Source organism: Amblyomma mixtum, chromosome 9, assembly GCF_055824585.1.
Source record: "Amblyomma mixtum isolate Tamu chromosome 9, ASM5582458v1, whole genome shotgun sequence".
In the NCBI taxonomy this organism is placed as follows: Eukaryota; Metazoa; Arthropoda; class Arachnida; order Ixodida; family Ixodidae; genus Amblyomma; species Amblyomma mixtum.
The window spans coordinates 68302429-68374517 of NC_143020.1; the positions used below are offsets into that span (position 1 = coordinate 68302429).

Consider the following 72089-nt stretch of genomic DNA (forward strand, 5'->3'; position numbering starts at 1 on the left):
ACTTGCCTTATTTTTGGCCGTTGTGGAATGTGATAAGGCGCTGAGGAACTGGTCGATCGGCAAGCGCCTGAGACTTTTAATATATGTATGGCTATAGGTGCACATTCCGTGGCAGTTCAAAGAGGTGGAGAGGTTACGCTGATTTCTGTTCTTTACATCCCGAATATTTGAATGCTTTATTTACAGCATGTACTAAACGTGCCAATTTATGGAGCCATGACTCCCACTGGAAGGCCTTGAAGGTTTAACAAAGCGGATACGTATTCCTGCATTTTTAAAAGCGCTCTACGGTATTGATTTATTTCTCTCTCATCGCGCTCAGCTTGCTTGTAGCTCAGCGTCTCCAGATGCACAATTAATGCTAGAAGAAGTCTAGGCGTTAAGTAGTGTATAATATTGTGTTGGTGATGGAACGCCAATTTTCGCTTCCGCGAGAAAAAATAGCTCCCATTTTTACTGTACGGTTGAATCTGAGAACGTTCGAGAGGTAGTTTTATGCAGTGCGTGATGTGGCTCTCACTGAGCGGTAATCTGTACGTTTGCAGAGCTGGATGAGGTAAAAAGGAAGGTTTCACAACAAGACGTGTCAATCAAGGGCCTTGACGACTTGAGGGAAAGTCCTAATCCTTGCTTTTCCCGGCGAAGAGAGCCTTCTCTTTTCATCTTTTTGCCTCCGCGGTTCGCTGCAGTACGATACTGTAGTGCAAAGGAGCGCAACATTTGTGGAAGCAATTAAAGCGACTTGGTAAGCGTGTAACCGCTGCTCTTGCTTACACGGTCCAAGGAGAAGGCACATCATTTAAACACAACTGGCCGCAATAATTTCTCTTATTTGTTTACAACTCCCACCCTTACAACTCTGATCTCTTCCTTTAGATTTCATGCATCGTATTCTGTGAGCAACACGCAACACGTTTATCCTCGGAGGAAATTTTGAAGTGGCTTACTTTTCGTAAACCTGACTTAATAATTTGTGCTCTATCTCGATTACTCTTCTGGAAGAAAAGACGTCTGGTGTTCCGGAAGGGTTTTACGTTGATATAGAAAAAAAAATCCAGACTTTTCCCCTTAATTCTATAAACAACCAAAAACAGGATTGTATGAACGTTAGCTTGTATAGTTAGTTTACTCTTGGTTTTCTAATGCCGGTTTATCATGCTGATTTTCTACTGTCGCTGAATATAGGGAAAACCAAAATTACAAGAGAGCCGTAGGAAGGTTTAATTGTAATAGAAATTCAGTTCATTGAATAAAATACCCGGAGTGGAAGTGAACGAACGGCTAAAAGAGAAAATGTAGCCGTATCTCTCCAGTCATGCATTGGAGATGTAATGTGATAGCTCTGCTGTTCAAGAGAATTGAGCGATTCTACTGCCCCTGAACTCAAGCAATAGCTGACGTGAAATCGCAGGGGGAGTTACTTTCGCAAAAATTATCAACTCTGTAGTTCCGGAGATAATTTCATTGCAATGAATGTACCTTTTTTTGGTTTGCAGGTCAAGTGCTGGAATTCCGAGAGCGGTTGCGCGCACGTGACAGCTGCTTCCAAGATCAGCGATCATTTCCAGAGGGAGTGTCTCCACCACTCAACTAGCTGCCCGAAGTGTTCGATCAAAGTCCTCTGCAGCGAAGTGTGTGCGCACATCAGATCGGGAACTTGCGGCTCGTTGACTGACCCCGCGTTGAAACCCCAAAGCAACTGCGACCTCAAGGATGGACATGAGTCTTTTGATACTTTGAGCCGAGCATTTGAAAAGAAGGCGGATGAAATCCAGGGCTATCTCGACAGAATCACTGCTGATAATAGCACGCACGATGGCAGGTTGAATGAAATGTCTCACGATATCAACACATTCAAAGAAGGTGTAAGGCAAGAACAGACAGCTGCAGTGCGTGAGAACTTAAAGGAAACCTTGCGTGAAATCTTAGCGTCAAACGCGGAAATCAAAGAATGTCTGACCACACGCAGCGACGCCATAAACAGTCTTTCCGCAGGGATGGACAGATTGGAAAAAGTACTGAAAGATCACTTGGGTAATATGACAGCGGAAACTGCAGGAAGCATTTGTCAAATCACAGCTGCCCTGGAGCAAGTAAGAACAGAAGGGAGGGAGAATGGTCAGAAGACATTGGAGCGCATCACAAAAGTGCATACACTGGCTCAGCTGCAAGCAACGCGGTCCGAGTTTTTTGTAAAAGGTGTAAAATCCCTCGAAGAGAAAGCGCTGAACGAAGGCACTGCTTGGTATTACAACAAGAGAGTGTACTTGCGTGGTTACTGCATGTCACCTGGCCTATACTTCTGGAATAGAGGTGACTCCGTTACTGTGCATGTTTGCTTGCAGCTGCACGAAGGCGACCTGGACGACGTTGTTCTCTGGCCATTCGAGCAAAGAATCAAGCTGAGGTTCGTGCACCCGCAAGGAGGCGCCGAACGTGAGGTCGAGGATAAAACAATACGTTGTTGGAAGAATTACAAAAAGCCGGAGACTTCAAGTAATTTTGGCGTTTATCTCCTGAAGACGTCGTTCGTCCTAGCGGATCTCCTGAATGACGGCTTTGTTGAAGACGACAAGCTTCGAGTCAAGTGGGAGCTCTTGCCTTGAGTTTGCCTTCTAACGGCAGAGGGACAAGGAAGTGTCGCATGTACATGGCACGAATAAAGTTTTTTTCTTAATAATACCACAATATCTGAAGAAAGCTTCATGGCCACAACAGTATTTAGCGTGTCTTTCAAAATAAATTTGCAGCTTAAATGTCAGTTACCATGGTTTGCTTTGCACGTCATTACTGTTTCGTTCTTCATATCACTGCTGTTAAGCGTCTTAAAATCTCTGATGGCACTCGAAATATTGGCTTGAAAATAAACGCCTTTACTTCTGCTCATACCGAGTTTCACAGTCATAGCTGTGTATGTCATATTTCTGGGAATAAATCGAGCCTGCGTGTTCGTAGTCATATGTCATAGAAGAATGTTCCACCGTTCATGTGCTAACTTGAGAAAAAGCTATCATCGTGCCGTATCTACCCGCGTATGGGCCAATCCAATCTTTCAAAACAGTGCCCTTGAAGCCTGGGGACCACCAATACCCACATCAAGCAAGGCAAAGGCCGCAATACAATAAGAAACGCGGAAAAAATCGAAAGAAAAAGCCGCCAATTGAATTCCATTGCAAAGCCCTTTTTTGTGGCCGTCACTGAACCTTCAAAACACTATACGGCGGTTTCGGAGGTATTTGCGGGGCAAGAGATTTACGCGCTCCCATTTTGCAAGGAAGTCGCGATAAAATTGTGAGATAAATACGATAGACAGATAAGCGCGGACCTGTACTGCCCTTCACTCCACGGTTTAGTGGCCTAGTACAGCAATCAAGGCTAGTACCCTAATGACCATTTTCGATTTTAGCGTGTCTTCATGTACAGGAAGCATGTAGACATTAAAGGCTGCACCCCGAGTTCTATGACAAACAAAAATGCCACACATACTAGGAAACAGCAGCTGCAGCCCTTTTTCTCGTGTTATGGTGCCCAGCTTTGTGAACATCCGAGGAGAATTACTGCCAAGATGCTACGACTACAGTGACGCTGCGAAGTTTTCAAGTTTCCTGCCAAACATTATCAATGCAAATGAAGGTATTGCCTTTGGCCGTCTCCTCCCACGCATTCACCAGAATGTATTGTCATTTGGGTCAGGCGCTGTGCGCAGTGCACTGGCCCGTTTTTTTTTTGTTTATAACCTCAACACTGTAGCTATTCGGATCTTGTGAACTGCATGATGGCGGCTCAGAGCTTCCATTGCTCCACCAACCTGACATAGAAATTTTTATTTTCTCTTTACCGAAATGAGGGACGATGTATTAACCATGCAATGTGCGAATAGGACCGTACACCAGCGTCCTATGCTCAGGGGACCGAACGCTTCTAGGAATGCGTCAACGGTATCCAGACAACGCAGGCGTGCTTTTATATAGCGTCCTCTTGTTGATGGATTATGGTAATGTAATGCTTTTTATGTCATGCCCCAGGAAAATGCCCACACTCGGTGAGATATGGATCATGAGCGGCAGCTCAAAGTGTCAATTTTTCGTTTGGATAGATCACATACGGTTATGAATTAGCCCAAGTGCAGTACGATGTGGAAGGTACGGCCGGTATTGCTTTATGTTAGCTGTTTATGGTTTATGTTAGCTGAAATTGAAGTTCATAAAATTTATACTCACGTCACAGAGACTCACAGCGCCGTTCCTGGGAACCCCTGGTTATTTCACGTTGTCTTACAACGCGATCTCACTTCTAAGAGTAGGACACTACCTCTTGAGTTGTCATAGAAAGATTCGTTGCCTATTTGCATTTTCCAATTCCTATGTAGTTCTACACTTTCCTTCTTCACATTAACTTAAGTTTCAACTTTTTGCGCACTTTACATGTCGCTTAAAGCTCTTTATTTCATCCAGCTGGTTCCCAGCATAACTACTAGTTAGTTGGATAGTCCTTCGCTGTCACTCCGAGTCAGCTGTGTTTCTGTAGAAGTATTTTAGCACCTTAGCTGCCCTCTTCGTATCGTCTAATTTCCTCAGGAGTTCTTCATATTATTACGTGACGGCAAGCCACTGAAACCAGGACTACATTCATTGTAACACATTTTATTTGTCGGAAAGAGGTTGCTGCTAAGCGGTCGCGTTAAGTGGTCGAGAGTGCATAGCCCTTGACGACTTTGTCAGCCCACTCCACCGCCAGAACTTGCGTTGTGGGGTCAGAACTACCCAGCACGCTATCTCACCGCTCGAGAGAAGAAGCGGCAACTTGATAACCCGGATGTGTGTCTATTTTGCAATCCCATATGACAAGATCGTAGTTGTCTCGTTGGCCGCAGTGTTTACAGTTCGGGTTTTATAGATCAGGATAAATGTGCGAGTGATGTGACTCGTATCGATCTCGTCTAGAGAGGAGGCCACGTAACATGTTGTTCTTTAATCAGGCTTTTCTCCGGAAGGGGGAAAGTTCTAACTAGTTTAAAATGACTGGTGCGATCATGATATGTGATCATGGAGTCTGTCGTGAAATTCAGGGAGTCACACTCATCCACTGTCCGGTCGACGAAACCTCGGGCTTTATTGATGGCTGCCTCGTTCCCCGGATACCCCGAATGGGCTGAGACCCATATGAGTTCGGAATAATTTGGTGAGAATTTGGAGGCGTTAAGGATAGGACTACGTGACAGATGGTGATTCTATGATTTTAATGGCGGCAGTCCTTGCGCGTGGGCTCTGTGCTGCGCCACTGCCCACTTTCTCGACTTCTAGTCCGCCACACTACTCGGGGCCACCGAGGGATCATCCAGATTGCGTGAACTAGAATGGCCGTGACGATAAAGCGCAGAACGTGAAGACAGGAGGGATTAAAACAGAGGAGAAGATCTAGGGCTTGCCGTCACGATGAAATAGGTTAGGAGATAATGGTCTGATGAGCGTTAGACCCATAACCTCCGCGGCCGTAGCCCACCTTGTGTCGACGGCCGAGGCCCATGAACGCACCGAAGGCGGGACGGTTGACGCCATCATCAAAGAATACCGCCGGTGCGAACAAGCGACGAGCCACCGAATTTCTCCTCAGTTCACGCGGTTACCGAAAACAATTGCGATGTCGCCCTGCGAAGACTCGACTTCACCGTGGCCCCCGCCGACCTCTGAGACCCTGACATGACTTTTGCGCCAAGAACTAAAGGCAGTAGCCGCCATTGCTTCTGAACCACCAGCACCAGACAGTATTCCAGGAGTATTCCTCATACTGGCTGTTGAAATCCGTTGAAATAATTTGAAATATCGCCGTTGAAAGGTAACGTTTCTTGCCGTCCTCACATGAAAAAGCCGTACCGGCATTTCTGTAAAGAAGAAGTGAAAAGCTTTATGAGTACAAGTAGAACAGGTATTGCTCGACAGTATGGACTGCAGAGCAAATTCTTTGGGCGCTCTGTACGGTGATAATTTTTTCTTGTATTCACTTGTATTCACAAGGCATAGTGGCCAATGATATGTTTTCCATCAATTTGGTAGGCTCCTATGAAAGGTATTTATGTGCTTCAGCTAGCTGCCCAGGTCAGAGGTCACCTGGTCTGAATTTGGGCCATGAAACCTGGTGGCTCATTTCGCATCGACAGAGCTGTCACACGCTCGATTGTCAAGACAGCTACTGTACTCAGCGCTTAGTGCGAGCGTGCTTTTAAAACCCTGCCTGTACCCCAACCCAAACCCCACCGTGGAGTACTGGGAGGCGGCCTTACTCGCCTGCTCCGACATGAAATCCCAAAAGGCGATGGTCGAACGAGCAATGGCAACAGCGGGATCCGCTGGAGTTCTGTACTAGGAGCAGAGCTCTAAGCCTGACCCCACAGCAACCTCCATGTAACCCTATCTTTTCAAAGGAAATAAACGTTTTTACCGCAAACCCGAAATTTAATTTCAACCGTTACGCGGTGAAGAGAAATCTTTGTTTCGCTTGATTCCAGGTTAAAAAAAAACGCGGAAGCTACGGCTCTAAAGGAGATCGCAGTTGAAGCACAGCAGATAACGAACGCAAAGTGGCGCGACACATGATACGCCCCGCGAAAGGCAGTGGATCGAGCGGATATCGTTGGTTTGAGAAGCACAGGCAAATAAAATTCGATAACAGCCCGCTTCGCGCGGGCGGAAAAAGATTTTGTTTTTTCAGGCGGCGTGGCTGCAAGCGGTCGTTGATTGCGATGTCTGGTAAAAGTAGAAACCTGGGACCGCTGTGCATGGAGCGGCTGCGCACCGCTATCGCGGCCCTGCGGCTGCTCTAAATACCATGGCCTTGGCCTGCTACTTCACAATGGGGAACGATAAGCGGAGGAAAGGGAAACTTTGAATGAAGGTTGATGGAACGCGGTAGTGCGGTGGCCGTTCTCAAAGGTACTCATGCACACAAGTACTCACGGGCGGTGTTATCAAAGGAGGCCCGAGAGTGAAGGGCATGTTTCCGTCGACCTCTCTATGCTCGGACAAAGCGAACGGCGACGCGCCGGCGGTGGCATCGACTCGACAGAGGAACTCAGGCGCTTTTGGCGCTATTATTGCTGGCTGAGATTTTTTGACCAACACTGTACATCCTAACCTCAAACACCCTACGCCAGGGAAAGGTCTGGAAATCCTCGCCACGTGGTAGGGTGGTAGGTCTGGGTCTTCCATTCGCTCAACTAACGCACTAATCTTTGCTTTTCAGTTTCAAGCGAAACAATCGCGTTGCGAATAACAATACCAAGACTTAAGAGCCGCTCCTCTATTTAAAGACAGCATCTTAAAGGCAGACCAGTTGTATTATTTAAAAGCATTTCAAGTAATAGACCAGGAGAAACTGTACGGAATTATTGCTTCCGAAAACGCTGAATGACTTTTGAGGCACTGAAAACACCGTAAACCAAAAATCCGAACAAATCATGGAAGACAGACGATGGCGTATCAAAGACCTACTATCTTAAACAAATTTGAAGGCAAACTAAACTTTGAATGCAAGTTAAAAACCTTTTAATGCCAACTTAGGGGCAGTTATGTTGTCACATTAAGTATAGCCATAATTGAACACTTTTTTTCATGTTTTTATTTCGTCTAATAAAAGAAACACGAAACTCTGTATAGCTCAAAATGACTTTTTCAATTGCTTTTATCTTGCTTTTGTGTCATTTCAAATCGTATTATGAACTTTCAAGGACAATTTAAAAAGTGCAGTATGTATTTTTGTATTATATTGTACAGCAGCTATTTGTGCTGATTTATTCATCTTATTTGTGTAACGTCCTATTATGTGTGACTTGTTTGCGTGTGCAACAGTATATGCAATACGTTATATACAGGTGTCAAATGTTGCGTTTTTTTATCTTTTGTGATTACAGCTGGGAGGCACAATTTATTATTTTGTTTCCAAGATGCGTATTGTATCTGCACCGCTGTGAGCTGTGTAAGGTCAGATGCCTCGTCAGGCACCATTAGCCTTTAGCTTCTGGCCCTGCTTCATGCTGTGTGTTTCGTCTGATGCTGAAATAAAGAAAGAAAGAAAGGAAAGTGGACCTTAGCCTTTTTTTATGCTTCCTGGAACATCTGTTGTTCCTTAAGCGCATCGGTTTTCTCGCCTTTCTTTCTTGTTTTATGGCAGTCCCATGTTGCAAAAAAAAGGAAGAGAAATACATTCACGTCAACCAGCAAGGGAGTGGTAGCAGCCATGCACAGTCGTGTTTGGTATGTCGACCCCATGACGCCGGCGCCTACAGTGGCTGGGCCTATGCGTGCGTGAGGAAATAGTCTGACATACTATTCTCGCTGAACCTTTAGCTGTCATCACATTTGCCTTATTTGTTTGCTCTGCCGTTGTGGACTGCGATAAGGCGCTGAGGAACTGGCCGGCCGGCAAGCGCCTGATACTTTTAAAATATGGCTAGCTGCACATTGCGTGGCAGTTCAAAACTGTGGAGGGGTTAGGCTGACTTCTTTTCTCAATATACCGAATATTTGAAAGCTGTATTTACAACATGTACTAAATATGCCACAGTATGGAGCAATAATTGACATTGGAAGGCCTTGAATGTTTAATTAAGCAGACACGTATTCCTGCATTTTCAGGAGCACTCTACGGTTTGGATCTATTTTTCCCCTAATGCGCTCGCCTTGCTTGTAGCGACTCTAGATGTCCAAATTATGCTTTAAAAAATCTAGGCGTTAAGTGAGCATAGTATTGCGTTGGTAATCGAGCGTCAATTTTCGCTTCCGCGAAAAAAAAACATAGAGCCCATTGTTACAGTACGTTTAATTCTGTGAAAGTTCGAGAGGTAGTTTTATGCAGTGTGTGATGTGGCTCTCACAGACCGATAATCCGAACGTTTGCACGGATTGATGAGGCAAAAAGGAAGATTTGAGAACAAGACGTGCCAATCAAGGGCGGTGACGACTTCAGAGGAAGAACTAATTCTTGCTTTTCCCGACGAAGAGAGCCTTCTGTTTTCGTCTTTTTGCTTCTGCGGTTCACTGCAATACGGTACGGTAGTGGAAAGGAGTGGAACTTTTGTGGAAGCAATCAAAGCAACTTGGTAAGCGTGTAACCGGTGCTCTTGCTTGCACGATTAGGGTCATTGAAGAGTAGACTATTTGAACAGCATGTATCCATTGGAGCTGTACAATGCGGTACAAGTTGCCCATTATCAGTATTTATTTGTTTAGGCCAATAGAAGACACATCAATTGAACACAACTGGCCGCAACAATTTCGCTCATCGGTTTACAAATCGTTCCCTTCTAACTCTTATCTCTTCCTTCAATTTCCATGCACCGCATTCTGCGTGCAACACGTAACACGTTTATCATAGAGAAGGAATTTTGAAGTTGCTTATTTTTCAAAAACCTGTCTTCATAATTTGTGCTCTACCTCGATTACTCTTTAGCAAGAAATGACGTCTGGTGTTCCGGAAGGGCTGTACGTCCGTATGGAAAAAAAAATGAGACAATTCTTGCCTAAATTCTATAAACGTCCGAAAGCAGGATTTAATGAACGTTACCTTGTCCAGTTGATTTACTCTTGGCTTTCTAATGTCGGTTTATCATGCTGACTTTGATGTACAGCCTTTGTCAAAAGTTTGGAGCCCAGGGAGTTTGCTTCTCAAGCACACTGTCTGGTTCGTAATCCATCTCCAGCGCTCCAAATTTGCTGAAGGTAAAAAGATTTCTAGTACTCCCTCCTCCAATAGGTAGGACTACCACGAATGTTACAGGAGTCCCACTGCCAGGCTTAGAATCAAACCCCCTGGGCTCTAAACTTTTGACAAAGACTGTACTTTCCCTGTGTTTAGGGAAAACTAAAATTGCAAGAGAAGCCGTAGGTAATTCAGTTTATGTTGTATAGTACTTGTACTCGAACGGAATGAACGCCTAAAAGTGCATATGTAGCCGTATCTCTGCAGTGATGCAGTGTTGATATCAAGGTATAGCTCTGCAGTTCAAGAAAAGCAAGCGATTCTACTGCCCCTGACTCAGGCAGTAGCTGACGTGGAATCGCAGGGGAAGTTAACTTCGTAAAAATTATCAACTGTCTTGTTCGGGAGATGATTTCATTGCAATGAATGTGCCTTTTTTTTTGCCTTGCAGATCAAGTGCTGGAATGCCGAGAGCGGTTGCCCGCACGTGACACCTGCTTCCAAGATCAGCGATCATTTCCGGAGGGAATGTCTGCACCACTCTACTAGCTGCCCAAACTGCTCGATCAAAGTCCTGTGCAGCGAAATGTGCGCGCACATCAGATCAGGAACTTGCGGCTAGTTGACTGACCCCGCGTTGAAACCACAAAGCAATTGTGACCTCAGGTGTGGAAATGAGTCTTTTGATACTTTCAGCCGAGCATTTGAAAAGAAGGCGGATGAAATAAAGGGCTATCTCGACAGAATCACTGCTGATAATAAAACGCACGATGACAGGTTGAATAAAATGTCTCTCTTTATAAACATATTGTTACGCGGCGGCCAGCCGAAGAATGAGACGTGGTAAACAATGAGCAAGAGATGATTTTAATGGCTGCTGGCCTAGCGCGAGCGCTCCGTCCCGCGCCGCTGCCAGCTTCGTCTTCGTCACAATATTCAAAGAAGGTGTGAGGCAAGAACAGGCAGCTGCAGTGCCTGAGAGCGTAAAGGAAACCTTGCGTGAAATCTTAGCGTCAGACGCGGAAATGAAACAATCTTTGACCACACGCAACAACGATATAAGGAATCTTTCCGCAGGGATGGACCAATTGGAAAAAGCAGTGAAAGATCACTTGGGTAATATGACAACGGAACTGCAGGAAGAAGGGAGAATGGACAGAAGACGTTGGAGCGCATCACAAAAGTGTATACACTGGCTCAGCTGCAAGCAACGCGGTGCGAGTTTTTTGTGAAAGGTGAGAAATCTCTCGAAGAGAAAGCGCTGAACGAAGGCACTGCTTGGTATTACAACGAGAGAGTGTGCTTGCGTGCTTACTGCATGTCACCCGGCCTATACTTCTGGCATGGAGGCGACTACGTTACTGTGCATGTTTGCTTACAGCTGCACGAAGGCGACCTGGACGACGTTGTTCTGTGGCCATTCGAGCAAAGAATCAAGCTGAACTTCGTGCACCCTCAGAGAAGCACCGAACGTGAGGTCGAGGGTAAAACAATACGTTCTTGGAAGAATTACCAAAAGCCGGAGACTTCAAGTAATTTTGGCGTTTATCTCCTGAAGACGTCGTTCGTCCTAGCGGATCTCCTGAATGACGGCTTTGTTGAAGACGACAAGCTTCGTGTCAAGTGGGAGCGCCTGCCCTGAGTTTGTCTTCTAACGGCACAGGGACAAGGAAGTGGCGCGTGTACTTGGAAGAAACAACCTTTTTTTTTTCTTGTTAATACCCCCAAACATGAAGAAAGCTTCGTGGCACAATATTTGGCATTTTATTTTAAAAATAAATTTCCAGCTTAAATGTCAGTTACCGCGGTTTGCTTTGGACGTCATTAAAGTTTTGTTGTTTATATCACTGCTTTTAAGCGTCTTATAATCTCTGACGCCACCGAAAATATTGGTTGGAAAATAAAGGCTTTTACTTCTGCTTATACTCAGTTTCATAGTCATAGCTGTGTATATCATATTTCTGGGAATAAATGGAGCGTGCCTGTTCGTCATCAAATGTCATAGAAGTATCCTCCCACGTTCATGAGCTAATTTTAAAAAACGCTATCATTGTGCCGTATCTACCCTCGTATAGGCCAATCCAATCTTTCAAAACAGTGCCCTCGAAGCCTGGGGACCACCAATACCCACATCAAGCAAGGCAAAGTCAGCAATACAATGAGAAACGCGGAAAAGATCGAAAGAAAAAGCCGCCAATTGAATTCCTTTGGAAAGCCCTTTGTTCTGGCCGTCACTGAACCTTTAAGTACTATACGGTGGTTGCGGAGATATTTGCGGGGCAAGAGAGCTACGCGCTCTTATTTTTCAATGAAGCCGCGATAACAATTGAGATAAATACGATAGACAGATAAGCGCGCACCTGTACTGCCCTTCACTCCGCGGTTTAGTGGCCGTGTACAGCAATCAATGCTCGATTTTAGCGTGTCTTCCTGTACAGGAAGTATGTAAACTTTTAATGCTGCAAGCTGAGTTCCATGTCAAATGAAAATGTCTCAGATACTAGCAAAAAGCAGCTGTAGCGCTCTTTCACGTGTTATCGTGCCAAGCTTTGTGAACATCCGCGGAGAATTACTGCCAATTTGGTATGACTAGAGTAACGCGGGGAAGTTTTGAAGTTTCGTGCCAAACATTATCAATGCAAATGGAGGTATTTTCTTTGGCCGTCTCCTTTCGCGCATTCACCAGAATGTATTGTCATTTGGGTCAGGCGCTGTTCGCAGTGCACTGGGCCGTTTTTTGTTTATAACATCAACGCTGCAGGCATTCGGATCTTCTGAACTGCATGATGGCGGCTCAGAGCTTCCATTGCTATATCAACATGGCATAAAAAATTTTTATTTTGGGTTTACCTAAATAAGGGATGATGTATTGACCATGCAATGTACGAATATAATCGTAGTCCTGTGTCCGGAGACTACCTCGGCGCCTGGCTAGCTGCCTCCTCAGCTCATGCCATTTGACACTACCTCGGCGCCTGCCCCTCGACCAGTCCTGCAACGCGCCGCGTAATACACCGTCCAGAACGCACGGCTACGAAAGTCTTTTCACGGGACTCAACTGGAGGACGTGGGAGATTGGCTCCTCCAGTTTGAACGTGTCGCCGCATTGAACCAATGGGATGACGCCGCCAAACTGAGGAACGTTTTCTTCAGCTTGGAGGACGGTGCTTGTACGTGGTACGAGAACCGCGAGGACACTTTTTTTCATGGCATGAGTTCCGACGGCAACTGCTCGAAGCGTACGTGAGCGCTGATCTTCGGGAGCGAGCTGAACGCGCCCTGCAGTCCCGCATGCAAATACCCAACGAAACGGTTTCGATGTACGTCGAAGACATGACGCGCCTCTTCCGACGGGCTGATCCAGCTATGTCGGAAGCCAAAACGCTGCGCCACCCAATGCGTGGCGTTAAAGAAGAGCTTTTCGCCGGTCACGTGCGCAGCCCCCCAACCACTGTTGCCGAGTTTCAAGCAGAGGTTGTCACGATGGAGCAGGTCCTTCGGCAGCGTTCCAAAGCGTACGACCGGCCAGTCCTTGCTGCTTTTGTCCTTGAGCTAGCGAAGATCTGTGGTACGTCGAAGCGAACGGCCCTTATGGGCGTTATCCGCGAAGAGGTGCAGCAAGCACTCAGGCCTCCGTTACTACGCGGCGAACCCCAGCTCATCCAGACCGACTACTACCGCCCGACGTACGCTGAAGCTCTTCGATGGCCTGCCCCAAATCCAGCGGCATTTTCGCAGCCCACGTAGACTGCCGCCCGACATATGCTGACGCTTTACGCCGCCCTGCCCCTAATTCAGCGGCATTAGTTCAAACCCCGCACGACGTCCCGCTGCCCTCCGTGCAGCCAATGCAGCACATCCCGAGTAGTGATCGACGATCACTGCGCAGAGCAGACGTCTGGCGTGGCCCTGACCGGCGGTGTTTGTGTCTGCATTGTGGGGAGCCCGCGCACCTGTTCCGCCGGTGCCCATACCGAGGGCATGGGCTGCAAGGTTTTTCCTCCGATGCGCCAAGACCCTGATTTGGCCAAAGGCCCCCTGCGATTGAGGAGTACGTGACCCGGCAACCTCTATGGTCCATGGCGCGCCGTTAGTCCCGATCACCGTCACCTCGCCGATCATCATTTTCACGGAATCAGCAGAACTTCTCGCGAGCGACGGCGCACCGCTCGCCCAGCCCTCGCCGGGAAAACTGAAGACAACGACCTCCGGGGGCGTGGTCACTGGATATCGACGCTGTAAAGACCCCCTGACGCCGCCGACATCGGATGGTAGAGCTCTGTCGACGACAGTGGATGAAGTAAAGGACCGATTCTCACTGGACATACCCGTGCTTCTCGACGGTCACAGCATTAGCGCGTTGGAGGACACAGGAGCGGAGTATTCAATTATTAGTAGCAAATTGGCAGCAGGTAACGACTCTCTGATCTGGCGTGCAGATACGGACGGCGGGGGGCCATATCATTGCTCCGCTTGGACAGTGCACGGTTAGGGTCCCGATCACCGACTCGACGTTCATAGTGAGCTGCCTGGTGCTCCACGACTGTTGTCGTGACCGGATTTTCGGCGTAGATTTTCTCCGCCCAAAATTTTCTCCGTGAGAATGGTGCCATTATCGACCTTCGGAACGGAACCGTTACGTTTTCTACACCGAAAGCCGACGACACCTCCAATGTTCGTTAACGCAGCTCCGTCCTTCGTATTTTTAGTGAGAATGTTTTTATCCCGCCGCTTGCCAGTATTTTTGCAAGCGTTGAATGCGATGATGGGCTACGTGATGAACCTGCAGTCGCCGAGGGCAACCTTTCCTTGCTACTGACACACGGCATTTGCTCGGCCCGAAGCCTTGTCCACCTCAATAACGGTCGGTCGGAGCTCCTGATTACCTATTTTTCGAACGATCCTCGTCACCTTTTCCGAGCTACTGCCATCGCGTGGGCTCACCAATTGGCTGAGTGCTGAGTTACTGAGTGCTTTGCGTCCGAGGCCATGGTACAACCAGACACGTGCCTGGATCGCATCGATGTTAGCTCCGGGCTATCAGCCACTCAACAGCGCGACCTGCGCACCCTACTGCTCCAACACAAAACCTGCTTCGCATCATCCTCGAAAGTGCGGCAAACGGCGGTCACGAAGCATCGAATCATCACTTCCGATGATGCTCGCCCCATAGGACAGCAGCCGTACAGCATTTCCCAGAAGGAACGCGACGCCATCCAAGCGCAGGTGAAGGAGATGCTTACAGACGGCCTTATTCAGCCTTCTAAGAGCCCGTGGTCGTCGCCTGTTGTTCTGGTAAAGAAGAAGGATGGTACATCGCGCTTTTGCGTTGATTACCGCAAGCTGAACGCCGTAACGAAAAAGGATGTCTACCCGCTGCCTCGCATTGACGACTCACTCGACAGACTTCGCCGCGCCAAGTATTTTTCGTCGATCGATCTAAAGAGCTGGTATTGGCAGATTGAGGTTGATGAACGTGTCCACAAAAAAACTGCCTTCATCACAGCCGACGGCCTATATGAATTGAAGGTGTTGCCTTTCGGCCTTTGCTCAGCGCTAGTGACGTTTCAGCGCATGATGGACACTGTCCTGGCTGGCCTCAAATGGCAAACCTGTTTAGTTTATCTAGATGACGTGGTGGTGTTTTCAGAAACCTTCGACCAACACCTTGAACGCCTGCGGACCGTGCTTGATGCCCTGCGGTTGGCCGACCTGACACTTAAACCCGAGAAGCGTCGCTTTGGCTAAAAAGAGCTCAAGGTTCTCGCCCATGTTGTGAGCGCCGACGGTGTAAGAGCCGAACCCGAGAAAACTGCTGCCGTAGCCGAGTTTACCCGTCCTACTACAAAGAAAGCGCTCAAGCGCTTCTTGGGTTTGAGCGCCTACTACCGTCGTTTCAACGCAGACTTCTCCACGATCGCTGAACCCCTGACCCGTTTAACGCGTGAAGATACACCGTTCGTCTGGACTGGCGCGCTACAAGCTGCTTTCACAGAGCTGCGACGACGGCTGCACACTACCCCTGTGCTTGCTCACTTTGATGAGGAGGCTGCTACCGAGATATACACCGACGCAAGCAATATTGGGCTTGGTGCTGTCATCGTTCAACATCAAGAAGGTGTGGAACATGTGATCGCGTATGCGAGTCGCACACTCTCGCGCACCGAAATCAAATACACCACCTCAGAAAAGGAGTGCCTCTCTGTCATCTGGGCCACAATAAAATTTCGGCCTTATATCTACGGTCGCCATTTCAAAGTCGTCACAGACAATCATTCCTTGTGCTGGCTGACCAATCTCCGGGACCCATCAGGCCGCCTAGCACGCTGGAGACTTCGCCTTCAGGAATTTGATTATACAATTGTCAATACGTCCGGACGTAAACACGAAGATGCCGACACGCTCTCGCGCGCACCCATCGAGCAAGCTGATCACAGCACAGAGGACGACAATCGTTTCCTAGGCGTGTTCAGCAGTTCGGACTTGGTGGCAAGGCAGCGTGCTGACGCTGACCTGCGGTCTGTCGTGGATCACCTAGAGGGCAATGCTTCCAACGTACGTTGACCCTTTTCCCGCCACTTGTCCTCTTTTTGCATTCGCAATGGCGTACTGTACAAGAAAAACTCACGCAACGGTGACCGGACCTACATCCTAGTCGCGCCATCAGACCTCCGCGACGACATCCTTTCCGAGTGTCATGATGAGCCCACATCTGGCCACTTGGGATTCGCACGCACGCTCGCTCGAGTGCGTCAGGCCTATTATTGGCCTAAAATTGCAGCGACCATCCATCGCTACGTCAGAGGTTGCCGTGAGAGCCAGCGTCGTAAGTCGCCACCGCTAAAGCCTGCAGGTTTGCTACATCCAATTGAACCACCTCGCACACCTTTTGACCAAGTCGGCATTGATCTTCTCGGCCCATTCCCTGTATCATCATCTGGCAATAAGTGGATTATAGTTGCGAGTGATTATTTGACCCTCTATGCGGAAACCAAGGCGGTGCCGCGCAGTACATCCCCGGAAATCGCGCATTTCTTCATACACCACATCGTTTTACAACACGGCGCCCCGTCCTCCGTAATCACCGACAAAGGGACTGCGTTTACAGCACAGCTCATGCACGAGGTGTTCCAGCTGAGTCACACGACCCAGCACAAAACTACAGCATACCACCCGCAGTCAAACGGATTCACGGAGCGCCTCAAGAAAACCTTAGCGGACATGCTTGCAATGTACTCCGACGTACAGCACAAGACCTGAGACGAGATCCTCCCATACGTGACGTTTGCCTATAACACGGCGATTCAGGAAACGGCTCGCTTTACGCCGTTTCGCCTCGTCTACGGGCGTGAAGTACAAACAATGTTCGACGCCATGCTTCCGAGCGCCCCTGACGACCAGGCGCTCACGTCAGACGCCGAGGAGTTTGCCCGGCACGCAGAGGAAGCCCGGCAACTGGCCCGTATGCACATCCGACGGAAGCAGGTCACGAATGCACAATGCTACAACCAACGGCATCGACACGTAGAGTACCACCCCGACGACAAAGTGTGGGTATGGACCCCAGTACGTCGCCCAGGCCTGTCGGAGAAGCTCCTGAGCCGCTACTTTGGACCGTACACAGTGCTGCGCCGTATCACGGATGTGACGCATGAAGTCCTCCCCGATGGCACTCTCCCGAGTTCGCGCCGTCGAACTCAGCCTGAGGTCGTGCACGTACTGCGCATGAAGCCTTACTTTACGCAGTAACGGGCGTCGCGTCTTCCGCGTTTTCTTTTTATTTGTACCTGCCGCCGTTGAGCGGCATGTGACCATTTGTTGGCTTGCTTACTTCCTCCCGTTCGCTCAAAGTGCGCCCACGTTTTTGCTTTCTTTTTTTTTGGGGGGGGGGGGGGGGGGAATAAAGCCGCCAGGTGCGCCCGGGCGGCGCCTGGAGGACGAAGAAGTGAGGGACTCGCGTGCTCTCGTAGCTGGGACTCTATTCTCTGCTTGCTTGCTCTATTCTCTGCCTGTGCGTAGCCCTGCTGTTTCCGGTCCTATTTGTGACAATATTAAGCATCATTTAGAAATTACACTTCCAACATGTGTTGCGAGTACCTTCTCGCACACTGCGCGCCACTAAAATCAATGTGTTATTTTATTTGATGTCTTGTTTTCTGCGATGGTTGTACTTACATTCATGATCACATCATGCGTGTCTTTGCAGCTTCGATGTACAGCCAGGTCATCGTGCAACAGCTTGGCGAGGAATTAATTTCAAGGCACTGCAAAAGTTCTCTTACAAGAGGAGTGCAACGATTAGTGCCGATATGACTCATGAATGCAGCGGCTCCAGGCTCAGTGCATTTCACGATGTACTGCACCGTAGATGACATAAATTTCGTTCCTTGAGTCCGTTACTTCTTTTTTGTATGTCCGCTGACTGCTTATATGTAAAATGTTACATATACAAGCTCCGGCTGGTGAAAAACAAGCGGAATATGTCTGCATTGTTGTTGGCCAGCAAGAGGTGTTGTATAAAACCAGGTGGGACCCCCGATCGCATACAATTTCCCAAAGGCCTTGCAATTGATATGCCACCTATAATAGTTAGCTGAAGGGTGGAAAAGCGGGCACAAGTCGGAGCGAACCTGGGGCCATTATTGATACTGGCTGAATGTGGGCATACCATTGGTGCGAACGCAGGGTCATTATTGACAGATCGGCTGAATGTGGGCATACTATTGGCGCGAATGTCGGGCCATTATTGACAGATCGGCTGAATGTGGGCATACTATTGGCATGAATGTCGGGCCATAATACATAGATTGGCTGAATATGGGCATAGCCTTGGCACGAATGTCGGGCCATAATTAATAGATTGGCTGAACATAGGCATAGTCTTGGCACGAACGTTTTGGGCCTTTGTGGATAGACTGGCTGAACGTCGACCCAACCCAGGCGTGAATCATGGGTCAATGATGGTAGCTAGACTGGCTGAGTATAGGCCCAATTTTGGCATGAATGAAGGGCCGTTGTTGGAAAAAGTCTCGGATTGCTCAAATACCCATGTAGGACCAATATTCATGCCAATTTCCGCCACTCTTTTGCAACTGTTGGACCAATCAATTTGTACTTCTTGGGCCAACTCAGGGGAGCGGACACTTCTAGGAATGTGTTAACGGTAACCACACAAACCAGGCGTGCTATAATATACGGCGCCCTTGTTGAGGGCTGACGGTAATGTAATGCTTTTGATCCCATGACCTAGGAAAATGATATCACTCGGTGAGATATCGATCTCGAGCGCCAGCTCAAAGTGTAAATTTTCGATTCGATATATTACATACGGATATGAATGAGCCCAAGTTTAGTACGATGTGGAAGGTAAGACCGGTATTGCTTTATGTTAGCTGTTTATGGTTCTTGGTTAGCTGAAATTGAAGTTCATAAAAATTATACTCCCGTCGCAAAGATTCACAGCGCCGTTCCTGGGAAACCCCTGGTTACTTCGCGTTGTAAGAAAACGTGATCTCGCTTCAAAGAGTAGGACACTGCCTCTTGAGTAGTCATAGAAAGATTCCTTGGTTATTTGCATTTTTCAGTTCCTATATAGTTCTACACTTTGCTTCTTTAGACTAACTTAAGTTTCAAGTTTACGCGTTTTTTACCTGTTGCTTAAAGCTCTTTGCTTTATCCAGCTTGTTCCCAGTATACTTACTGGTTAGTTTGATAGTGCTTCGCTGTCACTTCGAGTCAGCTCTGTTTCTGTAGAAGTACTTTAATACTTTAGCTGCCCTCCTCTTATCGTCTAGTTTCCTCAGGTGTTCTTCATATTATTACGTGACGGTAAGCCGATGAAACCAGGATTACACTCATTGTAAAACATTTTATTCCTCGGAAAGAGCTTGGTGCTAACAGGTCGCGTTAAGTGGTCGAGAGTACATAGCCCTCGACGACTTTGTCAGCCCACTCCACCACCAGAACTTGCGCTCTGAGATCAGAGCTAGCCTGCACGGCCTCTCAGCGCTCGAGAGAAGCAGCAGCAACTAGACAACACTGAGGTGGCTCTATTTTGCCATCGCATATGATATGATCGTAGTTTTCTCGTTGGCTGCAGTGTTTACAGTTCGGGTTGTATAGATCAGGATAAATGTGCCCAAGGAGGGATGGGGCTGGTATCGATCTCGTCTGTAGACGACGCCACGTAACCTCTTGTTCGTTAGTCAGGCTTATGTCCGGAAGGGGGAAAGTTCTTCTCTGGTTTAAAATGATTGGTTAGATCATGATATGTGATTATGAAGTCCGTCGTGAAATCGAGGGAGCCAGTCTCATCCATTACCCGGTCGACGAAACCTCGGGCTGTATTCTGGGCTGCCTCGTGCCCCAGATTCCACGAATGGGCCTAGACCCATATATGTTCGGAATAATTTGGTGAGAATTTGGAGGCGTTAAGGATAGGAGTACGTGAGAGATGGTGATTGCATGATTTTAATGGCAGCAGGCCTTGCGCGTGCGCTCTGTGCTGTGCCACTGCCCACGTTGTTGTCTTCTAGTCCGCCACACTACCCGGGGCCACCGAGCGATCGTCCCGATTGAGTGAACTAGAATGGCAGTGACGATGAAGCGCAGAACGTGACGACAGGAGGGATTAACACAGAAGAGAAGATCTAGGGCTTGCCGTCACGATGAAAGAGGTTAGGAGATAATGGTCTGATGAGCGCTAGACCAGGAACCTCCCAGGCCGTAGCCCACCTTGAGCCGACGGCCGAAGCCCATGAACGCACCGAAGGGGAGATCGTTGACGCAATCATCAAAGAACACCGCCGGTTCGAACAAGCGACGAGCCGCTGAATTTCTGCTCAGTTCACGCGGTTACCGAAAACAATTGCGATGTCGCCCTGCGAAGACTCGACTTCACCGTGGCCCCCGCCGACCTTTGAGATCCTTACGCGACTTCTGCGCCAGGAACTAAAGGCAGTAGCCACCATTGCTTCTGAACCACCAGCAGCAGACAGTATTCCAGCAGTATCCCTCATACTGGCTGTTGAAATCCGTTGAAATAACTTGAATTATCGCCATTGAAAGGTAACGTTTATTGCCGTCCTCACATGCAAATGCCGTACCTGCTTTTCTGTAAAGAAGTGAACAGCTTTATGAGTACAAGTGAAACAGGTATTTCTTGACAGCATGGACTGCAGAGCAAATGCTTTGGGCCCTCTCTGCGGTGATAATTTTGTCTTGTATTCACACGGAATAGTGGCCAATGATATGTTTTCCATCAATTTTGTAGGCACCTATGAAAGGTTTTTATTTGCTTCAGCTAGCTGCCCTCGCCAGAGGTCATCAGGTCTGAATTTGGGCCATGAAACCTGGTGGCTCATTTCGCATCGACAGAGCTGTCACACACTCGATGGTCAAGAGAGCTACTGTACTCAGCGCTTTGTGCGAGCGTGCTTCTCCAACCCTGCATGTACCCCAACCCAAACCCCACGGTGGAATACTGGGAGGCGACCTTACTCGCCTGCTCCGACATGAAATCCCAAAAGGCGACGGTCGAACGAGCAATGGGAACAGCGGGATCCGCTGGAGTCCTGCACAAGGGGCTGAGCACTAAGCCTGACCCCACAGCAACCTCCATGTAACCCTATCTTTTCAGAGGAAATAAACGTTTCTACCGCAAACCCGAAATTTAATTTCGACCGTTACGTGGTGAAGAGAAATCTTTGATTCCAGGATAAAAAAAACGCGGAAGCTACGGCTCTAAAGGAGATCGTCGTTGAAGCACAGCAGATAACGAACGCAAAGTGGCGCGACAGATGATACGCCCCGCGAAAGGCTGCGGATCCAGCTGATATCGTTCGTTTGAAAAGCACAGGCAAATAAAATTAGATAACAGACCGCTTCGCGCGGGCTGAAAAAGATATTTTTTCAGGTGGCGTGGCAGCGAGCGGACGTTCATAGCGATGTCTCTTGCAGGTGCCCCGTACTCGATCGTCGGCTTCGGCCCGGAACTCGACTGGAGGTGTCTCAGCTTCGTGGAGCCCATTCCGACGAACAGGGTGTGCAGTGCCTGCGGGCTGGTCCGGAAAAGAGCCGCGTTGCTTTCCTGCATGCTCGTCCTTTGCGACTCTTCCTACGAACAATGCGCCCAGGAAGAGATGCACGTCTGTCCTCACGATGGCCACGAGTGGCACGACGAAGACTACGTCGACTTTCCTCTATATGAGCTGCTGGAGAGAGAGGTAATGGTCTAGACTCTCACCCTTTGCTTTTTCCGGCTGTTCTACCCCTTCATTTCGCAGAATAAGTCTGAGGTTGTCCACTGCTTCGCATGCAGCAGGATAAAATACGGACGTGGATTAAACCTGGTTAAACTTGGAGGATTGCGAAAGCAACGAGGAGAGACGATGGAGAGCGCGCGGCAGCGGCGACGGCCCCGGCACGCATGCGCGATATGGCCTTGCCTCAGCCCTGCGAAATGGCTCGGCGACTTGCGCAGTGTTGCTTTCGCAACGAAAGAAAAATCTTGGACCGCTGCGCATGGAGAGGCTGCGCACCGCTTTCGCCGCCCTGCGGCTGCTCTAAAAACCATGGCCTTGGCCTGCTGCTCCACAATGGGGACAGAGACAGGGAGGAAAGGAAAAGCGCGAATGAAGGTTGATGAAACGCCGTAGCGCGGTGACCGTGCTCACAGGTATTCATGCACGCAAGTACTCACGGGCGCTGTTTTCAAAGGACGCCCGATAGTGAAGGGCATGTTTCCTTCGCCCTCTTTACCCTCGGAGGAAGCGAGCGGCGTCGAGCCGGTGGTGGCATCGAATCGATAGAGGAACTCAGGCGCACCTGGCGCCATTGTAGCTACCTGGGTTTTTTTGACCTAGTCTGTGCATCCTAACCTCAAAAAGCCCACGCTAGAAAAAGGCCAGGAAATCCCAGCCACGTGGGTGGGTGATAGGTTTGGGCCTTCCATTCGCGCTATTCAAATTCAAATTCAAATTCTTTATTTCTGCCTTGTAAAGATACAGACAGAGGAGGCGCAGAAAAAGCTGTGAGAGACAGCTTGACTAAGCCGCAGCCCCCTTTCGCTTGGCAGCAGCTTGACAGCAAGGCTTTTAATACAAAAGGCAGTTGCAAAGGGTGATAACAAGTATACAATAATGAGCAGGTACAAGAGAACCTCTAATCTATTAACGCTCTAATCTTTGCTTTTTTGTTTCAAGCGAAACAATCGCGTTGTGAATAGCAATTTCTTTCTTGTTTTATGGCAGTCCCATGTTGCAAAAAAAAATTAGAAATACATTCACATCATCCGGCAAGAAAGTGGTAGTAGCCATGCTCAGTCGCCTTTGGTATGTCGACCCCATGACTCTGGCGCGTACATTGGCAGGGCGTATGCGTGCATGAGCAAAGAGCCTAACATACTATTATCACTGAAGCTTTAGCTGTCACCACACTTGCCTTATTTTTGGCCGTTGTGGAATGTGATAAGGCGCTGAGGAACTGGTCGATCGGCAAGCGCCTGATACTTTTTAAATATGGCTACCTGCACATTGCGTGGCAGTTCAAAGCGGTGGAGAAGTTAGGCTGATTTCTGTTCTTTACATCCCGAATATTTGAATGCTGTATTTACAGCATGTACTAAACGTGCCACTTTATGGAGCCATGACTCCCACTGGAAGGCCTTGAAGGTTTAACTAAGCGAATACGTATTCCTGCATTTTTAAAAGCGCTTTACGGTTTTGATTTATTTATCCCTCGTTGCGCTGAGCTTGCTTGTAGCTCAGCGTCTCCAGATGCACAATTTATGCTAGAAGAAGTCTAGGCGTTAAGTAGTGTATAATATTGTGTTGGTGATGGAACGCCAATTTTAGCTTCTGCGAGAAAAAATAGCGCCCATTGTTACTGTACGTTTGGATCTGAGAAAGTTCGAGAGGTAGTTTTATGCAGTGCGTGATGTGGCTCTCACAGACCGGTAATCTGTACGTTTGCAGAGCTTGATGAGGTAAAAAGGAAGGTTTGACAACAAGACGTGTCAATCAAGGGCCTTGACGACTTGAGGGAAAGACCTAATTCTTGCTTTTCCCGACGTAGAGAGCCTTCTGTTTTCATCTTTTTGCTTCCGCGGTTCGCTGCAGGACGATACTGTAGTGCAAAGGAGCGCAACTTTTGTGGAAGCAATCAATGCGACTTGGTAAGCGTGTAATCGCTGCTCTTGCTTGAACGGCCCAAGGAGAAGGCACATCATTTGAACACAACTGGCCGCAGTAATTTCGCTTATGTGTTTACAACTCCTACCCTTACAACTCTTATCTCTTCCTTGAGATTTCATGCATCGTATTCTGTGAGCAACGCGCAACACGTTTATCGTCGGAGGAAATTTCGAAGTGGCTTACTTTTCGAAAACCTGACTTAATAATTTGTGCTCTATCTCGATTACTTTTCTGGAAGAAAAGACGTCTGGTGTTCCGGAAGGGTTTTACGTTGATATACAAAAAAACCAAGACTTTTCGCCTTAACTCTATAAACAACCGAAAACAGGATTTAATGAACGTTAGCTTGTATAGCCAGTTTACTCTTGGTTTTCTAATGCCGGTTTATCATGCTGATTTTCAACTACTGTCGCTGAATTTAGGGAAAACCAAAATTACAAAAGAGCCGTAGGAAGGTTTAACTGTAATAGAAATTCAGTTCATTGAGTAAAATACCCGGAGTGGAAGTGAACGAACGGCTAAAAGAGAAAATGTAGCCGTATCTCTCCAGTCATGCATTGCAGATATCAAGTTATAGCCCTTTAGTTCAAGAAAAAGTAAGCGATTCTACTGCCGCTGATCTCAAAGAATAGCTGACATGTAATCGCAGTGGGCGTTACCTTCTCAAAAATTATCAACAGTGTCGTTCGGGAGGTAAATTCATTCCAATGAATATACCATTTTTTGACGTGCAGGTCAAGTGCTGGAATGCCGTGAGCGGTTGCCCTCACGTCACAACTGCTTCCAAGATCAACGATCATTTCCAGAGGGAATGTCTGCACCACTCTACTAGCTGCCCGAAGTGTTCGATCAAAGTCCTCTGCAGCGAAGTGTGTGCGCAGCTCAGATCGGGAACTTGCGGCTCGTTGACTGACCCCGCGTTGAAACCCCAAAGCAACTGCGACTTCAAGGACGGAAATGAGTCTTTTCATACTTTGAGCCGAGCATTTGAAAAGAAGGCGGATGAAATCAAGGGCTATCTCGACAGAATCACTGCTGATAACAGCACGCACGATGACAGGATGCATGAAATGTCTCACGATATCAACATGTTCAAAGCAGGTGTAAGGCAAGAACAGGCAGGTGCAGCGCCTGAGAACTTAAAAGAAACCTTGCGTGAAATATTAGCGTCAAACGCGGAAATCAAAAAATGTTTGACCACACGCACCGACGCGATAAACAATCTTTCCGCAGGGATGGTGCGATTGGTAAAAGTAATGAAAGATCACTTGGGTAATATGACAACCGAAACTGCCGGAAGCATTTGCCAAATCACAGCTGCCCTGGAACAAGCCAGAACAGAAGGGAGGGAGAATGGTCAGAAGACGTTGGAGCGCATCACAAAAGTGCATACACTGGCGCAGCTGCAAGCAGCGCGGTTTGAGTTTTTTGTAAAAGGTGTGAAATCACTCGAAGAAAAAGCGCTGAACGAAGGCACTGCTTGGTATTACAACGAGAGAGTGTACTTGCGTGGTTACAGCATGTCACCCGGCCTATACTTCTGGAATAGAGGCGACTCGGTTACTGTGCAAGTTTGCTTGCAGCTGCACGAAGGCGACCTGGACGACGTTGTTCTGTGGCCATCCGAGCAAAGAATTAAGCTGAACTTCGTGCACCCGCAAGATGGCGCCGAACTTCAGGTCGAGGATAAAACAATACGTTCTTGGAAGAATTACAAAAAGCCGGAGACATCAAGTAATTTTGGCGTTTATCTCCTGAAGACTTCGTTCGTCCTAGCGGATCTCCTGAATGACGGCTTTGTTGAAGACGACAAGCTTCGAGTCAAGTGGGAGCTCTTGTCTTGAGTTTCCCTTCTAACGGCAGAGGGACAAGGAAGTGTCGCATCTACAGGGCACGAATAAAGATTTTTTTTAATAATACCACAATATCTGAAGAGAGCTTCGTAGCCACAACAATATTTAGTGTTTCTTTCAAAATAAATTTGCAGTTTAAATGTCAGTTACCATGGTTTGTGTTGCACGTCATTACTGTTTCGTTCTTCATATCACTGCTTTTAAGCGTCTTGAAATCTCTGATGGCACTCGAAATATTGGTTTGAAAATAAACGCTTTCTCTTCTGCTCATACCCAGTTTCACAGTCATAGCTGTGCATGTCATATTTCTGGGAATAAATCGAGCCTGCGGGTTCGTCGTCATATGTCATAGAAGAATACTCCACCGTTCATGTGCTAACTTGACAAAAAGATATCATTGTGCCGTATCTACCCGCGTATGGGCCAATCCAATCTTTTAAAACAGTGCCCTTGAAGCCTGGGGACCACCAATATCCACATAAAGCAAGGGAAAGTCAGCAATACAGTGAGGAACGCGGAAAAGATCGAAAGAAAAAGCCGCCAAATGAATTCCTTTGGAAATCCCTTATGTCCGCCGTCACTGAACATTTAAACACTATACGGTGGTTGCGGAGATATTTGCGGGGCAAGATATTTACGCGCTCTCATTTTGCAAGGAAGGCGCGATAAAATGGTGAGATAAATACGATAGACAGATAAGCGCGGACCTGTGCTGCCCTTCACTCCGCGGTTTAGTGTCCTAGTACAGCAATCAAGGCTAGTACCCCAATGACCATTTTCGATTTTAGCGTGTCTTCATCTACAGGAAGCATGTAAACAATTAATGGCTGCAAGCCGAGTTCTATGTCAAATAAAAATGCCTCAGATACTAGGAAACAGCAGCTGTAGCCCTTTTTCTAGTGTTATGGTGCCATGCTTTGTGATCATCCGTGGAGAATTACTGCCAATATGCTACGACTACAGTGAGGCTGCGGAGTTTTCAAGTTTTCTGCCAAATATTATCAATGCAAATGGAGGTATTGCCTTTGGCCGTCTCCTCCAACGCATTCACCAAAATGTATTGTCATTTGGGTCAGGCGCTGTGCGCAGTGCACTGGCCCGCTTTTTGTTTGTAACCTCAACGCTGTAGCTATTCGGATCTTGTAAACTGCATGATGGCGGCTCAGAGCTTCCATTGCTCCACCAACCTGGCATAAAAAATGTTATTTTCTCTTTACCGAAATTAGGGACGATGTATGGACCATGCAATGAGCGAATAGAATCGTAGTCCAACGTCCCATGCTCAGGAGAGCGGACGCTTCTTAGTATGCGTTAACGGCATCCAGACAAAGAAGGCGTGCTTTAATATACGGCGCTCTTGTTGAGGGCTTACGGTAATGTAATGCTTTTGATCTCGTGCCCTAAGAAGATGCTAACACTCGGTACGATATGGATCACGAGCGGCAGCTCGAAGTGCAAATTTTCCGATTGGATATGTCACAAGTGGTTATAAATGAGCCCAAGTGTAGTACGATGCGGAAGGTACGGCCGGTATCGCTTTATGTTAGCCGTTTATGGTTCTTGGTTAGCTGGAATTGAAGTTCTTTAAAATTATGCTCTCGTCATAGAGACTCACAGCATCGTTCCTGAGCCACCCGAAGCATAAGGTGATACTTTATGTTGCCCTGGTTATTTCGCGTTGCCTTACAAAACGATCTCATTCCAAAGAGTAGGACACTGCCTCTTGAGTTGTCATGGAAAGATTCCATGGTTATTTGCATTTTAGAATTGCAATACAGTTCTAAATTAATTTAAGTTTAACTTTGCCCGTATTTTACCTGTCGCTTAAAGCTCTTAATTTTATCCAGCTTCTTCCCAGCATACTTACTAGTTAGTTTGATAGTCCTTTGTCGTCACATTGACTCAGCACTGTTTCTGTAGAAGTATCTTAATACCTTAGATGCCATCGTCTTATCGTCTAGTTTTCTCAGTTGTTCTTCATATTATTACGTGAATGCAAGCCAATGAAATCGGGAGTATATTCATTGTAAAACATTTTATTCTTCGGTAAGAGCTTGGTGCTAAGAAAACGCGTTAAGTGGTCGAGAGTACATAGCTCTCGACGACTTTGTCAGCGCACTCCACCGCCAGAACTTGCGTTCTGGGGTCAGAGCTAGCCAGCACGGTCTCTCACAAACTAGATGACCGGGAGGTGGCTCTATTTTGCAATCCCATATGACATGATCGTGGTTGGCTCGCTGGCCGCCGTGTTTGCAGTTCGGGTTGTATTGATCAGGATAAATGTGCCCAAGGAGTGATGGGACTCGTACCGACCTCGTCTGTAGACGAGGTCAGTACGAGTCCCATCACTGTAGACGAGGCAACGTAACCTCTTGTTACTTAGTCAGGCTTTTGTCCGGGTGGGGGAAAGCTCTTCTCTCTAGCTTAAAATGATTGGTTTGATCATGATATGTGATCATGGAGTCCGTCGCGAAATTAAGGGAGTCACACTCATCCACTGTACGGTCAACAAAACCTCGGGCTTTATTGTGGGCTGCCGCGTTCCCCGGATTCCTCGAATGGGCTGGGACCCTTATCAGTTTGGAATATTTTTATGAGAATTTGGAGGCGTTAAGGATAGGACTACGTGACAGATGGCGATGGCATTATTTTAATGGCGGCAGGCCTTGCGCGTGCGCTCTGTGCTGTGCCACTGCCCACATTGTTGTCTTCTAGTCCGCCACAGTACCCGGGGCCACCGAGCGATCGTCCTGATTGCGTGAACTAGAAGAATGTCAGTGACGATGAAGCGCAGGACGTTACGACAGGAGGGATTAACACAAAAGAGAAGATCTAGGGCTTGCCGTCGCGATGAAAGAGGTTAGGAGATAATGGTCGGATGAGCGTTAGACCCGGAACCTCACAGGCCATAGCCCACCTTGAGCCGACAGCCGAGGCCTATGGACGCACTGAAGGCGGGACGGTTGACGCCATCATCAAAGAATACCGCCGGTGCGAACAAGCGACGAGCCGCCCACATTCTCCTCAGTTCACGCGGTTACCGAAAACAATTTCGATGTCGCCCTGCGAAGACTCGACTTCACCGTGGCCGCCGCCAACCTCTGAGAGCCTGACACGACCTTTGTGCCTGGAACTATAGGCAGTAGCCGCCGTTGCTTTTGAACCACCAGGACCAGACAGTATTCCAGCAGTATCCCTCATACTGGCTGTTGAAATCTGTTGACATAAGTTTAAATATCGCCTTTGAAAGGTAACGTTTATTGCCGTCCTCACATGCGAAAGCCGTACTTGCATTTCTGTAAAGAAGAAGTGAAAAGCGTTATGAGTACAAGTGGAATAGGCATTGCTTGACAGTATGGACAGCGGAGCAAATGCTTTGGGCGCTCTGTACGGTGTTAATTTTTTATTGTATTAACTTGAATTAACACGGCATAGTGGCCAATGATATGTTTTCCATGAATTTTGTAGGCTCCTATGAAAGGTTTTTATGTGCTTCAGCTAGGTGCCCAGGTCAGAGGTCCCAAGGTCTGAATTTGGGCCATCAAACCTGGTGGCTCATTTCGCATCGACAGAGCTGTCACACACTCGATGGTCAAGAGAGCTACTATACTCAGCGCTTAGTGCGAGCGTGCTTCTCCAACCTTGCCTGTACCCCTACCCAAACCCCACTGTGGAGTACTGGGAGGCGACCTTACTCGCCTGCTCCGACATGAAATCCCAGAAGGCGACGGTCGAACGAGCAATGGCAGAAGCGGGATCCGCTGGAGTCCTGTACTAGGAGCAGAGCACTAAGCCTGACCCCGCCGCAACCTCCATGTAACCCTATGTTTTCAAAGGAAATAAGCGTTTTTGCCGCAAACCCGAAAATTTATTTCGACCGTTAGGCGGTCAACAGAAATCTTTGATTCGCTTGATTCCAGGATAAAAAAAAACGCGGAAGCTACGGCTCTAAAGGAGATCGCAGTTGAAGCACAGCAGATAACGAACGCAAAGTGGCGCGACACATGATACGCCCCGCGAAGGGCAGAGGATCCAGCTGATATCGTTGGTTTGAAAGCACATGCAAATAAAATTAGATAACAGCCCGCTTCGCGCGGGCTGAAAAAGATAATTTTTCAGGTGGCGTCGCAGCGAGCGGACGTTCATAGCGATGTCTCTTGCAGGTGCCCAGTACACGCTCGTCGGCTTCGGCCCGCAACTCGACTGGAGGCGTCTCAGCTTCGTGGAGCCCATTCCGACGAACAGGGTGTGCAGTGCCTGCGGGCTGGTCCGGAAAAGAGCCGCGTTGCTTTCCTGCATGCACGTCCTTTGCGACTCTTGCTACGAACAATGCGCCCAGGAAGAGATGCACGTCTGTCCTCTCGATGGCCACGAGTGGCACGACGGAGACTACGTCGACTGGAGAGACTTTCCTCTAGATGAGCTGCTGGAGAGAAAGGTAAGGGACTAGACTCTCACCCTTTGCTGTTTCCGGCTGTTCTACCCTTTCATTTCGCAGAATAAGTCTTAGGTCGTCCACCGCTTCGCATGCAGCAGGATAAAATACGGACGTGCATTAAACCTGGTTAAACTTGGAGGATTGCGAAAGCAACGAGGAGAGACGATGGAGAGCGCGCGGCAGCGGCGACGGCCCCGGCACGCATGCGCGATATGGCCTTGCCTCAGCCCTGCGAAATTGCTCGGCGACTCGCGCAGTGTTGCTTTCGCAACAAAAGAAAAATCTTGGACCGCTGCGCATGGAGAGGCTGCGCACCGCTTTCGCCGCCCTGCGGCTGCTCTAAAAACCATGGCCTTGGCCTGCTACTCCACAATGGGGACACAGAGAGGGAGGAAAAGAGAAAGCGCGAATGAAGGTTGATGAAACGCCGTAGCGCGGTGGCCGTGCTCACAGGTATTCATGCACGCAAGTACTCACGGGCGCTGTTATCAAAGGACGCCGGAGAGTGAACGGCACGTTTCCTTCGGCCTCTTTCCCCTCGTAGAAAGCGAGCGGCGTCGCGCCGGTGGTGGCATCGAATCGATAGAGGAACTCAGGCGCTCCTGGCGCCATTATAGCTGCCTGAGGTTTTTTAGCCAAGACTGTACATCCTAACTTCAAAAAGCCCGCGCTAGGGAAACGCCTGCAAATCCTCGCCACGGGGGAGGGTGATAGGTTTGGGTCTTCCATTCGCGCTATTAACGCTCTAATCTCTGCTTTTCAGTTTCAAGCGAAACAATCGCGTTGCGAATAGCAATTTCTTTCTTGTTTTATGGCAATCCCATGTTGCAAAAAAAAATTAGAAATACATTCACATCATCCAGCAAGAAAGTGGTAGTAACCATGCTCTGTCGCCTTTTGTATGTCGACCCCATGACACTGGCGCGTACAGTGGCAGGGCCTATGCGTGCATGAGGGAAGTGCCTGACATACTATTCTCACTGAACCTTTAGCTGTCACCACCCTTGCCTTATTTTTGGCCGTTGCGGAATGTGATAAAGCGCTAAGGAACTGGTCGATCGGCAAGCGCCTGATACTTTTCAAATATGGCTACCTGCACATTGCGTGGCAGTTCAAAGCGATGGAGAGGTTAGGCTGATTTCTGTTCTTTACATCCCGAATATTTGAATGCCGTATTTACAACATGTACTAAACGCGCCAATTTAAGGAGCCATGACTCCCACTGGAAGGCCTTGAAGGTTTAACTAAGCGGATACGTATTCCTGCATTTTTAAAAGCACTTTACGGTTTTGATTTATTTATCCCTCGTTGCGCTGAGCTTGCTTTTAGCTCAGCGTCTCCAGATGCACAATTTATGCTGGAAGAAGTCTAGGCGTTAAGTAGTGTATAATATTGTGTTGGTGATGGAACGCCAATTTTAGCTTCTGCGAGAAAAAATAGCGCCCATTGTTACTGTACGTTTGAATCTGAGAAAGTTCGAGAGGTAGTTTTATGCAGTGCGTGATGTGGCTCTCACTGAGCGGTAATCTGTACGTTTGCAGAGCTTGATGAGGTAAAAAGGAAGTTTTGACAACAAGACGTGTCAATCAAAGGCCCTGACGACTTGAGGCAAAGACCTAATTCTTGCTTTTCCCGATGAAGACAGCCTTCTGTTTTCATCTTTGTTGCTTCCGCGGTTCGCTGCATTACGATACTGTAGTGGAAAGGAGTGCAACCTTTGTGGAAGCAATCAAAGTGACTTGGTAAGCGTGTAACCGCTGCTCTTGCTTGCACGGACCAAGCAGAAGGCACTTCATTTGAACACAACTGGCCGCAATAATTTCGCTTCTCATTTTAGAACTCCTACCCTTAGAAGTCTTATCTCTTCCGTGAGATTTCATGCATCCTATTCTGCGAGCAACACGTAACCCGTTTATCATACAAAGAGAATTTCGAAGTTGCTTATTCTTCAAAAACCTGTGTTCATAATTTGCGCTCTATCTCGATTACTCTTTAGCAAGAAATGACGTCTGGTGTTCAGGAAGGGTTTTCCGGTGATATAAGAAAAAAATCCAGGATTTTTCCTAAACTTTATAAACATCCGAAAACAGTATTGAATGAACGTTAGCTGGTCTTGTTAGTTTCCTCTTGTCTTTTTAATGCCGGTTTGTCGTGCTGATTTTCAACTGCTGTCATTGTATTTAGGAGAAACTAAAATTTCAAGAGGAGCTGTAAGAAGGTGTAATTGTAAAAGTAATACAGTTTATTGAGTATAGTATCCGGATTTGATGTGAATGAACGCCTAAAAGAGAAAATGTAACCGTGTCTCTCCAGTCATGCATTGGAGATGTAATGTGATTGCTCTGCTGTTCAAGAGAATTCAGCGATTCTACTGCCCCTGAGCTCAAACAATAGCTGACGTGTAGTTACCTTCGCAAAAATTATCAACTGTGTTGTTCGGGAGATAATTTCAATGCAATGAATGCACCTTTTTTTTTGCCTTGCAGGTCAAGTGCTGGAATGCCGAGAGCGGTTGCCCGCATGTGACAGCTGCTTCCAAGATCAGCGATCATTTCCAGAGGGAATGTCTGCACCACTCAACTCGCTGCCCGAAGTGCTCGATCAAAGTCCTCTGCAGCGAAATGTGCGCGCACCTCAGATCGGGAACTTGCGGCTCATTGAATGACCCCGCGTTGAAACCCCCAAAAAATTGTGACCTCAAGGATGGAATTGAGTCTTTTGATAATTTCAGCCGAGCATTTGAAAAGAAGGCGGATGAAATCCAGGGCTATCTCGACAGAATCACTGCTGATAATAGCACGCAGGATGACAGGTTGAATGAAATGTCTCACGATATCAACACATTCAAAGAAGGTGTAAGGCAAGAACAGGCAGCTGCAGTGCCTGAGAACTTAAAGGAAACACTGCGTGAAATCTTAGCGTCAAACGGGGAAATCAAAGAATGTTTGACCACACGCAGCGATGCCATAAACAATCTTTCCGCAGGGATGGACCGATTGGAAAAAGTACTGAAAGATCACTTGGGTAATATGAGAACGGAAACTGCAGGAAGCATTTCCCAAATCACCGCTGGCCTGGAGCAAGCCAGAACCGAAGGCAGGGAAAATGGTCAGAAGACGTTGGAGCGCATCACAAAAGTGCATACACTGGCTCAGCTGCAAGCAACGCGGTGCGAGTTTTTTGTAAAAGGTGTGAAATCCCTCGAAGAGAAAGCACTTAAAGAAGGCACTGCTTGGTATTACAACGAGAGAGTGTACTTGCGTGGTTACTGCATGTCACCTGGCCTATACTTCTGGAATAGAGGTGACTCGGTTACTGTTCATGTTTGCATGCAGCTGCACGAAGGCGACCTGGACGACGTTGTTCTGTGGCCATTCGAGCAAAGAATCAAGCTGAACTTCGTGCACCCTCAGAGAAGCACCGAACTTGAGGTCGAGGATAAAACAATACGTTCTTGGAAGAATTACAAAAAGCCGGACACTTCAAGTAATTTTGGCGTTTATCTCCTGAAGACTTCGTTCGTCCTAGCGGATCTCCTGAATGACGGCTTTGTTGAAGATGACAAGCTTCGAGTCAAGTGGGAGCTCTTGTCTTGAGTTTGCCTTCTAACGGCAGAGGGAAAAGGAAGTGTCGCATGTACATGGCACGAATAAAGATTTTTTCTTAATAATACCACAATATCTGAAGAGAGCTTCGTGGCCACAACAATATTTAGCGTTTCTTTCAAAATAAATTTGCAGTTTAAATGTCAGTTACAATGGTTTCCTTTTCACGTCATTACTGTTTCGTTCTTCATATCACTGCTGTTAAGCGTCTTGAAATCTCTGATGCCACTCGAAATATGGGTTTGAAAGTAAAAGCTTTTTATTCTGCTTATACCCAGTTTCACAGTCATAGCTGTGCATGTCATTTTTCTGGGAATAAATCGAGCCTGCGTGTTCGTCGTCATATGTCATAGAAGAATGCTGCCACGTTCATGTGCTAACTTGAGAAAAAGGTGTCATTGTGCCGTATCTACCCGCCTATGGGCCAATCCAATCTTTTAAAACAGTGCCCTTGAAGCCTGGGGACCACCAATACCCACATCAAGCAAGGGAAAGTCAGCAATACAAAGAGAAACGCGGAAAAGATCGGAAGAAAAAGCCGCCAATTGAATTCCATTGCAAAGCCCTTTGTTTTGGCTGTCACTGAGCCTTTCGACACTATACGGGGGTGGCGGAGATATTAGCGGGGCAAGAGATTTCCGCGCTGTTATTTTTGCAAGGAAGCCGCGAAAAAATTGTCAGATAAATACGATAGACAGATAAGCGTGGATCTGCACTGCCCTTCACTCTGTGGTTTGGTGGCCTTGTACAGTAAACAACGCTAGTCGCTCAATGACAACATTACCATGTACGATTTTAGCTTGTCTTCGTATGAGGACATGAAACATGTAAACATTTAATGGCTGCAAGCCGAGGTCCATGTAAAATTAAAATGCCTCAGATACTAGGAAAAAGCAGCTGTAGCGCTCTTTCGCGTGTTATCCAGCCAAGCTTTGTGAACATCCGCAGAGAATTACTGCCAATATGGTACGACCACAGTGACACTGTAGAGTTTTGATGTTTCCTGCCAAATATTATCAATGCAAATGGAGGTATTGCGTTTGGCCGCCTCCTCCCACACATTCACCAGAATTTATTGTCATTTGGGTCAGGCGCTGTGCGCAGTGCGCTCTCCCGTTTTGTTTTTTTTCTTTATAATCTCAACGCCGCTGCAGCTATTTGGATATTCTGAACTTCATGATGGCCGCTCAGAGCTTCCACTGCTCCACCAGCATGACGTACCAACATTTTATTTTTTCTTTACTGAATTAAGGGACGGTGTATTGACCATGCAATGTCCGAAGAGAACCGTAGTCCTGCGTGCCATGCTCAGGGGAGCGGACGCTTCTAGGAATGCGTCAACGGTATCCAGACAACGTTGGCGTGCTTTGATATACGGCGCTCATGTTCAGGGCTTAGGTAATGTAATGCTTTTGATCTCATGCCCTAAGAAAATGCCAACACTCGGCAAAATATGGATCTCGAGCGGCAGCTCAAGGTGTACATTTTTCGATTGGATATGTCACATACGGTTATGAATGAGCCCAAGTGTAGTATACGATGTGGAAGATACGGCCGGTATTGCTTTATGTTAGCTGTGTATGGTTACTGTTTAGCTGGAATTTATGTGCATTAAAATTATACTCTAGACACTCCTGGCAAACCCCTGGATACTTCGCGGGAAAGCCCTGGATCTCGCTTCACAGAGTAGGACACTGCCTCTTGAGTGGTCATAGAAAGATTCCTTGGTTATTTGCATTTTCCTGTTCCTATATAGTTCTACACTTTGCTTCTTTACATTAACTTAAGTTTCACCTTACTGCGTTTTTTACCTGTCGCTTAGAGCCCTTTATTTTATCCAGCTTGTTCCTAGCATACTTACTGGTTAGTTTGATAGTGTTTTGCCGCCACTCTGAGTCAGCACTGTTTCTGTAGAAGTATTTTAATACCTTTGCTGCCCTCCTCTTATCGTCTAGTTCCCTCAGGTGTTCTTCATATGATGACGTGACGGCAAGCCGCTGAAACCAGGATTGCATTAATTGTAAAACATTTTATTCGTCGGAAAGAGCTTGGTGCTAAGATGTGGCGTTAAGTGGTCGAGAGTACATAGCCGTCGACGACTTTGTCAGCCCACTCCACCACCAGAACTTGCGTTCTGAGATCCAAGCTACCCAGCACGGTTTCTCACCGCTCGAGAGAAGGAGCAGTAACTAGATAACCCGGAGGTGGCTCTATTTTGCAAACCCATATGAGATGATCGTAGTTTTCTATTTGGCTGCAGTGTGTTTACAGTTCGGGTTGTATAGATCAGGTTAAATGTGCCCAAGGAGTGATGGGACTGGTATCGATCTCGTCAGTAGACGACACCACGTAACCTCTTGTTCTTTAGTGAGGCTTTTGTCCGGAAGGGGGAAAGTTCTTTGGACTAGTTTAAAATTACTGGTTCGATCATGATATGTGATTATGGAGTCCGTCGTGAAATCGAGGGAGCCAGTCTCATCCCCTGCCCCGCCGACAAAACCTCGGGCTTTATTGTGGGCTGCCTCGTTCCCCAGATTCCACAAATGGGCTGCCACCCATATCAGTTCGGAATAATTTGGTGAGAATTTGGTGGCGTTAAGGATAGGAGTACGTGAGAGATGGCGATGGCATGATTTTAATGGCGGCGGGCTTTGCGCGTGCTCTCTGTGCCGTGCCACTGCCCACTTTGTCGCCTTCTAGTCCGTCACATTACCCGGCGCCACCGAGTGATCATCCTGCTCGCGTGAACTAGAAGAATGGCAGTGACGACGAACTGCAGAGCGTGACGATGGGTCTGACAGGAGGGATTAACACAGAAGAGAAGATCTAGGGCTTACCGTCACGATGAAAGAGGTAAGGAGGTAATGGGCGGATGAGCGCTAGACCAGGGATCTCCTGGGCCGTAGCTCTTCTTGAGCAGACGGCCAAGGCCCATGTACGCACCGAAGGTGGGACGTTTGACACAATCATCAAACAATTCCGCCGGTTCGATTAAGCGAAGGGCAGCCGAACTTTTGCACAGTTCACGCGGTTACCGAATACAATCGCGTTGTCGCCCTGCGAAGACTGGACTTCACCGTGGGCCCCGCTGACCACTGAGAGCCTGACACGACTTTTGCACCAGAAACTGTTGCTTTTCAACCACCCACACCAGACAGTATTCCAACAGTATCCCTCATACAGGCTGTTGAAATCTGCTGAAGTAAATTGAAATCTCGCTGTTCAAAGTTAACGTTTATTGTCGTCCTTACATGCGAAAGCCGTACCTCCATTTATGTAAAGAAGAAGTGAAAAGCTTTATGAGAATAGGTATTGACAAGATGTGACCAGCTGCAACGACAGAACGGCACTCCTGACATCTCTCAGAGAAACCCTGGGAGGGCACGCCTGAATATTGAAGGCGCTTCTGGAGCGGCTCCTCGTCGAAAGTGGCGCCAACAGCGAGATACTCGACCAACTTGTTCACAGAGAAAACCGCTGCCAAGAAGTGCTCAGGCACGAACTCAGTAAATGCATTAACGACATCAAGGAAACAGTAAGGCAAGAAGTGCTTGCACAAAATCACCGCGTTCAGTAAGGAAGCTGGTGTGAGCTGGTTTGAGCTTAAGAGAGTTTGGGATTTCCTCCACAATTACATAATTGCTACCGGCAGGTTCCCTTGCTAATGGTACCCAAAATTTCTGCATTGCAAAATCATTCAGAATTTTTCTTGTATTCGATTCTCTAATCTTTATGCCCGTTTCTTTTTTCCATTCATTTTTTCTTATACTTTCTTTTTAATCTATAATTTCATCTTTAATTCCTCGGAATACGCACCATAGTTAAATAATTAGTTTCGAAATAAAAGGTAATCCATTAGCATAGCACCAATTTACCTTCTTTGGGCTCTACTCACTGAACCCCTGCCAATCCCCCGTCGTGGGCCCGTCGTGGGTAGGTGTCATGCCACCAAGGCAACAACAACAACAACATGATGACTTGGTCTACATGCGACCGAGCGCCAGCCTCACAACTTATTGCCTTTTGTGGAAATATGTTAGGCTGCGGCAAATCCGCGTTGTGTACCGCACTCCGGATATTCGCTACTTGCGAGTCTGGATCCTGCCCCGGTGCTACAGTCACGCTGAAGACGCGCTTCTATCATTGATGCATCTTGTGCGTGCTTCCGGCGTTGAACACGGCATGGGATCTTTCCTCTCCCTACTCCTTTTCCCTATCACTAGTCCACTGAGCCACCCTGATTCGCATTAAAGGATTAAATCGATATTTGTTGCATGATTGCTGATGTATCCCACTTAGATTCTTAGGGTATTGGACACTGCGTTCTTTTCACGGGACAGGATTTCACGGGACAGTGATTGCCCGATGTTGGTGTGGACAGCGTTAGCGACCCTTTGAAGCCTCGCAACCGCTCTCAGGAAAATTTGATGAAAGATCCCCAAAGAAGCAGCCTAAAAGCCGGATGGGCCGCATAGGTCACGTGGAATTGTGGCGTCGTCACACCCTGCAACACTGGACTGTGAGCAAGCTGCCCACCATGACAGGTGGCAGTTAAGTGAATAATTTGTCGCGAGAGGTTGCTCGGGAATAGCAAGACCTACTGAACTACAGACCTGAGCTCATGGCGGGGTTCTGTGGAGCAGCATGGGCCAATTGTAGTTACCTTTTTGGCCGTTGAGGACGCTCGGTTGACCTGTTCGTCTGCTATGATCATCACCATCGTTTGCCGTTTTGTGCGCGCTATTCAATACATTTGTTTCGTCTTTCTCTGCTATTTTAACATCAGCAATGAAAATAGCTGTAATAAAGACATTTTTCGCTTTGTAAAAATATAAAAAAACGTCTTTTTGTGTCCGCTTTCTTTTCGTCGGCACCACCGGCCTAGCATAGATAAACGGATGATAATGATTACGTGGGCAAACGATAAAACTGCCTTGTTTGAATTAAAATGATGGAGGAGGCCATTTTTTCAACAGGTATATATTAGCGCCACGCAGCCCGTAATGCTTCTATCCTAGCGGCAAAAGGCATGAACTACAACATGCGCGCTGGAGCAGGGCCATTTGTGCAAGACCTCCTGAACTACAGACCTGCACAAATGACCCTTCTCCAGCGCGCATGTTCTAGTTCATGCCTTTTGCCGCTAGGATGGAAACATTACGGGCGGCGTGGCGCAAACATGTACAGGGTCCGTCAAAAGTTCCAAGGCCACAGGGTTTGCTTTTGAGCAGCATAGTCGGGCTGTTGAGATACCCTCGAAGCTCAAAATATCTGTAGAGAATATAGAAGAAGGATCGTTCTACCATCTGAGAACCTCGATAGCTCTATCGGAATCTTAAGTGCCAGGATATACCGATGAAAAGCGGACCATGTGGCCTGGGAACTTTTGACGGACCCTGTACCTGTTTAGAAAATGGCCTCCTCCATCATTTTATTTCAATTAAGGCAGTTTCGTCGTTTGTCCACGTAATCATTATCATTTATTTATCTATGCTAGGCACGGTGGTCTGACGAAAAGAAAGCGGACAAAAAGGAAGGCGTTTTTATAGTCTTTCAATGCGAAAAAAGTTGTTATTATGGATATTTTTATTGCTGATGTTAAAATAGCACAGGAAGACAAAACAAATGTATTAAATATCTTGCACAAAATGGCAAACATTGATTATGATTATAGCAGACGAACAGGTCAATCGAGCGCCCTCAACGGCCAAAAAGCTAACGAAAGTTGGCGCACGCTGCTCCATAGGACCCTGCCATATGTGCAGGTCTGTAGTTCAGTAGGTCTTGCATTTATGCATGTCTGTAGTAGAGTAGGTCTTCGGCAAGAGCAACCTGGGTCGCGCAGCACCTGCCATGGCAGGGCAGCGCAGCATCCCTTAACCGCTGCACCACTGCGCCAGGAGTAGTATGAGGACTTCCAGCGATCTATTAATGACAAGTAAAGGAAGACCAATTTAGCATGAACGGGAATTTACGCTTTAACGCTGTTGCTTCAAACACTTAAGGCGGAGCTTAAGTGTCTCCTGCTTTTTTTTTTGTGGTTTTCGAGTGGCCGTTCGGTCTAGAGCATGCATTTTAATTAACGTTGCGTATTCCTCGTTTGAAGTGTTCCCCACTTGCTCCGTTTATTAGTTTTTTGTCTTCTTTCGTTTTTCGTCGGGGCACTAAAATCTGCAGTGCGCTAGCGCCAGCGTTTGCGTTCTCGTTCATTCCTCTGCCTGGCCGGTTACACTTAGACAGCATTTTTATTTAAATCCTTAGAGGTGCTCCTACAGGTAGAATTTCCGCAATGGACCTCTGACCGAGGTATTGTCTTGAAAAACTTCAAATAAATCCATGTAATTTCACATGCAAAGCGGTAGCAACCCGCAAAAAACTCCCCCCTTCGTGACGCACCTGTTCGTAAGACGCTTCGTCTGCAAATTGCTTAGAGCAAGGGGTGACGTTGATAATTATTTCTCTTTGGCTTTCATCCAGCAAAACAGGAAAAACGCCCCGTACAGCCGGTACGTCATATGTGAGAAGTTCCACATCTGTGGCCGTGGCCTTGCATTCGCTCAGTGAGAAAGTCAGCCACAGTTCTTAGAGGGTGACGTACAAGTCCGGCGAACAACTAGTACCTAATATAGTCGAGGGTTCGACGGAAGCCCGTCTGACGAGGGAAATTCAGCATATCAACAAACAAACTTGCTCGCCAAATGACAAGCCAAGTGATTAACAGGACACGAGGCAATCTACCGGAGATATACATCCGCATGATACGGAACGTTTTTCCTACATAACCAGCAGTCCATCTCGTTTCCATCCAGTTGTGAACAAGGCACCCGTGGTGGTGCCGTAACGTCAATGCTTTTATATTTGTTCATTTTTATTGTACGACTTAGGCGAGTTTTTGATTGTTCATAATTTAAACTAGAACTCTACACCTCACGTATCTCACATACCGTCGCGGCCTCGTGCTACACCAGGGTCGACCCGAGTTAAGAGTCGCTCCATGTCTTTGATGAACTTAGCGATCTTCTGGTTCGACTGCTGCAACCTTCAGTGAAGGGCGATTTAAGTATTTTCCTTTTATACGCTGGTACAGAAGGTCGCTAGTAACTCTCGGCGAAAAGATTTTTAGTAGGGCAAGGAAGCCTTCTGATTCTCCACCCATGTCTCGCTCGAGTCCTCTAGCAGAGAGTACAATTCCTTCAGCTTCCGCTCATAGTTCCGCTGGTGGAAGGCGGCTGCGCGGTCATAATTCGCCACCCATACTTACATGTCCTCCAACGTTTCGTCGTGGAAGGATGGAGTGATTGAGTTTCATGAAGGGTGAACTGCGGGGCGCATCTGAAATGCTTACTTCTCAGGCTGCCGGGGGTGGAAGCCATTGTCTTTACCCGCGTTGTCAGTAGGCCAAACACAGCTTGTAGGCCACGCCGGTGGTGCGTCGCCTTATGGACAGGCGACGCGTTCAGTGTGAACTTCAAGGGTGTATTCCGGGTAGCGTTTGCAGGAAATATGTCTCAGAAAAAGAAAACGTTAGATGAAGTCAGAGAAGGTTTACTAGTACATATTAGGACGCGTAGAGAACGAAAACTCGGAAGTAGTGGATGCCGCCAGTCCACATCACGAATAAGGCAACGCAAATAATAGTACAGGTCGACCGTATGGAGGCGCCACGAGAGTTTTTCTAGTGTGGAAATATGCAGCAAATGTAATAAATGCACAGGGTCGTCCTCTTCTCATGTGAATGGAAAAGCACGGATTTGACGCAAATCCTGCAGACCTATACTTTTTTGTATTCAGCACATAAATGTCCACGTACAAGAGGAGCAGGATGTTGGGAGATACCCCCGATGCCTTCGTCTGCTGTCTAACTGCTGATTACTTCTCAAGTATCGAAGGTATTCGCGCACGGGTTGACTGTACGATGCATGTTGACACTCGAGTGTGATACAGGCTCCACTTCACTGAGTCAAACAACCGAGCTGTGATTCAATTTGTGTAGCTGTCATGGCCGTTTCCGCGTGCGCATGTGTGTGTTTGGGGGGTGATGCATAGATATAAAACTAACCTGTTATACTTTACATGCGCATATCATTTTACACTAACAGGCAGTGTACTCACAACAAGAAGCGACAAAAGTTATACAAATGTCCAAACCTTGCACTGCCTTGATGTATATTTTAGTAACGCCGTCTTTCTTCAGGAAAGCCAGCCAAAGCGGAAAACCGGTGGGAAAGGGACACTTACCATTTGTTTAACCACGGCATAGTGGGGCGATCAAATCTCGAACTATAACTAGCTGAACACGAGCGAAGACAACCTAGGAAGTCACAGGAGATGTTTTTCCTCAAATGCCATCCGGCATTTCGCGCCACAGAAAAGCACGTACTTTATGCCCTACGCGAAAAGGCCAGGTCGTATGCCGTTCCTCGATCAAATGCTTTTTTTTTTCGCTCAAAAACCGCATGGTAGACTCTAAGCGTAGCCCGTACAGTCCCTGAAACGCGTTTCTGAGCATTTGGAGGCCTCTTGCGACACTGACTAACACAATAATGACAAAGGTTCGACGAAGCGAAAGATTCGGATCGCGCATCAGCGGCAGTCAAGTGATGCCTAGTAATGTGCGCCCTTCCGAAGACAGCTACTGGCGCGGTAGAGGCACATGCAGAGAGGCTAGCTTAATCCGTTTGACTGAAGGTACTTGTCGAAAACGGGGGACGTGTCGCAGATGAAGTTCTTGCTTTAAAAAGAACGTGAATTGAAGCCGACTGAATGAGTTCGTCTGGTAGCATGCTGGAGCCGTCCGTAAAGATAGAGAAGGTACTAAAAGGCATTCTTAAGTTGTTAGTGCAAAGCATTTCGTGTATCTCGCAGTCACGTTCTTCATTCTATGAAAGCAATGCTGGCGTCACCCTCGACCCCCCTCCCTTTTTTCTTTATTGCATTTTCACAACGGGTACAAAGAAGTAAAACATGTCAGCAACACTTGCACTGACACGGCAGGTTAAATTTTTTTCAGTTCAACCAAGTCATCCAACACATTTAACCAAGTTGGCTGATCAGGCAGTGCCTGATACACTTCCTTCAGACGTATGACACCTTCAATGAAATGCTCGCGTGGAGATCTCACAACTACTTCTCCATGGATGGATTGTGTCCTTGTTTTCCATAAACTATGGAGGCCAAGGAGCATAATAGTACAGTCAGAGGTTATCTGCGTGAAGTTGTCCCTCGACCCCCCTCCCCCTGGAGATTCCACTTATGTTGAAGTAAAGTCTTAAGCCTTATCAAAGAGCCTCCACCTTTACCCTTCAGAAGTACCACCCACCTGCCATGTCATACCGACACCCTATGGGGGGCTACCGTCTTCCCACCGCGACCCTACACTCTAACCACGAATACGCCTATGTGGGAGTGAAAAGAGAGTAAAGAGAGTATAGTGAACTCTCTTTTTACTCTTCTCTCCTTAAAGTGTAGATCCTCCGCCCCCAGCCACTCTACCGTCCCCAACGCCATCTATCAGCAATCAAACGAACTCTACAGTACAGAAGCGTCACCTTGCCTTCTAACGGCAGAGGGACAAGGAAGTGCCGCATGTACATGGCACGAATAAAGTTTTTTTCTTAATAATCCCACAATATCTGAAGAAAGCTTCATGGCCACAACAATATTTAGCGTTTCTTTCAAAATAAATTTGCAGCTTAAATGTCAGTTACCATGGTTTGCTTTGCACGTCATTACTGTTTCGTTCTTCATATCACTGCTTTTAAGCGTCTTAAAATCTCTGATGGCACTCGAAATTTTGGTTTGAAAATAAAATCTTTTACTTCTGCTCATACCCAGCTTCACAGTCATAGCTGTGTATGTCATATTTCTGGGAATATATCGAGCCTGCGTGTTCGTAGTCATATGTCATAGAAGAATGCTCCACCGTTCATGTGCTAACTTGAGAAAAAGCTATCATTGTGCCGTATCTACCCGCGTATGGGCCAATCCAATCTTTTAAAACAGTGCCCTTGAAGGCTGGGGACCACCAATACCCACATCGAGGAAGGGAAAGGCCGCAATACAATAAGAAACGCGGAAAAGATCGAAAGAAAAAGCCGCCAAATGAATTCCATTGCAAAGCCCTTTTTTCTGTCCGTCACTGAACCTTCAAAACACTATACGGCGGTTTCGGAGGTATTTTCGGGGCAAGAGATTTACGCGCTCCCGTTTTGCAAGGAAGTCGCGATAAAATTGTGAGATAAATACGATAGACAGATAAGCGCGGACCTGTACCGCCCTTCACTCCACGGTTTAGTGGCCTAGTACAGCAATCAAGGCTAGTACCCTAATGACCATTTTTGATTTTAGCGTGTCTTCATGTACAGGAAGCATGTAGACATTTAATGGCTGCACCCCGAGTTCTATGACAAACAAACATGCCTCACATACTAGGAAACAGCAGCTGACGCCCATTTTCTCGTGTTATGGTGCCCAGCTTTGTGAACATCCGTGGAGAATTACTGCCAATATGCTACGACTACAGTGACGCTGCGAAGTTTTCAAGTTTCCTGCCAAACATTATCAATGCAAATGAAGGTATTGCCTTTGGCCGTCTCCTCCCACGCATTCACCAGAATGTATTGTCATTTGAGTCAGGCGCTGTGCGCAGTGCACTGGCCCGTTTTTTTGTTTATAACCTCAACACTGTAGCTATTCGGATCTTGTGAACTGCATGATGGCGGCTCAGATCTTCCATTGCTCCACCAAACTGACATAAAAAATTTTATTTTCTCTTTACCGAAATAAGGGACGATGTATTGACCATGCAATGTGCGAATAGGACCGTAGTCCAGCGTCCCATGCTCAGCGGACCGGACGCTTCTAGGAATTTGTCAACGGTATCCAGACAATATTATATAGCGTTCTCTTGTTGATGGATTATGGTACTGTAATGCTTTTTATGTCATGCCCCAGGAAAATGCCAACACTCGGTGAGATATGGATTATGAGCGGCAGCTCAAAGTGTAAATTTTTCGATTGGATAGATCACATACGGTTATGAATTAGCCCAAGTGCAGTACGGTGTGGAAGGTACGGCCGGTATTGCTTTATGTTAGCTGTTTATGGTTTATGTTAGCTGAAATTCAAGTTCATAAAAAGTATACTCACGTCACAGAGACTCACAGCGCCGTTCCTGGGAAACCCCTGGTTATTTCACGTTGTCTTACAACGCGATCTCACTTCAAAGAGTAGGACACTACCTCTTGAGTTGCCATAGAAATATTCGTTGCCTATTTGCATTTTCCAATTCCTATGTAGTTCTACACTTTCCTTCTTTACATTAACTTAAGTTTCAACTTTTTGCGCACTTTACCTGTCGCTTAAAGCTCTTTATTTCATCCAGCTGGTTCCCAGCATACTTACTAGTTAGTTGGATAGTCCTTTGCTGTCACTCCGAGTCAGCTCTGTTTCTGTAGAAATATTTTAGCACCTTAGCTGCCCTCTTCGTATCGTCTAATTTCCTCAGGAGTTCTTCATATTATTACGTGACAGCAAGCCACTGAATCCAGGACTACATTCATTGTAACACATTTTATTTGTCGGAAAGAGCTTGCTGCTAAGAGGTCGCGTTAAGTGGTCGAGAGTGCATAGCCCTTGACGACTTTGTCAGCCCACTCCACCACCAGAACTTGCGTTGTGGGGTCAGAGCTACCCAGCACGCTATCTCACCGCTCGAGAGAAGGAGCGGCAACTTGATAACCCGGATGTGTCTCTATTTTGCAATCCCATATGACAAGATCGTAGTTATCTCGTTGGCCGTAGTGTTTACAGTTCGGGTTATATAGATCAGGATAAATGTGCGAGTGATGTGACTCGTATCGATCTCATCGAGAGAGGAGGCCACGTAACATGTTGTTCTTTAATCAGGCTTTTGTCCGGAAGGGTGAAAGTTCTATCTAGTTTAAAATGACTGGTGCGATCATGATATGTGATCATGGAGTCTGTCGTGAAATTCAGGGAGTCATACTCATCCACTGTCCGGTCGACGAAACCTCGAGCTTTATTGTTGGCTGCCTCGTTCCCCGGATTCCCCGAATGGGCTGAGACGCATATGAGTTCGGAATAATTTGGTGAGAATTTGGAGGCGTTAAGGATAGGACTACGTGACAGATGGTGATAGCATGATTTTAATTGCGGCAGGCCTTGCGCGTGGGCTCTGTGCTGCGCCACTGCCCACTTTGTCGACTTCTAGTCCGCCACACTACTCGGGGCCACCGAGGGATCATCCAGATTGCCTGAACTAGAATAGCAGTGACGATAAAGCGCAGAACGTGACGACAGGAGGGATTAACACAGAAGAGAAGATCTAGGCCTTGCCGTCACGATGAAATAGGTTAGGAGATAATGGTCTGATGAGCGTTAGACCCGGAACCTCCGCGGCCGTAGCCCACCTTGAGCCGACGGCCGAGGCCCATGAACGCACCGAAGGCGGGACGGTTGACGCCATCATCAAAGAATACCGCCGGTGCGAACAAGCAACGAGCCACCGAATTTCTCCTCAGTTCACGCGGTTACCGAAAACAATTGCGATGTCGCCCTACGAAGACTCGACTTCACCGTGGCCCCCGCCGACGTCTGAGACACTGACATGACTTTTGCGCCAGGAACTAAAGGCAGTAGCCGCCATTGCTTTTGAACCACCAGGACCAGACAGTATTCCAGCAGTATCCCTCATACTGGCTGTTGAAATCTGTTGAAATAAGTTGAAATATCGCCGTTGAAAGGTAGCGCTTATTGCCGTCCTCACATGCAAAAGCCGTACCTGTAATTCTGTAAAGAAGAAGTGAAAAGCTTTATGAGTACAAGTGGAACAGGTATTGCTTGACAGTATGGACTGCAGAGCAAATGCTTTGGGCGCTCTGTACGGTGATAATTTTTTCTTGTATTCACTTGTATTCACACGGCATAGTGGCCAATGATATTGATACGTGGCGGCTAGAAGCAGCAGTAGCAACAGCAGAGGTAACCTGCTACGCAAGGGACCGACGGCTTGGAGTAGTCTCTCAGCACACAAGCGCGCACCTCAGCGTCGTCTTCGTTACAAACCACTTCGTCGTCCTCCCAGCGCCCGTAGCATGATCCCCCCTCGCGGCAAAAGCACCGTCCCGGTGCGCACTACACAGGCCAGCTAGACGGCGAGTTGTAAGGTTTGAGGCGGGACACATGGACGATGTCGGTGCGGGGTGCAGCGGGCGGGGATGGCGGATGTAGCGGGGTGATCTCGTACGTCACCGCGGTCACCGGCCGTACGACCCGATAAGGGCCTGTATATCGGGGAAGCAGTTTTTCACAAAGGCCCACACGGCGGGAAGGGACCCAGAGTAACAGAAGGGAGCCAGGAGAGTAGGTGACGTCACGACGGCGACAGTCATGACGTCGTTTCTGATTGACTTGGGAGGCCGACAGTCGCTGGCGGGCGACAAGACGGGCAGCGTCGGCGCGAGCGATGGCGTCCCGAGTGTAAGGACTCGTGGAGGCGGTGGCGGGCAGTACACTGTCGAAGGGCAGCAAAGGATCGCGGCCAAAAAGAAGGTAAAAAGGGGAGAAACCGGCTGTATCATGACGCGTAGAATTGTAGGCGAATGTAACAAATGGGAGGCTAATATCCCAGTCGCGGTGATGGTCGGAGACGTGCATGGAAATCATGTTGGTGAGAGTACGGTTCAGACGTTCAGTGAGCCCGTTCGTCTGCGGATGGTAGGCCGTGGCGAATTGGTGACAGACGGAGCAGGAGCGGAGGAGTTCGGCGACCACGTTGGAAAGAAAGCAGCGGCCGCGATCGGTGAGCAGGTGACGGGGAGCACCGTGGTGGAGTAAGACGTCGTCCTCCCAGCGTCCGTAGCAATATGTTTTCCATCAATTTGGTAGGCTCCTATGAAAGGTATTTATGTGTTTCAGCTAGCTGCCCAGGTCAGAGGTCACCAGGTCTGAATTTGGGCCATGAAACCTGGTGGCTGATTTCGCATCGACAGAGCTGTCACACGCTCGATTGTCAAGACAGCTACTGTACTCAGCGCTTAGTGCGAGCGTGCTTTTAAAACCCTGCCTGTACCCCAACCCAAACCCCACCGTGGAGTACTGGGAGGCGGCCTTACTCGCCTGCTCCGACATGAAATCCCAAAAGGCGACGGTCGAACGAGCAATGGCAGCAGCGGGATCCGCTGGAGTCCTGCACGAGGGGCAGAGCACTAAGCCTGACACCACAGCAACCTCCATGTAACCCTATCTTTTCGGAGGAAATAAACGTTTTTACCGCAAAGCCGAAATTTAATTTCGACCGTTATGCGGTGAAGAGAAATCTTAGATTTGCTTGATTCCAGGATAAAAAAAACGCGGAAGCTACGGCTCTAAAGGAGATCGCAGTTGCAGTACAAGAGATAACGAACGCAAAGTGGCGCGACAGATGATACGGCCCGCGAAAGGCTGCGGATCCAGCTGATATCGTTGGTTTGAGAAGCACAGGCAAATAAAATTAGATAACAGCCGGCTTAGCGCGGGCGGAAAAAGTCTTTCTTTTTTTTTTTTCAGGCGGCGTGGCTGCGAGCGGTCCTTAAGAGCGATGTCTGGTAAAAACAGAAACCTGGGACCGCTGTGCATGGAGCGGCTGCGCACCGCTATCGCGGCCCTGCGGCTGCTCTAAATACCATGGCCTTGGCCTGCTACTTCACAATGGGGAAAGATAAGCGGAGGAAAGGGAAACTTTGAATGAAGATTGATGGAACGCCGTAGTGCGGTGGCCGTGCTCACAGGTACTCATGCACACAAGTACTCACGGGCGGTGTTATCAAAGGAGGCCCGAGAGTGAAGGGCATGTTTCCTTCGACCTCTCTACGCTCGGATAAAGCGAACGGCGTCGCGCCGGCGGTGTCATTGACTCGATAGAGGAACTCAGGCGCTTTTGGCGCTATTATTGCTGGCTGAGATTTTTTGACCAAGACTGTACATCCTAACCTCAAAAACCCCACGCCAGGGAAAGGTCTGGAAATCCTCGCCACGTGGGAGGGTGATAGGTCTGGGTCTTCCATTCGCTCAACTAACGCACTAATCTTTGCTTTTAAGTTTCAACCGATACAATCGTGTTGCGAATAACAATACCAAGACTTAAGAACCTCTCCGCCATTTAAAAAACACAGCATCTTAAAGGCAGACCAGTTGTATTATTTCAAAGCATTTCAAGTAATAGACCAGAAGAAACTTTACGGAATTATTGCCTCCGAAAACGCTGAATACCTTTTGAGGCACTGAAAACACCGTACACCAAAAATCCGAACAAATTATGGAACGCAGACAATGGCGTATCAAAGACCCACTATCTTAAACAAATTTGAAGGCAAGCTAAACTTTGAATGCAAATTAAAAGCCTTTAAATTCCAACTTAGGGAGCTGTTGTTATGTTGTCACATTAAGTATAGATATAATTGAACACTGTTTTTCATGTTTTCCTATCGTCTCATAAAAGAAACACGAAACTCTGTATAGCTCAAAATGACTTCTGCAATTGCTTTTATCTTGGTTTTGTGTCGTTTCAAACCGTAATATGAAGTTTCGCGGACAATTTAAAAAGTGCCGTATGTATTTTGGTATTATATTGTACAGCAGCTATTTGTGCTGATTTATTCATGTTATTTGTGTGACGTCCTATTATGTGTGACTTGTTTGCGTGTGCAACAGTATATGCAATTCGTTATATACAGGTGTCAATTGTTGCGTTTTTTTATCTTTTGTGATTACAGCTGGGAGGCACATTTTATTATTTTGTTTCTAAGATGCGTATTGTATCTGCACCGCTGTGAGCTGTGTAGGGCCAGATGCCTCGTCAGGCACCATTAGCCTTTAGCTTCTGGCCCTGCTTCAGGCTCTGTGTTTCGTCTGATGCTGAAAGAAAGAAAGAAAGAAAGGAAGAAAGAAAGAAAGAAAGAAAGAAAGAGAGAAAGGAAGAAAGGAAGAAAGAAAGAAGGAAAGGAAGAAAGAAAGAAAGAAAGAAAGAAAGAAGGAAAGAAAGAAAGAAAGAAAGAAAGGAAGAAAGAAAGAAAGAAAGAGAGAAAGAAAGAAAGAAAGAAAGAAAGAAAGAAAGAAGGAAAGAAAGAAAGAAAGAAAGAAAGAATGAAAGAAAGAAAGAAAGAAAGAAAGAAAGAAAGAAAGAAAGAAAGAAAGAAAGAAAGAAAGAAAGAAAGAAAGAAAGAAAGAAAGAAAGTGGACCTTAGCCTTTTTTTATGCTTCCTGGCACATCTGTTGTTCCTTAAGCGCACCGCTTTTCTCGCCTTTCTCTCTTGTTTTATGGCAATCCCATGTTGCAAAAAAAAGGAAGAGAAGTACATTCACGTCATTCAGCAAAGGAGTGGTAGCAGCCATGCACAGTCGCCTTTGGTATGTCGACCCCATGACGCGGCGCTTACAGTGGCACGGCCTATGCGTGAGTGAGGGAATAGCCTTACATACTATTCTCGTTGAAGCTTTAGCTGTCAGCACATTTGCCTTATTTTTCTGGCTTCGCCGTTGTGGACTGCGGTAAGGCGCTGAGGAATTGGTCGATCGGCAAGCGCCTGATACCTTTAAAATATGGCTAGCTGCACCTTGCATGGCAGTTCAAAGCTGTCGAGGGGTTAGGCTGATTTCTTTTATCTATATACCAAATATTTGAAGGCTGTATTTACAGCATGTAGTAAATATGACACAGTATGGATCAATAATTGACATTGGAAGGCCTTGAATGTTTAACTAAGCGGACGCGTATTCCTGCATTTTAAGCAGCACTCTACGGTTTGGATCTATTTCTCCCCTAATGCGCTCGCCTTGCTCTAAAAAAATCTAGGCGTTAAGTGAGCATAGTATTGCGTTGGTAATGGAGCGTCAATTTTCGCTTCCGCGAAAAAAGAAATAGAGGCCATTGTTACAGTACGTATAATTCTGTGAAAGTTCGAGAGGTAGTTTTCTGCTGTGTGTGATGTGGCTCTCACAGACCGATAATCCGAACGTTTGCACAGATTGCTGAGGCAAAAAGGAAGATTTGAGAACAAGACGTGCCAATCAAGGGCGGTGATGACTTCAGAGAAAGAACTAATTCTTGCTTTTCCTTACGAAGAGAGCCTTCTGTTTTCGTCTTTTAGCTTCTGCGGTTCACTGCAATACGGTACGGTAGTGGAAAGGAGTGGAACTTTTGTGGAAGCAATCAAAGCAACTTGGTAAGCGTGTAACCGGTGCTCTTGCTTGCACGATTATGGTCATTGAAGAGTATACTATTTGAACAGTATGTATCCATTGCAGCTGTACAATGCGGTACAAGTTGCCCGTTATCAGTATTTATTTGTGTCGTGTTCGTCGACCAAGCGACGCCAGGCCGCGCCAACAGCCCTTGCCTCCTCCTCGCAGACTCGCCGCCCGCTTCCAAGAAACAAGCGCGGGCCGGCCGCTCCCACAAAAGCAGGCATGCGTCTGTCTCCCCCGACGACATCGGGTCCCCACAGCCCCGTCGACTGGCGCGTTCCCCATTGCCTTACCGTGACCGTCTGCATTCCACAGCAGCGGAAGTGCTTTCTTGTACCCTCGCTCTCTCTCTCTCTCTCTCCCTCTCCCTCTACGGTAATAAACCCCCAGTCTACACCCAGCAACTGCCTGGAGAGGTTCCTCGCATGCGGGGCTCCCCACGCCCCGAACTAACACAACCATTAACACTGGCGACGAGAAGTAGGATCTAAAACGCACGCAGTTCGAAGTGTCACCGATGGCTACTGGAGGACTACACGGTGGCATCGAGCCTTTTAACGGCAAGAATTGGGCATCGTGGATACAGCGCCTCGCCTTCTACTTCGTGGCAAATGACGTCTCCAACGAAGCAAAGAAGCACGCGCTCCTCCTGACGCTATGCGGAGCCGACACCTTCGAGACTGCCTGCGCGCTGGTCGCACCGAAGACTCCTGGAGAAGTCAGCTATGAAGATCTGGTCACACTTCTCCAGAAGCACTTCGGTCCCAGACCATCTGAGCTGTACAGCCGGTACGTTTTTCAGCGACGTGACCAGCTGCCGGAGGAGTCGATCAGCAGCTACGTCGCAGCCCTCAGAGGTTTGACAGCCGATTGCAACTTTGGGGTGCTAACGACAACGTCTGCAACATCGACGCCTCCGACAGAAAGCGATACAGCCGTCGTAACGAACCCCACCATGCTGCCCCAGGACGTCATGCTTCGCGACAGGTTCGTGTGCGGGATCCGCGACGAGCACCTGCAACAGAGACTGTTCGCGGAGAAAGATTTGACGTTCCAACGTGCTTTGGACCTAGCTCTGTCATCAGAAAGTGCGTCAAGGCAGCAGCGAGGACTCAAGGGAGCGACGAGCTCCGCAGAAGTGCACAAGACTTCTCAACCCACAAAGGAATGCAAGAACGCACCGCAGCAACGGCGTTGCTACCGATGTGACGGCTTGCACGACGCTGCTACCTGCAAGTTCAGGACAGCTCAATGCCGCTTTTGTTCCAAGAAGGGTCACATCGAGAACGCTTGCATCACTCGGAAGAAGAAAAGCAAGGGAGACAAGTCTAACACCAGGCAAGGAATGCACAGTGTGAGCGCTCAGTCCGCGAGCAACGACACTACGCACAGCGATCCATGCTACGAGCTTCACGCAGTAAGTGGGCGAAAACCCTGCCCCAAATACCTTGTTGTCGTTGAAGTCGAGGGAAGGCACCTAACGTTCGAAGTCGACACGGGTGCATCATGTTCTCTGATCAGCGAGGCTGTTTACCACCAAACATGGCCAACGAACGCCCCGAAGCTTTCGAGAGAACCCCTTGACCTACGCACTTGGTCGGGAGAGGAACTTCGCACCCTCGGATCAGCACAAGTTCGTGTGCGATTTAAAGCAAAGGAATGTGTGCTACCCCTGCTGGTGATGAAAGGAACTGGCTGCAACTTGCTAGGACGTGACTGGTTTTCGGCGCTGCACATCTGCGTGCAGGGAATTAACCAGGTAGCTGAGCCAAGTGAAAAGCTCCGGGAGGTTCTCGCACGCCATCCTGATGTATTCAAGCAAGACATCGACGGCTACGTGGGACCTTTGGTTCATTTGGACTTGGAAGAAGGCGCAAAGCCAAAGTTCTGTAAGGCACGTCCAGTACCTCTAGCCTACCAAGAGCCAATGGAGGAAGGGCTCGACCGTCTGCAAAAGCAAGGCATCTTGGAGCCGACGCAACATGCCGTGATGGCCACACCTTTAGTGTGGGTGCGCAAAAGGGACGGCACATTTCGCGTTTGCGGCGACTACAGGAGCACGGTAAACGCAGTGGTCAAGAAGACGGCGTACCCGCTACCGACAACCGCGGAGGTATTCGCAAAGTTGCGGGGTGGCACCATCTTCTCAACGCTTGACCTCTACCAGGCCTATCAACAGCTCAAGGTCGACGACGAGACAGCCGCATTGCTCACCGTCAACACCACCAAGGGATTGTTCAGGGTGAACCGGCTGCCTTTCGGAATATCTGCTGCGCCAGCCATCTTCCAGCGTATGATGGAGACAACACTAGCAGGAATTCCAGGGGTGAGTGTTTACCTTGACGACATTATTGTCAGTGGGAAAGACACTACGGAGCATGCGCAACGTCTGGACCAAGTCCTGTCGAGGCTAAGCGAGGAAGGGTTGCGCCTCAAGCAAGAGAAATGCCGCTTCGGCATAAGCTCAGTCGAGTTCTTAGGACACAAGATTGACGCTAAGGGTGTCCACACGACCGAGGAAAAGGTCCAGGCAGTCCTTCACGCGCCGAAACCGACTGACAAGACCTCTCTGCAGGCCTTCCTAGGGCTCCTAGCATTCTATGATCCGTTCTTGAAGAACAGAGCTACGGTTGCCGCAGATCTATACAAGCTCCTTGAGAAGAACAGGCCCTGGGCGTGGGAGAAAAAGCACCAGACTGCGTTCGATGCGCTTAAGAGGTTGATACGATCTTCAACAGTGCTTGCGCATTATGACGAGACAAAGCCTCTCCTTCTGTCCGTGGATGCGTCACCATATGGCGTCGGCGCAATTCTCGCTCAGAAAGATGCGTCCGGCAGAGAGGCTCCCATTGCTTTCGCGTCGCGAACTTTGGGAAGCGCGGAGAAAAACTACTCCCAGCTGGACAAGGAGGGTCTCGCGGTGGTTTATGGCGTGAGCCACTTTCACCAGTATATCGCTGGCCGGCACGTGACCGTATTAACGGATCACCAACCGCTCCTGGGCATCATGGGAGAAAAGAAACAGTTACCTCAGGTGCTCTCACCTAGGATGACCCGATGGTGTTTAAAGCTAGCCACGTACGACTACTATTTGGTGTACAGGCCTGGACGCCTGCACCAAAATGCTGACGCACTCAGCAGGCTGCCACTGCCCGCCCAGGTAGATGAACCATGCCCACCTGGAGATGTGCTCATGCTGGCTTCCACGCCAAGCTTCGAATTGTCCCCACGTCAACTCGCGGAAATGACCCAGGAAGACCCGTTACTATCCCGCGTAGTGAGAGCTGCCGCTATTGGAGAGCTGCACAGGTTGCCAAAACAGGAATTTTCGGCGTTCACTAAGCTTGGACCTGAGCTTTCGCTACAAGAAGGTTGCCTTCTTAGAGGTGTCAGACTGGTCGTTCCGGCGAAAGCGAGGAAAGACGTGCTCGGCGCGGCACACTCTGGTCACAGGGGCATAGTTGCTATGAAGGCATGCGCTCGAAGCTATTTCTGGTGGCCCGGTGTCGACAAAGACATCGAGAACCTGGTCAAAAGGTGTTCGGCTTGCTGCCAGCATCAAAGAGCGCCACCCAAGGCACCACCTCCCGATTGGAAGCGCGCGACAGCACCATGGCACACAATCCACGCTTACTTCGCGGGCCCCGTGGAAGGAAGGATGCTGCTAATTGTTGTCGACGCGTACAGCAAATGGCTCCAAGTGCACTGCATGCGAAACATACAGTCATCGACTTTGATCGAGGAACTACGAAACCTGTTCGCGACGTTCGGCCTTCCCGAAAGGCTGGTAACAGACAACGGCCCGTCCTTTGTTTCTACGGAAATGGAAAATTTCCTAAAGAAGAACGGGGTGACGCACATTACGAGTGCGCCCTATCATCCAGCCACTAATGGGCAAGCCGAAAGAATGGTTTTCGAGACGAAGCAGGCTTTGGCCAAGGACCAGTCTGGAACATTCGCGTGCAGACTGGCTCGATTTCTGCTCAAGCAGCACACGACGATTTCAGCGACGACGGGCAGAACGCCAGCCGCACTCATGTTCGGTCGCGAGCTCACAACCGCACTCACTCGCATTCAGCCACGACCTGCTGAGGAAGCGACCTCTGACCACAGCGTGGCTAATTCGCCGAGAGGAGTGCATGTAGGACAACCGGTCTTTATCCGCAACTTCACAGGAAGCCCTGCTTGGATTGAAGGAACCGTATTAAAGAGGCTCGGACATCGATCTTGGCTAATCAAGTCTAAAAACGGAACGGTTCGTCGGCACCTGGATCACATTAAGCCAGGTGCAGCAGCCTACCCGACGGATGATCCGCCGCCAGACCATCGGACGAACGGACCAGCAGCAAGCAAACAATACACTGTGCCGGCTCCGTACGTGATCCCGCTGCCAGCGGAAACTTCGCCTGTGTTCGATCGGCCTACAGCGCCCCCCTCCGAACATGGAGAACCGGTGGCCAGTCTGGACGACCGTGCGACGCAACCTTGCGGAGACCAACCCAACGGGTCCACGCAACAGCAAGCGCTACGACCCCAGCGTGAACGGCGCCCGCCCGACCGATACGGTGACCACAACTAAGGAGGAAGGGATGTCGTGTTCGTCGACCAAGCGACGCCAGGCCGCGCCAACAGCCCTTGCCTCCTCCGCGCAGACTCGCCGCCCGCTTCCAAGAAACAAGCGCGGGCCGGCCGCTCCCACAAAAGCAGGCATGCGTCTGTCTCCCCCGACGACATCGGGTCCCCACAGCCCCGTCGACTGGCGCGTTCCCCATTGCCTTACCGTGACCGTCTGCATTCCACAGCAGCGGAAGTGCTTTCTTGTACCCTCGCTCTCTCTCTCTCTCTCCCTCTCCCTCTACGGTAAGAAACCCCCAGTCTACACCCAGCAACTGCCTGGAGAGGTTCCTCGCATGCGGGGCTCCCCACGCCCCGAACTAACACAACCATTAACAATTTGTTTAGACCAATAGAAGACACATCAATTGAACACAACTGGCCGCAACAATTTCGCTCATCAGTTTACAAATCGTTCCCTTCCAACTCTTATCTCTTCCTTCAATTTTCATGCATCGCATTCTGCGTGCAACACGTAACACGTTTATCATAGAGAAAAAATTTCTAAGTTGCTTATTTTTCAAAAACCTGTCTTCGTAATTTGTGCTCTACTTCGATTACTCTTTAGCAAGAAATGACGTCTGGTGTTCCGGAAGGGCTGTACCTCCATATGGAAAACAAAAATGAGACAATTCTTGCCTAAATTCTATAAACGTCCGAAAGCAGGATTTAATGAACGTTACCTTGTCCTGTTAGTTTACTCTTGGCTTTCTAATGTCGGTTTATCATGCTGACTTTGATGTACTGTCACTGTGTTTAGGGAAAACTAAAATTGCAAGAGGAGCCGTAGGAAGCTATAATTGTAATAGTAATTCAGTTTATGTTGTATAGTAATTATGGCTGTGGCTAGAGTTCCGTCCAGACAGAACTACAATTTACGCTAGAGTTCCGTCTAGACGTAACTACAATTTGCGCTAAAGTTCCGTCCAGACGGAACTGCATGTAGCGATGGGGTTCCGTCCAGACGGAACTGTATCTGACACCACACAGTTTCGTCGAGCATTATCTGCCACAAGGGTTGTGTCAAGACGGAATTAAAGATGGCGTTAGGGATTGGGAAACCAGTTTGCTTGCAGACTTTTGCATGTCCGTTTAAAAAAGTGGCAATCCTGTTCCGCCTAATGTGTGACAGGATATTCTGCTGCATCATTTTATTTTTCAAGCAGGCAGTTAGAAATGGCAATAGAACGAGTTTTGGCTTGGGTTTGTTGGCGCGCTTGCATAATGCTTGTCGACCGTTCGTGTATGGCTTAGTCTTTTTCGCGCTACGTCATCTTGCAGCACAAATAGCGACAGGACTTTACATCACTTCGCGAAGAGTTTCTGTGCTCTGCTTCTAACAGTGATATTTTCCAGATCCTGCATGCATGCAAGGAAGTTATACCTTCGAGGATGTAACTAAACGCAGTACACGGACAGATACTTTGGTGCCGTATACATGCCTAGAGTGAACATCTGGATACAGCTTTGTAAACTGGTTATTCCAGAGGCAAAGAAATGCTTTATGTGGGTAGAAATCACCCATTTTGTATAGTATGGACAGTACGGACATTAGACAGTTTTAGTTTTACGTACGTAGAATGTGCCATAGAACCTAAAAAATGCACTAGCATGTTGTGCCGCGCCTTCTAGTACAGGTAAAGAAAAACTAATTTTGTTTAGTCGAGCTCCTTGGAGCGGAGCCAGGCCAAGCCACTGTGCGGGCGCTAAATACTTTCCCCCCTTTCTTCTGACAAACTTTGAGCGATTTCATTCCACCCACCTGTATGTTGCATGTTATCTTCAAAGGGATTGCATTCCTTCACGTCCCGCAGCATATTTAAATCAGCTTTTCGAGAAGCGAAGGCGCGCTGGTGTCCCATTCATGTTGGCTACGTGTGCGTATGGAGCCAAAACGTGCACCGTTTTGCTTTTCCCGCTGATTGTGCCGAGGGTCTCGCGATATCCCGCGAGGTTTCAAGCTTGGCGTGGTCTCGCGATACCGTCGGCACACTCGTTGCTATGGCGACCGCAAACGCTTCTCCGTCAGGCTTAGGAGCTGCTAAAACGGGTTTCTATCTGGAAAACAAAAGTTAGTTCTCACCTAAAACTTCATGCAATAGCAAGAATTGACCAACTGAAGGCAAATACGGCAGTTTACAGCACGATACCACGTCGAGGTATTAGCGACGAAGCTGTTATTGTTGTGAAGCGGGCGGGCAGGGTGCCGCCATCTTGCCAACGGCACGTACGCAAGCAACGTGAAGACCGCAACGCAAAGATCCGAATCTCACGTGCGTCCTTGCGACCCACGCAGACACTTCACGTTCTGCGCATGCGCACTGGTGACCCGTAAGCTCTCTACTTACGTGAAGTTTCTACGTACGCGAAACTAAAACTGTCTATTGTATGGACAGAACACTAGCTGCAGTCCGTCTGGACAGAACTGCACCAGCAGCAAATGTTCCGTCTGGACGGAACGCTAGACACTCCGAGTAATTATACTCGAACGAAATGAACGCCTAAATGTGCATATGTAGCCGTATCTCAGCAGTGATGCGGTGCTGATATCAAGGTATAGCTCTGCAGTTCAAGAAAGGTGAGCGATTCTACTTCCCCTGAAGTCAACCAATAGCTGACGTGGAATCGCAGGGGGAGTTAACTTCGCAAAAATTATCAACTGGGTTGTTCGGGAGATGATTTCATTGCAATGAATGTACCTTTTTTTTTGGTTTGCCGGTCAAGTGCTGGAATGCCGAGAGGGGTTGCCCGCACGTGACACCTGCTTCCAAGATCAGCGATAATTTCCAGAGGGAATGTCTGCACCACTCTACTCACTGCTCGAAGTGTTCGATCAAAGTCCTCTGCAGCCAAATGTGCGCGCACCTCAGATCCGGAACTTGCGCCTCGTTGACTGCCAAAGCAATTGTGACCTGAAGGATGGAAATGAGTCTTTTGGTACTTACAGCCGAGTATTTGCAAAGTAGGCGGATGACATCAAGGGCTATCTCGACAGAATCACTGCTGATAATAGTACGCACGATGACCGGTTGAATGAAATGTTTCACGATATCAACACATTCTAAGAAGGTGTAAGGCAAGAACAGGCAGCTGCAGTGCCTGAGAACTTGAAGGAAACCTTGCGTGAAATCTTAGCGTCAAACGCGGAAATCAAAGAATATTTGACCGCACGCAGCGACGCCATAAACAATCTTTCCGTAGGGATGGACCGATTGGGAAAAGTACTGAAAGATCACTTGGGTAATATGACAGCGGAAACTGCAGGAAGCATTTGTCAAATCACAGCTGCCCTGGTGCAAGCCACAACAGAAGGGAGGGAGAATGGTCAGAAGACGTTGGAGCGCATCACAAAAGTGCATACACTGGCTCAGCTGCACGCAACGCGGTGCGAGTTTTTTTTGCAGGGTGTGAAATCACTCGAAGAGAAAGCGCTGAACGAAGGCACTGCTTGGTATTACAACGAGACAGTGTACTTATGTGGTTACTGCTTGTCACGCGGCCTATACTTGTGGAATGGAGGTGACTCGGTTAATGTTCATGTTTGCTTTTAGCTGCACGAAGGCGACCTGGACGACGTTGTTCTGTGGCCATTCGAGCAAAGAATCAAGCTGAGCGTCGTGCACCCGCAAGGAGGCGCCGAACGTGAGCTCGAGGATAAAACAATACGTTCTTGGAAGAATTACAAAAAGCCGGAGACTTCAAGCAATTTTAGCGTTTATCTCCTGAAGACGTCGTTCGTCCTAGCGGATCTCCTGATAGGCGGCTTTGTTGAGGACGACAAGCTTCGAGTCAAGTGGGAGCTCCTGCCTTGAGTTTGTCTTCTAACGGCGCAGGGACAAGGAAGTGGCGCGTGTAGTTGGCAGGAATAAAGTTTTTTTCTTATTAATACCACCAAATCTGAAGAAAGCTTCGTGGCAACTATAATATTTAGCACTTCTTCCAAGATAAATTTGCAGTTTATATCTCAGTTACCATGGTTAGCTTTGCACGTCATTACTGTTTCGCTCTTCATATCACTGCTTTTACGCGTCTTATAATGTCTGTTGCCAATCGAAATATGGGTTTGAAAGTAAAAGCTTTTACTCCTGCTCATACCCTGTTTCATAGTCGTAACTGTGTATTATATATTTCTGGGTATAAAGAAACCCTTGTGTTCGTCGTAATATGTCATAGAAGAATGCTCCCACGTTCATGTGCTAACTTAAGAAAAAGCTATCATTGTGCCGTGTCTACCTCCTATAGGTAAATCTAATCTTTTAAAACGGTGCCCTTGAAGCCAAGTAACCACCAATACCCACATCAAGCAAGGAAAAGTCCGCAAACCTTTGTGCAAAGCGTAAAAGCTGGACGGAAATTGCCGCCAACTGAATTCCTTTTGAACGGCCTTTCTTCTGGCCGCCACTGATCCTTTCAACACTATATGGTGGTTGCAGAGATTTATGCGGGGCAAGGGGTTTACGCGCCCTTTTTTTTATAAGGAGGCCGCGATAAAATTCTGCGATAAATGCAATAGACAGATAAGCGCGAACTTGTACTTCCCTTCACTCCGCGGTTTAGTGCCCTTGTACAGCGATTAAGGCTAGTACCCAAATGACCATGTTCGATTTTATCGTGTCTTCATGTGAGGACTGGAAGCATGTAAAAATTTAATGGTCGCAAGACCAGTTCCCTGCCAAATATAAATGCGTCGGATACCAGGAAAGCCAGCAGTAGCGCTCTTTCGCGTGTAAGTGTATTAACCTTCATGAACATCCGTGGAGAAATACTGCCAATATGGTGAGACCACATTGACGCTGGGAAGATTTGAAGTTTCCTGCCAAACTCTATCAATGAAATGGAGATGATGTCCTTGGCCCTCTCCTCCCACGTATTCACCAGAATGTATTGTCATTTTGGTTTGGCGCTGTTCGCAGTGCGCTGGCCCGTTTTTTTTTAACCTCTAAGCTGCAGCTATTCGGATCTTCTGAACTGCATGATGAGGGCTCAGAGCGTCCCTTTCTCCATTTTTATTTTCCCTTTACCGAAATAACGTTCCAAGCAACATGATGTACTGACCATGCAATGTGCGAAGAAAACAGTAGTCCAGCGCCTCATGCTCAGGCGAGCGGTCGCTTCTAGGAATGCCTCAATGGTATCCAGACAAAGCAGGCCTGCTTCAATATACGCCGCACTTGTTCAGGCTTACGGTGATGTAATGGTTTGATTTCACGCCATAACAAAATGCCAGACCTCGGTGATATATGGATCTCGAGACGTAGCTGAAATTATAAATTTTCCGACTGGATATATCACATGCGGTTATGAATAAACCCAAGTATAGTACGATGCCGACGTTGCGGCCAGTATCTCTTTATGTTAGCTGTTTATGGGTATTGTTTACCTGGAATTTAAGTTCATTAAAATTATACTCTCGTCACAGGGACTCATAGCGTCGTTCCTGGGAAACCTCTGGTTACTACGCCTTGTAAAAAAACGTTACCTCGGTTCAAAGGGTAGGACACTGCCTCTTGAGTGGTCATAGAAAGATTCTTTGGTTATTTGCATTTTCCAGTTCCTATACAGTTCTACACTTTGCTTCTGTCCATTAACTTAAGTTTCAACTTTCTGCGTTTTTTAGCTGTCGCTTAAAGCTCTTTATTTTATCCACCTTGTTCCCAGCATACTTACTGATTAGTTTGATAGTGCTTTGCCCGCACTCTGAGTCAGCACTGTTTTTGTAGAAGTATTTTAATACCTTAGCTGCCTCCACTTATCGTCTAGTTTCCTCAGGTGTTCTTATTATCACGTGACGTCAAACCGATGAAACCAGGATTACATTCATTGTAAAACATTTTATTCGTCGGAAAGAGCTTGGTGCTAAGATGTGGCGTTAAGTGCTCGGGAGTACACAGCCCTCGACGACTTTGTCAGTCTACGCCACCACCAGAACTTGCGTTCTCAGATCAGAGCTAGCCAGCACGGTCTCTCACCGCTCGAGGGAAGGAGCAGTAACTAGATAACCCGGAGGTGGCACTATTTTGCAATCCCATATGAGATGATCGTAGTTTTTTCGCTGGCTGCAGTGTTTACAGTTCGGGTTGTATAGATAAGGTTAAATGTGCCCAAGGAGTGATGGGAATGGTATCGATCTCGTCAGTAGACGACACCACGTAACCTGTTGTTCTTTAGTCAGGCTTTTGTCCGGAAGGGGGAGAGTTCTTCTCTCTAGTTTAAAATGATCGGTGAGATCATGATATGTGATTATGGAGTCGGTCGTGAAATCGAGGGAGCCAGTCTCATCCCCTGCCCGGCAGACGAAACCTCGGGCTGTATTCTGGGCTGCCTCGCGCCCCAGATTCCACGAATGGGCTGCCACCCATACCACTTCGGAATAATTTGGTGAGAATTTGGTGGCGTTAAGGATAGGACTACGTGAGAGATGGCGATGGCATGATTTTAATGGCGGCGGGCCTTGCGCGTGCTCTCTGTGCCACGCCACTGCCCACTTTGTCGCCTTCAAGTCCGTCACACTACCCGGCGCCACCGAGTGATCATCCTGCTCGCGTGAACTAGAATGGCAGTGACGACGAACTGCAGAACGTGACGACAGGAGTGATTAACACAGAAGAGAAGATCTAGGGCTTGCCGTCACGATGAAAGAGGTAAGGAGGTAATGGTCGGATGAGCGCTAGACCAGGGATCTCCCAGGCCGCAGCCCACCTTGAGCAGATGGCCAATGCCCATGTACGCACCGAAGGTCGGACGTTTGACACAATCATCAAACAATTCCGCCGCTTCGATTAAGCGAAGGGCAGCCGAACTTCTTCACAGTTCACGCGGTTACCGAATACAATCGCGATGTCCCCCTGCGAAGATTCGACTTCGCCGTGGCCCCCGCCGAACTCTGAGATCCTGACACGACTTTTGCGCCAGGAACTAAAGGCAGTAGCCGCCATTGCTTCTGAACCACCAGCACCAGACAGTATTCCCGCAGTATCCATCATACTGTTTGTTGAAATCCGTTGAAATAAGTTGAAATATCGCCATTGAAAGGTAACGTTTATTGCGTCCTCACATGCAAAAGCCGTACCTGCATTTCTGTAAAGAAGAAGTGAACAGCTTTATGAGTACAAGTGAAACAGGTATTGCTTGACAGTATGGACTGCAGAGCAAATGCTTTGGGCGCTCTGTACGGTGATAATTTTTTCTTGTATTCACTTGCATTCACACGGCATAGTGGCCAATGATATGTTTTTCATCAATTTTGTAGGTTCCTATGAAAGGTTTTTATGTGCTTCAGCTAGCTGCCCAGGTCAGAGGTCATCAGGCCTGAATTTGAGCCATGAAACCTGGTGGGTCATTTCGCATCGACAGAGCTTTCACACACTCGGTGGTCAAGAGAGCTACTGTACTCAGCGCTTAGTGCAAGCGTGCTTCTCCAACCCTGCCTGTACCCCAACACAAACCCCACCGGCGAGTACTGGGAGGCGACCTTACTCGCTCGCTCCGACATGAAATCCCAAAAGGCGACGGTCGAACGAGCAATGGCAGCAGCGGGATCCGCTCGAGTCCTGTACTAGGAACAGAGCACTAAGCCTGACCCCACAGCAACCTCCATGTAACCCTATCTTTTCAAAGGAAATAAACGTTTTTACCGCAAACCCGAAATTTAATTTCAACCGTTACGCGGTGAAGAGAAATCTTTGATTCGCTTGATTCCAGGATAAAAAAAAAACGCGGAAGCTACGGCTCTAAAGGAGATCGCAGTTGAAGCACAGCAGATAACGAACGCAAAGTGGCGCGACACATGATACGCCCGCGAAAGGCAGCGCATCCAGCTGATATCGTTGGTTTGAGAAGCACAGGCAAATAAAATTAGATAACAGCCCGCACAGCGCGGGCTGAAAAAGATATTTTTTCAGGCGGCGTGGCAGCGAGCGGACGTTGAGAGCGATGTCTCTTGCAGGCACCCAGTACACGCTAGTCGGCTTCGGCCCGGAACTCGACTGGAGGCGTCTCAGCTTCGTGGAGCCCATTCCGACGAACAGGGTGTGCAGTGCCTGCGGGCTGGTCCGGAAAAGAGCCGCGTTGCTTTCCTGCATGCACGTCCTTTGCGACTCTTGCTACGAACAATGCGTCCAGGAAGAGATGCACGTCTGTCCTCTCGATGGCCACGAGGGGCACGACGCAGATTACGTCGACTGGAGAGACTTTCCTCTAGATGAGCTGCTGGAGAGAGAGGTAAGGGACTAGACTCTCACCCTTTGCTGTTTCCGGCTGTCCTACCCCTTCATTTCGCAGAATAAGTCTTAGGTTGTCCACCGCTTCGCATGCAGCAGGATAAAATACGGACGTGCATTAAACCTGGTTAAACTTGGAGGATTGCGAAAGCAACGAGGAGAGACGATGGAGAGCGCGCGGCAGCGGCGACGGCCCCGGCACGCATGCGCGATATGGCCTTGCCTCAGCCCTGCGAAATGGCTTTCGCAACAAAAGAAAAATCTTGGACCGCTGCGCATGTAGCGGCTGCGCACCTCTATCGGGGCCCTGCGGCTGCTCTAGAAACCATCGCCTTCGCCTGCTACTCCAAATTGGGGACAGAGACAGGGAGGAAAGGGAAAGTGCGAATGAAGGTTGATGAAACGCCGTAGCGCGGTGGCCGTGCTCACAGGTATTTATGCACGCAAGTACTCACGGCCGCTGTTATCAAAGGACGCCCGAGAGTGAAGGGCATGTTTCCATCGCCCTCTTTACCCTCGGAGAAAGCGAGCGGCGTCGCGCCGGCGGTGGCATCGAATCGATAGAGGAACTTAGGCGCTCGTGGCGCCATTATAGCTGTCTGAGGTTATTTGACCAAGCCTATGCATCCCAACGTCAAAAAGCCCACGCTACAGAAAGGCCTGGAAATCCCCGCCACCTGGGAGGGTGATAGGTTTGGGTCTTCCATTCGCGCTATTCACGCTCTAATCTTTGCTTTTCAGTTTCAAGCAAAACAATCGCGCTGCGAAAAGCAATTTCTTTCTTTTTTTTGTGGAAATACCATGTTGCAAAAAAAAATTACAAATACATTCACATCATCCAGCAAGACAGTGGTAGTAGCCATGCTCAGTCGCCTATGGTATGTCGACCCCATGACACTGGCGCGTACAGTGGCAGGGCCTATGCTTGCATGAGGGAAGAGCCGGACATACTACTCTCACTGAAGCTTTAGCTGTCACCACATTTGCCTTATTTTTGGCCGTTGTGGAATGTGTTAAGGCACTGAGGAACTGGTCGATCGACCAGGGCCTGATACATTTAAAATATGTCCAGCTAGGCGTTAAGTAGTGTATAATATTGTGTTGGTGATGGAACACCAATTTTCACTCCTGCGAGAAAAAATAGCGCCCATTGTTACTGTACGTTTGAGTCTGAGAAAGTTCGAGAGGTAGTTTTATGCAGTGCGTGATGTGGCTCTCACAGACCGGTAATCTGTACGTTTGCAGAGCTTGATGAGGTAAAAAGGAAGGTTTGACAACAAGACGTGTCAATCAAGGGCCTTGACGACTTGAGGGAAAGACCTAATTCTTGCTTTTCCCCACGAAGAGAGCCTTCTGTTTTCAACTGTTTGCTTCCGCGGTTCGCTGCATTACGATACTGTAGTGGAAAGGAGTGCAACTTTTGTAGAAGCAATCAAAGCGACTTGGTAAGCGTGTGACCGCTGCTCTTGCTTGCACGGCCCAAGGAGAAGGCACATCATTTGAACACAACTGGCCGCAGTAATTTCGCTTATGTGTTTACAACTCCTACCCTTACAACTCTTATCTCTTCCTTTAGATTTCGTGCATCGTATTCTGCGAGCAACACGTAACACGTTTATCATACAGACCAAATTTCGAAGTTGTTATTTTTTAAAAATCTTATTTCATAAATTGTGCTGTACCTCGATGACTCTTCAGCAAGAAATGACGTCTGGTGTTCCGGAAGGGTTGTACGTTGATATAGAAAAAAAATACAGAATTTTTCCCAGAATTCTATAAACATCCGAAAACAGGATTGAATGAACGTTAGCTTGTCTTGTTAGTTTACTCTTGGCTTTCTAATGCCAGTTTGTCGTGCTGATTTTCAACTACTGTCATTGTATTTAAGGAAAACTAAAATTGCAAGAAGAGCCGTAGGAAAGTATAATTGTAAAATTAATTCAGTTTATTGAGTATAGTATCCGAAGCGGAAGTGAATGAACGCCTAAAAGAGAAAATGTAGCCGTATCTCTCCCCTCAGGCGTGGCAGATATCAAGTTATAGCTCTGCAGTTCAAGAAAAGTGAGCGATTCTACTGCCCCTGAACTCAACGAATAGCTGACGTGAAATGGCAGGGGGGACCTTCGCAAAAATTATCAACTGTGTTGTTTGGGAGATAATTTCAATGCAATGAATGTACCTTTTTTTGCCTTGCAGGTCAAGTGCTGGAATGCTGTGAGCGGTTGCCCTCACGTGACAGCTGCTTCCAAGATCAGCGATCATTTCCAGAGGGAATGTCTGCACCACTCAACTCGCTGCCCGAAGTGTTCGATCAAAGTCCTCTGCAGCGAAGTGTGCGCGCAACTCAGATCGGGAACTTGCAGCTCGTTGACTGCACCCGCGTTGAAACCCCAAAGCAACTGCGACCTCAAGGATGCAAATGAGTCTTTTGATACTTTGAGCCGAGCATTTGAAAAGAAGGCGGATGAAATCCAGGGCTGTCTCGACAGAATCACTGCTGATAATAGCACGCACGATGACAGGTTGAATGAAATGTCTCACGATATCAACACATTCAAAGAAGGTGTAAGGCAAGAACAGACAGCTGCAGTGCCTGAGAACGTAAAGGAAACGTTGCGTGAAATCTTAGCGTCAAACGAGGAAATCAAAGAATGTCTGACCACACGCAGCGACGCCATAAACAACCTTTCCGCAGGGATGGACCGATTGGGAAAAGTACTGAAAGATCACTTGGGTAATATGACAGCGGAAACTGCAGGAAGCATTTGTCAAATCACAGCTGTCCTGGAGCAAGCCAGAACAGAAGGGAGGGAGAATGGTCAGAAGACGTTGGAGCGCATCACAAAAGTGCATACACTGGCTCAGCTGCAAGCAACGCGGTGCGAGTTTTTTGTAAAAGGTGTAAAATCCCTAGAAGAGAAAGCGCTGAACGAAGGCACTGCTTGGTATTACAACGAGAGAGTGTACTTGCGTGGTTACTGCATCTCACCTGGCCTATACTTCTGGAATAGAGGTGACTCGGTTACTGTGCATGTTTGCTTGCAGCTGCACGAAGGCGACCTGGACGACGTTGTTCTGTGGCCATTCGAGCAAAGAATCAAGCTGAACTTCGTGCACCCGCAAGATGGCGCCGAACTTGAGGTCGAGGATAAAACAATACGTTCTTGGAAGAATTACAAAAAGCCGGAGACTTCGAGTAATTTTGGCGTTTATCTCCTGAAGACTTCGTTCGTCCTAGCGGATCTCCTGAATGACGGATTTGTTGAAGACGACAAGCTTCGAGTCAAGTGGGAGCTCTTGTCTTGTTTGCCTTCTAACGGCAGAGGGACAAGGAAGTGTCGCATGTACATGGCACGAATAAAGATTTTTTCTTAATAATACCACAATATCTGAAGCGAGCTTCGTGACCACAACAATATTTAGCGTTTCTTTCAAAATAAATTTACAGTTTAAATGTCAGTTACAATGGTTTTCTTTGCACGTCATTACTGTTTCGTTCTTCATATCACTGCTTTTAAGCGTCTTGAAATCTCTGATGGCACTCGAAATATTGGTTTGAAAATAAACGCTTTTTGTCCTGCTCATACCCAGTTTCACAGTCATAGCTGTGTATGTCATATTTCTGGGAATAAATCGAGCCTGCGGGTTCGTCGTCATATGTCATAGCAGAATGCTCCACCGTTCATGTGCTAACTTGAGAAAAAGCTGTCATTGTGCCGTATCTACCCGCGTATGGCCAATCCAATCTTTTAAAACAGTGTCCTTGAAGTCTGGGACCTACCAATACCCACATCAAGCAAGGGAAAGTCAGCAATACAATGAGAAACGCGGAAAAGATCGAAAGAAAAAGCCGCCAAATGAATTCCTTTCGAAATCCCTTTGTTCCGCCGTCACTGAACTTTTAAACACTATACGGTGTTTGCGGAGATATTTGCGGGGCAAGAGATTGACACGCTTTCATTTGGCAAGGAAGTCGCGATAAAATTGTGAGATAAATACGATAGACAGATAAACGCGGATCTCTACTGCCCTTCACTCCGCGGTTTAGTGGCCTTGTAAAGCAATCAACGCTACTGCCCCAATGACCATCTCGATTTTTACGTGTCTTCATGTACAGGAAGCATGTAAACATTTAATGGCTGCAAGCCGAGTTCTATGTCAAATAAAAATGCCTCAGATACTAGGAGACAGCAGCTGTAGCCCTTTTTCTCGTGTTATGATGCCAAGGTTTGCGAACATCCGTGGAGAATTACTGCCAATATGCTACGATTACAGTGACGCTGCGGAGTTTTCAAGTTTCCTGCCAAACATTATCAATGCAAATGAAGGTATTGCCTTTGGCCGTCTCCTGCAAGGCATTCACCAGAATGTATTGTCATTTGGGTCAGGCGCTGTGCGCAGTGCACTGGCCCGTTTTTTTGTTTATAACCTCAACACTGTAGCTATTCGGATCTTGTGAACTGCATGATGGCGGCTCAGAGCTTCCATTGCTCCACCAACCTGACATAAAAAATTTTATTTTCTCTTTACCGAAATAAGGGACGATGTATTGACCATGCAATGCGCGAATAGGACCGTACACCAGCGTCCCATGCTCAGGCGACCGGACGCTTCTAGGAATGCGTCAACGGTATCTAGACAACGCAGGCGTGCTTTTATATAGCGTCCTCTTGTTGATGGATTATGGTAATGTAATGTTTTTTATGTCATGCCCCAGTAAAATGCCAATACTCGGTTAGATATGTATCATGAGCGGTAGTTCAAAGTGTAAATTTTTCGATTGGATAGATCCCAAACGGTTATGAATTAGCCCAAGTGCAGTACGATGTGGAAGGTAGGGCCGGTATTGCTTCATGTTAGCTGTTTATGGTTTATGTTAGCTGAAATTGAAGTTCATAAACATTACACTCACGTCACAGAGACTCACAGCGCCGTTCCTGGGAAACCCCTGGTTATTTAACGTTGTCTTACAACGCGATCTCACTTCAAACAGTAGGACACTACCTCTTGAGTTGTCATAGAAAGATTCGTTGCCTATTTGCATTTTCCAATTCCTATGTAGTTCTACACTTTCCTTCTTCACATTAACTTAAGTTTCAACTTTTTGCGCACTTTACATGTCGCTTAAAGCTCTTTATTTCATCCAGCTGGTTCCCAGCATAACTACTAGTTAGTTGGATAGTCCTTCGCTGTCACTCCGAGTCAGCTGTGTTTCTGTAGAAGTATTTTAGCACCTTAGCTGCCCTCTTCGTATCGTCTAATTTCCTCAGGAGTTCTTCATATTATTACGTGACGGCAAGGCACTGAAACCAGGACTACATTCATTGTAACACATTTTATTTGTCGGAAAGAGCTTGGTGCTAAGCGGTCGCGTTAAGTGGTCGAGAGTGCATAGCCCTTGACGACTTTGTCAGCCCACTCCACCGCCAGAACTAGCGTTGTGGGGTCAGAACTACCCAGCACGCTATCTCACCGCTCGAGAGAAGGAGCGGCAACTTGATAACCCGGATGTGTGTCTATTTTGCAATCCCATATGACAAGATCGTAGTTGTCTCGTTGGCCGCAGTGTTTACAGTTCGGGTTTTATAGATCAGGATAAATGTGCGAGTGATGTGACTCGTATCGATCTCGTCTAGAGAGGAGGCCACGTAACATGTTGTTCTTTAATCAGGCTTTTGTCCGGAAGGGGGAAAGTTCTATCTAGTTTAAAATGACTGGTGCGATCATGATATGTGATCATGGAGTCTGTCGTGAAATTCAGGGAGTCACACTCATCCACTGTCCGGTCGACGAAACCTCGGGCTTTATTGATGGCTGCCTCGTTCCCCGGATTCCCCGAATGGGCTGAGACCCATATGAGTTCGGAATAATTTGGTGAGAATTTTGAGGCGTTAAGGATAGGACTACGTGACAGATGGTGATTCTATGATTTTAATGGCGGCAGGCCTTGCGCGTGGGCTCTGTGCCGCGCCACTGCCCACTTTCTCGACTTCTAGTCCGCCACACTACTCGGGGCCATCGAGGGATCATCCAGATTGCGTGAACTAGAATAGCAGTGACGATGAAGCGCAGGACGTGACGACAGGAGGGATTAACACAGAAGAGAAGATCTAGGCCTTGCCGTCACGATGAAAGAGGTTAGGAGATAATGGTCGGATGAGCGTTAGACCCGGAAGCTCCGCGGCCGTAGCCCACCTTGAGCCGACGGCCGAGGCCCATGAACGCACCGAAGGGGGGACGGTTGACGCCATCATCAAAGAATGCCGCCGGTGCGAACAAGCGACGAGCCACCGAATTTCTCCTCAGTTCACGCGGTTACCGAAAACAATTGCGATGTCGCCCTGCGAAGCCTCGACTTCACCGTGGCTCCCGCCGACCTCTGAGACCTTGACATGACTTTTGCGCCAGGAACGAAAGGCAGTAGCCGCCATTGCTTTTGAACCACCAGGACCAGACAGTATTCCAGCAGTATCCCTCATACTGGCTGTTGAAATCTGTTGAAATAAGTTGAAATATCGCCGTTGAAAGGTAACGTTTGTTGCCGTCCTCACATGCAAAAGCCGTACCTGCATTTCTGTAAAGAAGAAGTGAAAAGCTTTATGAGTACAAGTGGAACAGGTATTGCTTGACAGTATGGACTGCAGAGCAAATGCTTTGGGCGCTCTGTACGGTGATAATTTTTTCTTGTATTCACTTGTATTCACACGGCATAGTGGCCAATGATATGTTTTCCATCAATTTGGTAGGCTCCTATGAAAGGTATTTATGTGCTTCAGCTAGCTGCCCAGGTCAGAGGTCACCAGGTCTTAATTTGGGCCATGAAACCTGGTGGCTGATTTCGCATCGACAGAGCTGTCACACACTCGATTGTCAAGACAGCTACTGTACTCAGCGCTTAGTGCGAGCGTGCTTCTAAAATCCTGCCTGTACCCCAACCCAAACCCCACCGTGGAGTTCTGGGAGGCGACCTTACTCGCCTGCTCCGACATGAAATCCCAAAAGGCGACGGTCGAGCGAGGAATGGCAGCAGCGGGATCCGCTGGAGTCCGGTACAAGGAGCAGAGCACTAAGCCTGACCCCACAGCAACCTCCACGTAACCCTATCTTTTCAGAGGAAATATACGTTTTTACTGCAAAGCCGAAATTTATATTCGACCGTTACGCGGTGAAGAGAAATCTTAGATTTGCTTGATTCCAGGATAAAAAAAAAACGCGGAAGCTACGGCTCTAAAGGAGATCGCAGTTGCAGCACAACAGATAACGAACGGAGAGTGGCGCGAGAGATGATAGGCCCCGCGAACGGCAGCGGATCCAGCTGATATCGTTGGTTTGAGAAGCACAGGCAAATAAAATTAGATAACAGCCCGCTTAGCGCGGGCGGAAAAAGTCTTTTTTTTTTTTCAGGCGGCGTGGCTGCGAGCGGTCGTTGAGAGCGATGTCTGGTAAAAAAAAAAAAACCTGGGACCGCTGTGCATGCAGCGGCTGCGCACCGCTATCGCGGCCCTGCGGCTGCTCTAAATACCATGGCCTTGGCCTGCTACTTCACAATGGGGAAAGTTAAGCGGAGGAAAGGGAAACTTTGAATGAAGGTTGATGGAACGCCGTAGTGCGGTGGCCGTGCTCACAGGTACTCATGCACACAAGTACTCACGGGCGCTGTTATCAAAGGAGGCCCGAGAGTGAAGGGCATGTTTGCTTCGACCTCTCTATGCTCGGACAAAGCGAACGGCGACGCGCCGGCGGTGTCATCGACTCGATAGAGGAACTCAGGCGCTTTTGGCGCTATTATTGCTGGCTGATATTTTTTGACCAAGACTGTACATCCTAACCTCAAAAACCCTACGCCAGGGAAAGGTCTGGAAATCCTCGCCACGTGGGAGGGTGATAGGTCTGGGTCTTCCATTAGCTCAACTAACACACTAATCTTTGCTTTTCAGTTTCAAGCGAAACAATCGGGTTGCGAATAACAGTACCAAGACTTAAGAACCGCTCCTCTATTTAAAAAACACAGCATCTTAAAGGCAGACCAGTTGTATTATTTAAAAGCATTTCAAGTAATAGACCAGGAGAAACTGTACGGAATTATTGCCTCCGAAAACGCTGAATAACTTTTGAGGCACTGAAAACACCGTAAACCAAAAATCCGAACAAATCATGGCAGGCAGACAATGGCGTATCAAAGACCTACTATCTTAAACAAATTTGAAGGCAAGCTAAACGTTGAATGCAGA

The 72089-nt window shown here is 47.8% G+C and overlaps 2 protein-coding genes and 1 pseudogene across 2 annotated transcripts in view; all 3 read left to right on the forward strand.

Annotated features, from left to right (window-relative positions):
• Positions 1 to 2606, forward strand: part of LOC149329532 (uncharacterized) — a 3865-nt gene extending 1259 nt beyond the window's left edge. Inside the window, exon 2 of the mRNA XM_089559261.1 lies at positions 1497 to 2606. Coding sequence (XP_089415387.1) covers positions 1497 to 2606 — 1110 coding nt within the window. The remainder of the gene's footprint in view (positions 1 to 1496) is intronic.
• A 10420-nt stretch (positions 2607 to 13026) lies between these two features.
• On the forward strand, positions 13027 to 16331 carry LOC149329533 (uncharacterized; annotated as a pseudogene).
• Positions 16332 to 29888: 13557 nt separating this feature from the next.
• On the forward strand, positions 29889 to 33772 carry LOC149329534 (uncharacterized). Its single transcript, XM_089559262.1, has 2 exons — positions 29889 to 30176; positions 32663 to 33772. The coding sequence occupies exons 1-2, from the start codon at positions 29889 to 29891 to the stop codon at positions 33770 to 33772; spliced, it is 1398 nt and encodes a 465-aa protein (XP_089415388.1).
• Positions 33773 to 72089: the final 38317 nt, after the last annotated feature.

Bases quoted from the DNA above. Each gene is read 5' to 3' on its own strand.
- LOC149329534 (XM_089559262.1), top strand. From the start codon at position 29,889: ATGTCTCTTGCAGGTGCCCAGTACACGCTCGTCGGCTTCGGCCCGCAA. The intron at 30,177-32,662 runs GTAAGGGACTAG...TTTGCCTTGCAG, and splicing joins ATGAGCTGCTGGAGAGAAAG to GTCAAGTGCTGGAATGCCGA.